A 61834-nucleotide genomic window follows, 5' to 3' on the forward strand; every position below is an offset into this window, starting at 1 on the left:
CTTTTTCTAGCCAGAGCAAACTAGTGATGGCTTAAACCAGGCTCTCTGTCATGTAGAGTGTGGTGTGTCTTTCAAACCGGCATGTCAGGAACATTAATTTGTGAAACCTTCCACTCCAGTGTTTCTTCAGTTGTTTTTTATGTGTGTAACTACTGTCTGTGTAACATACAAGCATCGTATCTTTCAGTACTGCTTTGAGCAACCCATAGCCTTGAGACTGAGACTCTGTAGATACAACTACATACAGACAGCAGTTGCCAGTTCAGGTCTGAGACCCAATACTAAAGGAGGAGGGAATACGATGACTGCTTTCAAATGTATGTACTCAAACAAACACCCAGAGTAGCCAAACATAAACGCTTCAGCTTTCATGCTTTGCAGGCTTAAAGACCTCAGATCAGGAAAACATCTATGGATGTGTTTAATTGGAAACACATGCTAAAAACACGGACATCAATTACACTAACTTCATTGCAACTTAATTGAAAATGTGCTTAAATATTTCCTGTTTGAGGCCTAAAAGAACAAGTACACAGTTCTTCAAAATATAGGACATTTCATTGTGTGGAATTTTAAAGGACTTTATGTGCTGCATATGCTGGCAGTATTTACCCTGAAAAGCGTCTGCTTCTGAGGTGGAACATTTTGTGTGCTATGAGAACAAACAGCGACACTGCAACAGCTATAGACGATGATCATATCACACCCAAATAAAGCCAGTGCAGCAAAACAGACATCCAGAGCATAATTTCTCAGTTTGAAATTTAGAGGAGAAGCTAAGTGTTACAAAAAGCTGTACTGAAGCTCCCACAATAAGCATGGAGGTCTGGAACCCTTAGGTTCATGCCAGGACACTGATTCATTCCTCACTTGCAAGGAAGAATGATCTCTTCCTTAATGAACTACCAGGAGAGTGTTATTCCTTGTACAGCATTTCATCTCCCTGCAGTGTGTCCCATGCCAAAAGCCATGCTTAGCTTGCAAGAGTGTCACAGGCTGGCTATCACAGACATAGGGAAAAGGCTGCCTAGCAGTTACAAAATGTCATACAAAGTTTTGCCACTGTTTTTTACTCCTGTTATTGCCTTCCACTTAGCACACTTAATCCTTTGCATTTATTTTTAAAAACCATTCTGTGCCATCACTTCTTCAACAGTGCTTAAAAATTGATAGCACAATACGTTTCACAGCTATGTGCTTAGCCTCACACATAGCATCTGTCTCATTTGCTTTCAGCAGCACACACAGCAGCTGTACAGAAACACAGCCCAATGCACGTGAGAGGTTTCTGGAAATGCAAGGGGCACCAACAGGACAAAGGGCATGCACTGCCTTCATGCACACACAAGCTGCAGTACTTAAGCTGTTGTAGTATGGTAAAACCTCCAGATATGGCTCCATTAGCCAGAGAAGTATTTTTGGCAGAAGAACTCTTTCCTACACGGCTAGGATATAATGATGTCAGTTGCCTTTATACTGCTTAAATATATACACAGTAGATCCTGTACAGGACCATTCATGTTATTTCTTTAAATTCATTTTGTTAACTAGCACCATATTGCAGTCAAAAAAGTTACTTGTCTGAGATCTTTGGCTCAAAACAACCTGCCTGCATGACCACAATGCAAATTTGTTCTGGAACATATATGCCAAACAGTGTCAGTCTAGAAATATGGGAAAAAATCTGTTAACACCATTTAATGTTACGAAGAACCCCATTTCTTCTCAGTTTTGTCTCAGTTGTTTTTCTTCTTCTATTGCTTAATGCCCTCTTTGATGAGCGATATAAAAGACTTTTAAAAAGGACATTGGCAGCAGATTAGTTTATGATGTCAATTAATCCCACTTTGTGTTCTTAAAACATTCGTCATGTCGAATTTACCAAGCAGCTATGCTGTAATCCTACAAAAGATATTACTACATGGCTGAAATTACAATTCTACAGCCTGCACACACCAACAGACATAAAGAAAACAAAAAACCATACTCCAATTACATTATTAGTAAGAGGACAGAAAAAGAGCTGGACCACCATGTTGTGTAGAAGGAATTACACCACTTGACCACACAAAAGCAAAATATTGAATCTTTGCATCAGCCTTCAATGCAAATATTGGGTGCAATCAGGCAACTAACGAAACCCATATCAGAACTCAGTTCTCAGGCTGAGGACAGCTTTACACAGGGTAAAGAACATTTAGAAAAGTTAGCTGTTTAGCTGTGTTGTTTTCCAAATGAACTTCCTAATTAATTTTATCCTCTGATATTTAAAGAATTAGCTGAAACTACCTTGAACATTCACAAGACTCAGATGGACAAACATAGAATGGACATTCATGCCACCCAGTGAGGATCATCTGAAAGTCACACATCATGAACAACCTACATTGCGCAGTCACTGGAGACAAGCGTCTTCTCCGGAATGTAATTTCCTCATCCTAAAATGGTTCCTGAAATGAGTCACTTGAGGCACCCATCTCTCCCATAACTACAGAGGAATCTTTGACAACTATTTTAAGCTGGACATTTTTAAATTGGACAGCATCTAGTGCTCCAACATCTCACATCATGTAACCTGAACTGCCTTTACACCTTCAGGAAATGGAGAAGTTATGGCATTGTAGGAAAATCATGTTATCTTCAATGCAGGAAAACCACTAGAATGAAGAATCAAGTAAACTATTTGTGAGTCACTGCTGGGAAATGAGGAAAGGCACACAGTCAATTTGGATTTCAAACCTTTGCAGAGAGTACTGTGGCTGCTGGGAACAGGCTGCTGTGGGACAGGTTTTCTCAGTCCATCCTGGTATTTCACGTTGCATCTCTAGTAAGTGGCTAAGAACTATTATTTCCCACATGCTCTAACCAAGGAGCCATTTGTGAAGGGGTAGGCGTGGCAGCTGGATGTGCAGGCAGCTGGATGTGCAGGCAGCCCTTTTGGTACCCCCTGGTGCCTGCTAGAGCAGTCTCCTCTGTCACTAGCGCCACACATCGGAGCTGTGGGGAAGAGGGAGCAGCAACCAGCTGGAAGGAGGACAGTGCTGATGCTGCTGCTGTAACACTTCCTCTCAAACAGCCACAGAGATTAGGCAGCCAGCTCTATTTCACCCCTCCCTGTGTTTTGGCTACAGAGACTTATCTTGCTGTTTGGCAGCATGAGAAACAGCTCAGGCACAGCAGTGGATGGGGCAAGGACCCTGAGAGCTGACACAAAGAGAGAAAAAGGAGTGATGTTTCTGCCAGGGAAGAGTATGAGTGGTGTCACTGGAAAAAGTTTTTTATACAGCAACCATACTGTCTCTTATTCAGACCTTCCCTGAGCAGCAGCTGTATTAAATGCCCATGATTGTTCTCTTTTTCTTAATGTTTTGCTGTAGTACCTATGTAAGCCACCTAGTACTGTCATGGCTGTGTTAAAATTGCTGTGATAGTAGATTAAATTAGTGTCTGGCTTTGTTTGACGCTCTTTTTTTCCAGCATTAACTTTGGAATTCAAATCACTTTTCTGTTCCTTTTGCCTGTGCTTTCCAGTTTCTTTTATTTTCATACTTTGGCCAGGCATGTTGCTGTGCAGTTTGCAAGGTGCCAGAAGAAAACACTCCAAGTACAGCAGAAGCAACCTGCTTCCAGCCTGTTGTGTGTTTTAATTTCGTTTTTTAGATTTTCTGTAAACCACATAATTTTCCCACAAGGTGAAACAGATGTAATAAATTTTCAGCACTTGCCTTTATGAAGGGATTTCACTCTCATAAATTTTGTTCAGTGCCAGGTCAAATATTCCCTAGAGAAAACAGGGCATAGATTACATTTAAAGCTATTAATGACACATGCTGACTTAGATATATACCTCCAGCATTCATTTTGAATGTACAACACCTTGAACTTCAAAGAATAGATCATTACAACAGATACAAGAATGTACAGGGTAGAGGGCAGTGAAATACAGCATTCACCTTTCCAGTTTTTAGGTACAGAGCCATCAGTGTTTCCCCACATGATTATAGAAACAAGGAAGTTTTTGTACACTTACAGGTGGTGGAGAACCATGGTTATGTCTCATTATACTGAGGAATGGGAAAGATAGCTTTATCTGTTAGCTGTGAGTTTTCTTCTACTAGAAACTGAGCTTTTCCTTTTCTTTCACAAAAAGTGGTCAAGTTAAAAAATAAATAGATGAGGAAATACAGATGTGGGAATAATTTTATATAAAAGATCAATATAATATATATATATAAATATATTTTATATATAGTTTATGTATGAAGTTCTACTTTAGTACCTTGCCATCATTGGAGAGGTACTCTGTACTTTTGTATTCCATCTAAACCATCCCAACATTCTCTCCTGTATTTTGAAGGAGAAAGCCAGAGCTTACAGAGATAATGCATGTTTGTATCTCACAAGCTGTGTTTCCTGCCCATTTGAACCTTCGGTGAAAGCTTCTCATCTAAAATTACTAGATCTTGTCAGTTCACTAGTTTCTCCCATTCTTGAACGTACTGCAGAACCTCTTGGGTTTAAAGAGAGAGTAATAATACTTTTAAAATATTTTTTCACAGTTCCAGTTGGGAGGTAGCAGTGTGATTGGATTGTTGGCACAGGACTTCAGAAATAAAATGCTGTAAAGATAGCCCAAAAGTGGCAAGTAAAACCGACATAATGTGATCGGCACCAGGGATACAGGGCATTGCACCAGTGAGACAAAAGATCCCTTAGAAGGGTACTTTAAGCCTCTAAGGTCGATTTAACAGAGACAAAGTTTACTGTGGCACAGAGAGCATTCTCACTCCACGGAGGCAGCAGAAAGCAGTTGTCGGGTCCCATCCAAGCTGCTGGTAGGAATGGAGAGGAAAAAACCCAGAATCAGTATATTTCCTGAAATTCTGTCTCTTTGCACTTCTGTCTTTAGTTAGTTTGTGAAGTTTCACCCCAAAAGAGGACAATGATTTAGAAGGGCTGCACTAATCCTGGTGTCGCCAGTCCCTGAGATAAGCCCTGGGAAGCTGCCCAGAGATCATGCCACACTGAACAGCCTGGGAGGGGAAAGAGCTGCCTGAGCATCCCCCAGCTGCACTGCTACCAGTCTGCAGCTGGCCACCCTCAGGCTCCCATGAGCCCTTTAGACATTAGCATCCATGGGGGTTTCTCCTGACAAATTGTAGGATTGGGTCAAGACTAATTCATAAATATTGGGAAATTCAATGTTCCTCCCCTAGGACTATTCCCCACATCAATTCTCACATTCCAATACACAAAGACTTAGAAACAAAGTCCTCAGAAGATGATGGGAAATACAGTCATGAACTCAGGCCAAAAAAACCAACAAACACCCTACTGAAACACAGAAAGTAAGGTTAAAAAAAGTACTGCTCTCATACCTTTTTTTACCTTTCTAATGCCCTTGGTAAAGATCTCCCTGACTCCCTTTTCCCTTGAGGTGAAGATTGTCCCACAGCTGTACCAGGTCCACCACCTCTCACAGACCACATCAAGGCAGAGCAGTAGCCCAGGTTTCTCCTGGCAAGTCTGTCTCTAGTCCTTGGAAGACCATCTTGCTTAAATTACTTTGTGAGCATTACTCCCTTACTCAGTGTCCCAGCTTCCCTGAGCAGCAGAAGAGGTGAGGAAGGTACCACAACCCTGTGTGCCACATCCCACTGCAATGTGGTTCTTACCATCACCCACCCATAGTTCAGTCCATAGCAAGAGAGATCCCAGAAATAGGGAGCTCTGCAGCAACCTTGAGCAGAAAGTTTTGGTGCATAGAAATTAAGTCTTTGCTACAAGAATATACTTCTGTTAAATTCCAAACACATATACAACCATGAGCAGTTACCTCTCAAATTTCTCTTCTGCAAATGAAGTTGTGCATGACAGCACTTTGCCCTTTTCAAAATAGAGGGAATAGACATCTTCTTCCTCCCTAAAACCTCTGGCCATGGGGTCATAGTTCGTTTACTGACAGTCACATTATAACAATCCCTAACAGCACAATATAAAGATAGATTCTGACATGTCAATCAAAGCCAAAATTGTCTTATGTTGTGTATCTTGGCAATACTTTCATTCCTGGCTTGACCGTAAGCTGTACCATTACAATGATCACAAGGATCACAAAGCCAGAGGTAACACTTGTGGAGGGAATCCAGTGTCCATAAAAGCTGTCATTTTTGCTCAGCCCTTCACAGCATAGCTCATGGAGCATGACATAATTTCTTCATTTTGACAGCAACGATATTTAAAAGCACTTGGTAGCTCTTTTGTCATCCTGTAGAAAGAAGTACTACTTTAGTTTCCATCAACTCTTTCTGTTTCCAGAGAAAAGGAAAACTTTGTTCTTGCCTTCATTGATTAGAACTATGCAGCATCCTGAATTCAGTCATACTAAGGTGGAGCTCTGCTAAAGAAGAATGTGATGAGCCACATGCCGCAGCTGTACAGACACATTCAAGCATCACTAGAAGACTCTTGGGTGTTTCTCATCATGAAAAATCTATGATTTACATAGAAATCTATGTCAAACCAATGAGTAGATCCTGAAGCCAGGCAGCCATGGATCACTGCCAGCCTGCAGACAATCAGGAACCACTGTCATCAACTTCTTAATTCAAAACCTCATACTGGTGAGACAGTTCCATAGGCCAGCTCCAGACAACAAGCAGTCACACTTGGTTTGTAAATCAGTGGAATAAGAAAAATGTTAGCCTTCTCAGTATTCTTAGCTTTTGCATTCTTTATTTTTTAATCCAGAGTTTTGAAGACAGAAACTCTGTGGGACTATCCTCATTAAACAAAACCACCAGCAGGTCTCCCCATGCAGCCAAAAGAGTGGAGTTCAGAAGAGATTCCATCCTTAATTACAGTTCTGCACATACTTATCTGTGAGACAAAGAAACAGATCTGCATTCCTCCAAAAAAATGGATATTTCAATGCCTTGCTGCTTACGTACAAATGCAGCTATAAACTTATGCTTTTATACTTCTTCTTATCTGTTGCATTTGTTTTAATTTCCTAAGCATTGAAAATAAAATCCTTTGGTCACAATTTGTTGTCTTTATTGCAGCCAAATACTGTTTGAAATATGAGAGATCTGAAACCCATCCAAACTTCTGACATTGTTTTTCCAAGCATGCCCAAACTTTGCCATGACTCAAGTAAAGTTTAAGACATACTAGTGCTGAACAAAAAATAAGGCATCACCCAAGATTTGCATAATGTGACTATACATGAGCTAGATATGAAATTAGATAGTGCAGGGATCGATAAAAAAGATACAACCATAACCAAAGTTTCAAGGAACTGACAAAGACCTTCAGAGTTTTGCAATGGAGAATAGTCATGTGGTTTTCGGTGGTGTCAGAGATGAAAGAAATTATGATGATTTTCAGCTGTCAGTAGTGGAAGCCATTTCACAAACTCATTTCAGCCCAGGAAAGGACACAAACATGTGCCAAATGATTCCAAGCTTCCTATGTAGTCTGTACATTTATACGTGTCTACCGGAAGCACAACGTCAGATCACCAGACAGATGGTAATTGCCTTTGCCACGGAATATCAGACTCCCTAAATGTTCTCTGTGTGTTTGGCCCCCCCAGCCGAAGATAAGACTTTATTCTGAAGATTTTTTTCCATCATAGACAGTAAACAAATCTGATGACCTCCAGCTTGGAGATGGGAATGGGAGGGGTAAGCTCAAAGCAAAAAATAAAGTTTAATACAAACTTCAAAGTGTTAAAAAAATTTCCCTAAATATGGGAGGGGAAAATGCTAAAGTTACATGTCAAATCAAGTCTTTGCATACAAATATGATTCTTATTAATACATGTTGTTAATGCTTTCTTAAACATGCCCTTATTTTCTTCCCTAAAGCTCAGTAGAACTATTACATACTGGTGTTTTCTTTGTCTTGATAGTCCCAAAATGACTCCATCTCTGCAGCAAGCCTCTCCAACTCTACATTACCCACTGTTAGTAGCAATCCAAACAACTCCTAGACTTCAAATATTTCTGAAAAATTGGAAGAGTATTCACAGCTCCATTCTGCAGTGGGAAGAACCGTGGCACAGAGAGATAAAATCATCGGTCCTTGGCAGGAAGCCACCTACAGAATACTTGCTTTTTGTTCATTTTTTTCTCCTGCCTTTATAATCCAGATACTTCTTAGACATTTTTGTTGTCTTTCTCTCACTAGTATTCCGTTTGATTTTCTTTTTTTTAATGCTCACCTTGTTTATTTACGTGCCTGTATTTTTAATTACTTCTTCTTACAGGCTATTTTGTAAGAGAAAACCTCCCCTTGGTTGCATAAAGTCTCTACTGAAACATCCAGCAGGACCAGGACTAAGCATACTTTTCTCTACTTTTGTCCCACTTTTCTCTGTCCCTTGGATCCATTTATCCCTAGTTCTTTCCATTTTGTACTGAACTTCTAACTCTCCCCCGCATTCCCCGCTGCCGCCTTCCTATTTTCTTTCTGTCTTTCTCTCCTCTTTTCCCACCAGCTGGACATAAAGGGACCAGGATTTGAAATACCAAACAATAGCTTTTCAGATCCTGGTATGTTTCCTAAGGACTTCACAGGACTGAAGTCTATGGGAGGGGGAGTAGCCTTTAAAAAAATGAGTAGATGTTCCTAATCATTGCCAGGAGATGCACTAAGGGGAGCCTAAAAGGACTCAGTCACAAAAAGGGAGTGGTATTTTCCTTGCCATGAGCCCAGTATTGCGCTAGCCAGCACTCTGAGTCACTGGGGGGAGCTTTGTTGGGAGAAGTCATGCAGGAAGTTCAATCCAAGAAATCAATCTTAGAACAGCCATTACCCTATTTCGGAGAATATCAAGTATCAACACAGAGTTTCAGGAAGGTTGTTCAAAGTAATGTTCTCATTATGGCAGGAAAGCGTCAGCTATGCCAAAGCAGAACAGTCTTCCTTTACAGTATCTCTGTGGTGTCCCTCTGATGGTCATTGTGACCCAGGGTCATCTGCTCACTACTGATTGGTGGCACATGTCCAAAATGTCCATACATTCCTATAAATAATTCAAAAAATATTTTCCTAATCTCTGTGTATTTTGGAGATACCAAGTTAAGACTGTTCCTTCCACACCTTTCCCAGCTCAGAACAGTTGCTTTTATTTGTATCATCAGCATAGTTTATCCATTTCCACTTAAATTACCTAACAACAATCAGTTGAACACTACCAGGTATCTTTTTACATCCTGCAGCCTGCAGTAGTGACATAGTTGGAAGCTTGGGGAAAAAAATCTTGTTCTCAGAATGCTCCCTTCCACAGAGGCAGAAAAGAAGAGGATTATAGAAAATGTTGGGAGGGCTTTTAGCAAACTGGCACAAAAACTAAGAAACAAACGAGGGATGTTTTCTAGTCTCAGATGTCTATAATGGATTTCAAATCAAGCATCAACCATGGTGTATTTGTGTTGGAATAGATGTCCCACAGACATCTGAGACAGGTCCTTTGTTGCAAGAAATGCGGAAAATAAGAGGCAGCTTCCAAAAGACCTCTTTGATTTATATTTGGATATCTTGTGTGGAAAATGGAATAATTTGGTACAGAGTCACCATTTGTCACTTCGTCATTTAAAGTGTGATGTGCAAAGAAATTCACAGAAGAGTGATGTAACATTGACCGTGGGCCAACTTGTCACCTATTGCTTTACATAGGTACTCTTCCTCACAAGCCCCACTGAAACATCATCTTAGCTCATCTATGTGATATAATGGGAAACAGGACAATAACCAGGGGCATTTTCCATATGCCTCTCTAATCATGGTAAGCCCTTCAGCTTCTGAAACCCACGTGTGGGTTTTCATCTTGTGGCATGCAATGTACAAAAATGAAGAGCGAGGAGATTGTATGCTTGGTCATACAAAGGGAAAAAATACGGAAAAAAATCTCAACTTCAAATGTGATGTTGATGAGTTCATTGCTTATCTGACTTTAATTCTAGATCTGGGGATAAGGTTTTCTTAAGTCTGTCAGCAGACTTGCCACAGCTTTGGGCAAAACAGGTGTTTTCTCCGTGTTTCTGATGCTCCTCCCTTAAAATGAACTGTACAAACCTAAGCTACCACAAGATGAACTGATATTACTCACAGGAGAGAGCCTACATAGCACCAGGCTATGCTATTTGACCAATTCCCCAGTACCAGCTCCATGCTTGAGGCAAGCTCAAAATCCTCACTCTGACTGTGGGGGCAGCCAAAACAAGACTGAGAAGTGTAGCCTCCCTTCCTCCCCCATGCCCTAAGTCCCAAGGGTAGGAAAGGCACATGTATTTGCAGAAGACTTCTCCAGCATTTTCCAACAGATCCCATGTTTAATGAACTAACACACCAGGACAGAAAGGGAAGGGAGATCACTCTTTACACAGGCTTCCCTCTCTTTGATGGTAATTTAAAACAAACCCCAAAACCAGCCCTACAATCACATGGAAAAAAAAAGCTTTGTAATTTCTTGAAATTTAGGTTCTTGGGGAGCTTGAATACTTTCCAAGCAATTCATACAGATGTGCCCAGGTGTGTCTTAAACTACAGGCATATAAGATTAATGCAGTTTTCTCAGAATGTTAATAGAAGGACCAGTGAACAACCAAGCTGATCTAACAAAATGTAGACGTACCAGATCATATGGCCGTGGACAGAAAACAGGAAGGCATTTGGAAACCTTCTGTTTAGGGAGCGTTGTGTCCTTTTGAAATATCTGAAAGACAGCCTTGTGCAGGCTTCACAATGAGTGAGGGAAAAAGAGGATTGTGGAAAAAAAAAAAAGAGAAATTAAGGAAATGGAAGGAGAACATGAAGAGCATTTTAAGAGGTTGAAGGCAAACCCCTCGCCACAGACAGTGGGCAAAAAGGGATCTAAAAATAGGCAGCATGAGACAGGGTTCTCCGAAAGAAAGCGGGAAGGACACTGTGTTCTGGAAACTAGTGTTACCAACCACAAACAAATGTGCCAAGACTCTTGTACATTTTGTTGGCATTTTGCTCAAGGCTGGCACGTAATCCATACCAGGAAAGGTATCACCAAGTAGTCAGTGCCCTTCTCTGGGGCATGCTTTGCCCGTACAAACTCCTGAGAGATCCGAGGCAAACGGCTCATCAGCCTGTGACAGAAAACGATAAAATGAAGACCTTCCTGAACTCTCCCTTAACACCAGAGGAATTGACAGAAGCAAATTTTTATACATTTATCTAACTCCATGAAAAAAAAGTTTGGCTTTTTTTTGCTACCAACTTACAGTAAGTTTATAGCCATTTGTTCTTATGCTTACATTGGTATTTAGTGTCTTTCTAAATTACCTTTACTTAGCTTATCTTCTCCTCCCCTCTGTTTACAGAGAGTAATCATATCCCCCCCACTAAGCTAATACACCAACCTCTGCTACTTTCTTATTGTATTCAAGATCTTCAATTTTGAAGTCACTCTCCTTTTACACTTCTGCATCTACTCTGGTCTAATCTAGTTTCTCTTGAAGTGAGGTAAACAGAATGAGAATGAAACTTCAAATACAAGCTCGCAAGCTCCTTGGAAAATAATACCTCTCTACCTCCACTGGAGTTGCCAGACCTGATAAAACCTCTGAGGGTAAGCCTTTTTCACTCCCAAATCACACTGATATTCCTATTACCTCTTACAGAGATCCAGCTTACGACAGAGGTTTCAATGACCTCCTAAATGCAAAGATTGTCTATTTGTACTATTAAATTCTATCCCATTTCTCCTCAAGTCATCTACAAAGTAGTCTTCAAAGTCATCTTTATGCAATGGTCTGATTTTCATCTGTATTGACATGCTTTTTTATTTACCACTGGCAGTTTCATCAACTTATTCCTGTTTTTTATTTCAAACCTATGAAGCAAACATATTGAATGACACCAGTGCCAAGACAGGGTCTCAAGACACCTTCTTGCAGCCTGACAGGTTTCTTTTCAGCACAGCATGTTGTCCCATCCCTTTTATGTGCAACTCAGGTTTCTCATATTAATCTCCATTGTCTCCAATCTGACAGTTTCTCAGCTGGTACAATATAAAATATTTCAGTACAGACCAGGTATATTCAAACCATCTACTCAGGAAAGTTTTGGGAGTCACCAGCCCTGGAGGTATTTAAAAGATGTGGCACATGGGAATGTGATTTAGTGGTGGACTTGGCAGCACAGGGTTAACAATGGACTTAGTGATTTGAGGGTCTTCTCCAACCAAAATGATTCTATGATTTCACTATATTTTCTTCAGTTAGAAAATCACTTATTTATCTCAAAGAGAAATTTTGCAATGCTTTATTCAACCAAGGTAATGTTTTACCATGTTTTCTATTTATCTCCATTTGCTTAATTATTCTGTATGTCAGCAGTAAGCTGTGCTAAAAATCCTTGCTGCTAGTACTAACACTTCTCCAGCTGGTCTCATGGGTGAAGATTTTCCAGTGCCTTAACTGCAGTACATGGAGAGGCTTTGGACACCACATGTTCCTCACTGTCTCTTCCAATCCAAGGAGCAGGAGACACACTCAAAACAAACACAAGAAAGTTGTACTTCAATCAAGCTGCAGGTAACCTCTGGAATTTCTTGTCCTGAGATGTTGTGAATGGTTAAAGATAAAAACAGATGAGGGGGTCCATGAACAAGTAAATGAAAGGGGAAACAACTGAAGGACAACACCTACAACCCTCCCCATGTTTACGCTGGGTACGTGAGTCCCTGGGCCCCAAACTGCTGGAGGCTTGGAAACTAATACTGCACTGGGAAGCATGGTGAGATGGATTTTCAAACAAACCCAGTCAGTTGACTCATATATTTATGTAATCTACTCTATCTTATTTGACTATCATATCTGAGTCTTTTTTCCACCACACGCATTCTAAGATAACTACTCCCATTCACTTTCCCACTTTTTACCTCATGGCCAATATCATCACTATTGAAAGCTGAGACAAAGTGTTTGTTTGGCTTTTACATGATATACAGATTATCTTTAAACCTGTAATATCCTTAGAGCACATTAGAGAAACATTCTCCTTTTTTTTGCTTTACATTTCTTGCTTTAGCAAGAATTTGTAATTTCTTCTGTTAAGAGCTTGACTTCTGGAAATTCTCACTTTGTCCCTATGTTTTCTAAGATCCAGGAAAAGGTCTATTTCATGGTAAGTCTTTTTTCCATTCCTTTTTGCCCTCAAGTTTCATTCATAATTTCTTTTTTGACACAACAAGTCATTAGGCCACAACTGGGCTCCTTTCTGCAAGTTCTCCCTTGCCAAAGATGAACTAGGTTTTACATCTTTGAGGTAGATTATACATGCTTTACACATAGAGATAAATATTACATCTTTGAATTGAGGAATTCCAGCCCTCTGCTGCCTCTCAGTTCTTCAAGTTCTCTGAGCAATGAAAGTAAGGACAACAGCTCAGGAGAGAATGGAATGTAGATTTTGTCATCTGAAGCCCCTTTCAAGCACCTAAGGTACTTACCTTCAACAATTGCAGCCATCTAGTGGACAAATACCAGAAACAGTCCCCAGTCAGTAAAAATGTGGTCTTCCCTTGTTTGCAATTGTTCGCTGAGTGGACTGGTAGTTGGTATTTCATGGCTAAAACAGGCAATATGAAATAAATGTCCCAAAATCACTTTAGCATGAGCTTGCCTTACAGCGCAGTTGTCCTGGCCACTCTGCTATGACCTTAAGAGTGAGCACTCCTTGCTACCACAGAACATGATACTCCACAGCATCACTTGGGCATGCATATTTATTCTTTTGCATTTCCAACACCTCAGAAAAGTTATGACTTTACTAATGGTGCCATACACTGACAGTGATTATGAATATATAACCAGAATGGTTTCTACAGTGGGACACACCACCGACTCTCTTGGACGCTTGACAAATGAGTGTGGAGGCAGAGTTATGTGTGCAAAGGCCTTACCCCACAGCAGTGATTCCCAGCCTGTGCTACACCTGCCTGACTGATGTATTGATCACTCTGCCAAGGGGAATCAGCAGCTGCTGATTATCCCCAGTGTAAATGTTTGCCATCACAGAAGGAAACGACATAGATAATTACCACATTTGCAAGCTCAATTAGCTCAGTCAGCTAGGTAATGGCAATCCAACAGCATTTGCCTTTTGAAGTGTGGGAGTTATGAAAGGTAAATAGGTCAGCTGGCATTTAATGGAGGAGAGGGTGGAAAGTTGCAGGAAAAGAAAGAAAGGAATGTAGAAATCTCTTGAACTGTCAAGAGCCAACTCTGAAGACAGAAATTGTTGCTACTGCTGCTGTAACTGTTATTTACCTCTTTTAGCATCAGTTGTGGTGGTATCTACTACGTGGTGGTACTCTGTGACCACCACAACTGCTTTGTTAAAGATTTTTTTATGCAGATGTATCAGTCAAAATTTGTACATCATATGAAATAAGGTGCTCCCTTAAGTGTGACCTTCATTATTTTTTCAAATGATCATGTTAACATAGAGTGCATAACACACAAAAATGCTTGTGTCACAAAAATGTGCACTTGGCAACATGATTATGATGTCCTTCTTTCCTTGCCATCAGACCCAGCCAGAATGGATTTAGGAGGGTGAGGTCCTGTCTGACCAAACTGATCTCCTTTCATGACCAGGTGACCAGCCTACTGGATACGGGGAATGTTGTGGATGTTGTGTACCTGGGCTTCACTTTGACAGTGTCTCCCATAGCACACTCCTGCAAATGCTGGCAGCCCATGGCTTGGAGAGGTGCACCCTTCACTGGGTTAAGAGCTGGCTGGAGAGCCGGGCCCAGAGAGAGGTGGGGAACAGTGCTGCATCCAGTTGGCAGCCAGTCACTAGTGGCATCCCCCGGGGATCGGGGCTGGGCCCAGTCCTGCTCATTATCTTTACTGATAATCTGGATGAGGGGATGGAGTCCACCATCAGCAAATTTGCAGATGATGGCAAGCAGGGTGGGAGTGTTGATCTGTTGGAGGGTAGGAGAGCTCTGCAGAGGAACTTGGCCAGGCTGGATCAACAGGCTGAGAGCAATGGCATGAGGTTCAACAAGACCAAGAGCCAGGTCCTGCACTTTGGCCATAACAACCTGCTGCAGTGCTACAGGCTGGGAGCGGAGGGACTGACCAGCAGTCAGGCAGAAAGGGGCCTGGGGGTGCTGATTGATAGCAGACTGAACAAGAGCCAGCAGTGTGCCCACATGGCCAAGAAGGCCAATGGCATCCTGGCCTATATCAGGAACAGTGTGGCCAGCAGGACCAGTGATTCTTCCCCTGTACTCAGCACTGTTTAGGCTGCACCTTCAGTCCTGTGTCCATTGCTGGGCCCCCCCAATTTAGGAAGGATGTTGAGATGCTGGCAACATCCAGAGAAGGACAACAAGGCTGGTGAAGGGTCGGAAATGCAACTCCTATGAGGAGTGGTTGAAGGGGTGTTTAGCCTGGAGAAAAGGAGGTTCAGGAGAGACCTTACTGCTCCCTACAACTGCCTGAAAGGAGGCTATAGCCAGGGGGGAGTCGGTCTCTTCTCCCAGGCAATGAGCGACAGGACAGGAGGATACAGTCTTAAGCTGCACCACGGGAGGTTTAGGTTGGACATTAGGAAGAATTTTTTTGCAGGAGGGGAGACTGGGCATTGAAATGGAGTGCCCAGGGAAGTGGTGGAGTCACCATCCCTGGAGGTGTTTAAGGAAAGTCTGGATGTGGCACTTGGTGCCATGGTCTGGTTGATAAGGTAGTATTGAGTCATAGGCTGGACTTGATGACCTCAAAGGTCTTTTCCAACCTAGCTGATTCTCTGATTCTGTGAAAAGTCATCTTTTAGAATGCTGATACTTTAGTGCAAGGCATGACTATTCCATTTTGTTCACTAGGAACTCATCAAAATCTTGATGATGTACCACTGATACATGTGTCTAAATACCCTAAAGGAATCACTTGTTGGAAGCCTAGTCATTTCAGATTTTTTTTAAAGTATTGCCACAAAACTTATTTGAACCCAGCCATTATTACCAAGATAAAAGACACACACCCATAAAGGAATCTGCCAAAAATGGAACTCTGAGGATCTAACCAATATATGAAGGAGGTACAATACAAAACCCTAGTTTTTCCACACTCTGCACACATGCTATGGGTGTTTCCAGGCGTCATCATTGCCATTGGATGTCCGCAGTATTCCTGGCTGTTAGGAATAAAAAACTGTAAACAGAGTTTTTCTAGTGACATTCAGTTAATGCTCTTCCTTGAGATCACTGTAATAAAGCAGCATACAAAGGGAATAGACAAGATAGGAGAGGATCAGACTAGAGGAAATGCCATACTCTACCCAGACTTCCACTGTTTTTAGCAGAGTTTTTGGAGATCCTGGAGCCAAACACCATTTGGACGCTACTGTAACTATCTGGCTGATTCAGCACCAGAGTTAAACAAATTGTTTGTAGCCAACATTAAAAATCCAGCCATTTTTCCTATTCATAAATTATGCTTAAGTTCTGCAATGTTTCAATTTTTTTTCACTTGCAAGAAATTTGCTGCAACACTTTATTGAGGAATGTGCTATTTGTTTTATACCTAAGTCACAGGATATTATTTCTACAACCAGAAACTGAAACCTTTCATCAACAGACAGTGGAACTGAAGGACTCATTACTAACTGCATCTCTGAGCAAAGACAGACTTACTTACACATACATACAAAGAATGGCAGCCAATTGTGTGCAAGGCCTGGGACAGCAGTTTTCAGTACTGACACCCAATGGTACATGAGAGGTAGGAAAACAGATGTGCCATGAAGTTCCCAGCATGAGCAGAGCATCCTCAGCTACACACTCTAGTGATCAATTCACCCCAAGGGGCTGACATCAAACTGGTGTTAGATTTATTTTACATTCCAGAACAGCAGCAATAATCCTAAATTACGTAGATCTACACTGGACTTCAGCGCCTGACAGTCATTTGTCAGCTGCAGTCTTGCTCTGCATGTACTCAGTCCCTGCAATATTTTAGCATGTTGCCTTTTGGAAGGATTAGGGTACTGGTTGTCCCCTGAGAAAGCCACAGGAAATACATATTGGTCTTGTGGTTAATTTAACAAAGTTCTTGATGTCATTATCATATAGTGGAAATGTAGTCAAACACTTACTAAGCAGCCAAAATTTAAATAAATTCCCATGTTCCTAAGTGGTCATTTGAGTGATATAAAATGTACATCTCTGTTTAAGACATGGCATACAGACATGAACTTGCACATCAGTGTGGGTTTTAACATGCTGAAACAATTTGCAACTCTGCTTTAAAGTTATTGGCTTCCAAAACCAATGATGATAAGTAAAATGAGATCTGGAACAAACTAATATATTTCCCAATAACCTGTGGGTTTCTTCAGGACTGCTCATAGTACTTAATCAGCAGCCAAGAGCTTCCCACAACAACAAAATGTAAAAGAAGAAAAAACACTATGAGTATTGATAAGGTGCAAAGTCAGACACTAAAAACTCTGATTCCCCACACAATGTTAATTTGAGATCCTCATATACATTTATTCTGATACAAACCTGATATTCAACTTTTTTCCACAGGATTTCCCTGTGACTGGGGCAGACTGGGAAACCAGGAAGCAGAAGCAAAGTGCTGCTTTCCAAGTAGGACAGCTGGCTGTCAGCAAACACCATGACAATGCCAGCTTCTCTGCCAGAGAAACGGAGGAGTCCAGAAAAAATTATAACCACCTGACCAGGGTGCTTGTGCTTGTGCAGAGGCACTGCGTGAGCAGGAAACAAGCTATATCCTCTACTTCTCACCTCTTCAGGAGGCAGTTAGGAGCATATATAACCCAGCTGGGTCGCCCAGGAGAAGCAGTTTCACCCTGCTGCCTCCTTCTCTTCCCTCTAACCCCACAGCTGGGTTTGTCACCCGAATTGGGGAATAGACAGACCCATGCCTGAAGCTAGCAGTCCCTCAAAAACAGAGGCTAATCACGAACAGATGGCCAGAACTGTTCCAGGAGTGCATACATTTCCTTGCCCATCATCTTCCTAGCCCAGGGATCCGTGGGGAAGTGCCAAGTTGACTGGGCTGGTTCTGCCCCCAGCTGCAGAAGTGCGATGGGAAAGGAGCTGTGCTCAGCTGGGCACTTCCCAGGAGCAGGGGTACAGCCACAGGAAACAGGTATCCCAAGGCATAGGACTGGTAACAGCCTGCAGAAATCCTCAAATCACTTATAAATGAGCTACTGCAGAGAGGGAGATTTGATCCTGCAGGGGAGGTTTAGACTGGATATTAGGAAAAACTTCTTCATGGAAAGGGTTGTCAGGCACTGGAACAGGCTGCCCAAGGAAGTGTTTGAGTCACCATCCCTGGAGGTATTTAAAAGACATGCCATATTTAAATATGGCGCTTGGGGACATGGTTTAGTGATGGATTTGGCAGTGCTGGGTAAATGGCTTGACTCAAAGATCTTAGAGGTCTTTTCCAACCTAAATGATTCTATGATCCTATGATTAATGCCATACTGCACCCAGCCTAATGAGCTCTGTTTCTTAACCTTACAATTCCTTCCCCCTCCGTGTTTTTCTCCATGTGGCTGTTATATATTGGCCTTTTTTATTACACTAATTTAAAATGGAAAGAAAAGGCTTTACAATTTGCACCCATTTTATTCTCATTTTTTTCTTCTTTACAGACAAAAAAAAACCAACCCAAAACCAACCAAACAAAAATACCAAACAAAAACAAACAAAAAACCCCAAACAACAACAATAAAACAAACCAAAAAAACCCAAACAACAACAAAAACAATAAAACAAACAAAAAACCTCAAAAACCAAAAAACCAAAGCCCAGCTCTGCCATTCAGCTTGTCCAGTTTTGTACTTGGCACTACAATGGTTCACATTAACAGCTGTAATATTTTTTATAGGAGGTAACTGGAAGTTCAGAGACGCTGAGTGACCTCTCCATGCAGGAATAAACAAACCTGTGTTTCCAGCTTCCTATTCTAACAGCAAAGCTGCTCTCTCACATTCCCTATAGTTTACCAAAAATTGTCCCTTCTCTTTGAAATGTTTACTCCAAAATATCACAGTGTGTCTTGGATTCCCACAAAGCTCAGAGCAGCAACACAACAGATCCCAAATCTGTCAACACAGCTTCACCTCAGCATTGTTGCTGCAGTCGAGATTTGGATTAAGGCACCTCAAGACTGAGGCACCACCTATATGGAGCACCCAGACTACTTGTGAAGGAGGCAACAGTGAGCTACAGGTGACAAACTGGCATATGGATTTGGGGACATAAAAGGACTAAACTTTAAAATGGCAGTGAAGAGTGAAGAGTAAAAAAAACTTTTAAATACCCCATACCTAAAATGTCAGAGTATTTCTTTCAAAGTAAGACACAGTCTCACGCAAACAATATAGTTGCTTATGACTCAAATTTTCCACAGTCTCCACATTCCTAAGTACTCATCTGACTTTAGTATTTTTTAATGTAAAGCCAGATCAAGGTTTCTCAGCAGTGTAGGCAAGAAGCAGTTTTGGAAATGATGATAGAACAGGTCCATGACAGGGAGGACAAAAAATGAGGGGCTTTGATATATCCTGAAGAACCAGAACAACTTTTATTGCCCTGTGAGAAGTGTGGTTCAAGTACTTTGAGTCTGCTCAGAGCCTGATTTCAGGAAAGCATTTTTTTAAATCTTCCAGTTGCTAAAGAGGAAAGAGGAGATTTCTGCCTCTTGGAAGGGTGTACTTAAAAAAGTGCCAAGAGTGGTTCTTCATCTTGAAAAGGGTATTTGCCTGGGTGGGACTGCAGAGCACAGGTTACAATCCCTCACTATGTTGAATTTCCTGGCCTTTTGCTAAAAGTGGCATCCAAGTAGCTGTGGCACACAGCATCCCAGTGCAGGGACAGTGCTGCCAGTGCTCAGGCTTCTCAGGGGTGACACAGAGGAGGCTCAGTCACTCCCGAGTAGGCAATGGGGGGCTCTGCCTCCTGAGGAAATGGCTCACCGGGGCCAAATCTGCAAAACCAGCAATGCCATAGAGTGCTCCTGATTACTGCATTTTGGTCAGAATTTTGGCTTTGGGCTGTGGAGGGATTTTTGTCATTTACAACCAAAGTTTTACAGCTCAAATGAAATTAGTTGATTCTCTTCATGAAAACTGCAAACTCAAGCAATATTTGCTTGTTGTGGATATGCCTTGCCGTAGTGCCCCATCACTCAATGTCCTGCAAAGCATCATGTGGGAAAGTAGGAAGGAACTTAGACTCAAAGGTTGACTTCTAGACCCTCTGCTGACACCCTAAGGGAGATTGTGGTGTCCCCCGGTTGGCAGAAAAAGCAAAGTTAGTTCATTTCCTTCCTTAAATGTCTCAGTAGTTCTTCTGCTGCCCCAGGAAACTCAGGCTTCCAGGATCACTAGAAAATGCTCAATGAATCATCACATATCCACCAATCCATAGCTGCTTCTGAATAAAGGTGCCCTTCATGCATCGTGGGCATGGGGTACTTCTCCTCAAGAGGCTTGTGCAAGACTCCAAGTCCTTTGCTCATGTCACAGAGTTTTCATGCGGTTAAAAATCAGGTTTTGCATAGCACTAATATGAGCAAATATTTATCATTCTGAGCTGAACTAATATGTTACTGTGCCTGCCCCAGTTCAACAAGGATTTTAACCTACTGCCCGCTTAAAGTGAGCGATGGGTTTAAGCAGCTTGCTGAATAAAAGCCAAAAGGAAGATAGATTTAAATATTAGGCAGTCATATATGATTGCATAAAATTTTCAAGCAAACTTTAAGGGTTTTTTTCCCCCTTTAATTCTGATGTTTTATTGGGATTGCTTTCCCAGTAGAATTTCAGTGCAGTTCTCATGTTTGAAATAGCAAAGAAAGAAAATTAAAGCGAAATTATATTTTCCCATTTAACTGAGGACCAGTTTTTAATGGGTGGAGTCAGGTCGAAACACAGAATTTCTCAGACATACTCTGAATTTTTTATTTAATTTTCCAAAACCCTTGAACTGTTCTGAAAATGTTTTATCTTGTAGTAATTAAATAAAAATCAATCACTTCAATATAATTTCAAATGATACATGGAGCATACGGGGGTATTGTAAACACAGCAAAACATTACAACATCTGTTATTGTTAATGCTCTTCACTTTCTGCCAAGTTTATCCATGGTCCTGTCGAGTGAGGAAATCCTTCCTTGCTGACACAGGAATCAGATGATCAGAGTTAGGCTCACCATGGAAGAGGAGACATGAAGATTTTTGATGCATTTCAGACAAGAAGAGTATTTTTACTGTGTTGAATACCTGAAAGTGACAGAAACCAAGCAGGTAATCATAGTAATGGTGTAAGATGAGACTGACAAGCCATTTGCATGTCAGTATACAGAAAGCAGGGCTTTAACATGCCATGAAAACATCTGCGGGTATGAATTGCAAGGTTTGAACCTCATGTTTCTGAAGGTTCAAATATGTTTTCCGTAACATTGATAAAGATTAGGAGGAAAAAAAATTGTCACTGAAATCTCTAGGAAAAAAATACATTCAATACACACACACACACACACACACACACAGAGAGACAAAATTCCCACAATCTAAATCAGTTCAAACCTATCCCAGAGGGAGCTCCTCATCCTTTCTGCCTATTTCCACCCCATTTGTTTTATGCCATCTCTTTCTAATACAACCAGGGAAACTGATCAAACACATTCTATACATACCACCCAGCCCACAGTCTCAGCATCCCAGCTGTATTCCTAACCTCACAAATCCACAGTGAAACCATCTCCAGGGTTTCAAAAGCATAGCAGCTTTCATGAAGGGAGGCAGTGGGAGCTCTCTTAATTAGCTCAGCTTCTTTGTGCATTTCTAGACATGTCTCTCTCTTTGTTCACCTTTAAGAGTTTAATGTCAGGGTAGAAATAGAAGATTTGTCCTCCATAAAGTAGCATCACATTCTTCAGGATCTTGTTTTTTTCCTAGTAAAAGTTCTGACACTCAGAAAAACAGTCAACATGGGGCCAAACAGCTAAATGGAAAGAGGTGAATTTTAACCAGACTGTGCATTTAATGGGGACTAACAGAGGAAAAGCTGGAAACCCAGACAGTTAGGTGAACATTTCATTAATAAAAAAGTCTTCCACATATTGTTCCTACAACTCTGTAAAGGAAAATTCAAACATGAAACCATCATTATTGTAATTCAATCCTTTCTGGAAGGACAAAAAAATTAAATTCAGTATTGATAGCTTAATTCTTTTAATATTTCCACTGAATACATAACTTACCAACCTTAATATCATTTCTAGAATGCAGGGAAGGCAGCAGAACTGTGAATTTTCTCACCATTACTTTAAAGTACAAGTTTATCCAGAGAAGAGAGTTGAGGACAAAGCCATGGAAAGATGGGTTCCAGCTTTACTATTTTCCTGATTTCATTATTCAAGGTTTGCAACAAGGAAATCACATGATCCCCTAGAACATTCAGCCTGGGCTGAGAGGCCCTTAGACAACAAATCACTCAAGAATGTGTCTAAACTACACACAGCGAGTTTTTCCAAGGAGATTCCACATAGATAAATTTAGATAGTAATTTAAATCATTATTACCATTCCTCTCTGGCTACTTGCAAAGAAGTTTGAAAACTGAGATTCTGCATTAAAATCTGCATGAATTGCAAAATCTGAATTAGTACACAGCTTGATAAGAGGTAGCAGTCAATTAAATTTGTGTCTTCTGAGAATATTTTTGTCTTACATACTGCAATATTTCTATTACTAGGGGACTGAAATAAAAAGGTTAAATTCTGGGTATCATGATGGCTTAAAAGAAAGATGAAAACATCAAAGAAATTGAGAATTTTTAAGGACCCAAAAAATGCATCTCCTCCTGAAGGTAAGGCAGTTACAAACATCAATTTGTCTCCGGAAGTTTACTCGTTGCTATGAAGAGGCTGTCATTCCTACTAAGTAGGCTATAATTAAAGTATTTTGTACAAAACCACTTCAATATAAAGAAAAATAAACCAATTCTGGTCTCAGAATAAATAAAAGAATAAAAAATAAATAAAGAAAAATAAACTAATTCTACCTCAGTTCTACCTCTCCTTCAAACCTCCCTGGACTAGTACTGGCAGAATATTCTGTTCCATCTAACCAATATCCTCACCAATTTCCCCTCTGAAGCTCTTGCAGGTGTCTCCTGATGCTTAAAACACTCATTTTCTGCAAGAGAGGAGACAATTATCTTATTAAGGACTACTTACCTTTTCAGTGCATGCACATGTGTACATTGTACATGTGCACACTGTACCTCTTACTGCATGTGTATCCTCTGCTTTTCAGTGTAGCCTATCTCCTTTCTCAGAGATAGCAAAGTTTAAGGGGGGAGGGGGGTGCTACCAAAAATTACATTAGAAATTACATCTGCATTACTTTAAAACCAATATTAATAAACTACTTCAATGTCTGGAACAACTGTACAATGCTCACTGCAAAGCCTTTGGTATTTTATTTTTCCCATGTAAAATAAGGTCTTAGCTTTATACAAAAACTTTGAACAAGAGTTACACTTAAGTGTAACTTAATTTGCATACTGTACACAGTCCTACTGGTTTATAATTCTGCCATTTCAAAAGAGACACTTTGGCTATTTGGAGCTTTAATGTCAGCAAACCACCTTAACAACTACAAATACATATAGTTAATGCACAAAGTGAAGCATGTATAACATATTCACACTCCTTGAGCCCAAGGGCTCTGCTCATCCTCAATATCAATTTTTACAAATCAGCACCTTCATCCACATTTTAAATTAATTGTAGTAAATATTTAGCTATTAGAATGTTGCTGCATGGAAGAGGACGAGAAAAGCTTCACAGGAATGCATCCACAGTCAAGTTTAGGCAACTAATCACATCTGCTGAGCCTGGATACTGCCATTCATGGTAACTTAACACAGTCCCAAACTTCATCTCTCAGTCATTCTGTTGAGCAAAGGTCACAGACCTTGCATTCACCATGGAAAAAAATAGGCTTAACTGACTATGCTGGACAGCTACTCATCCTTGGTTTTTTTCCATGTAACATCTAACATGTTGATATATTTAACAAAAATTGAATTCATTAACACATTAGTCAATATACCAATATTGTTTGTTGATAAAGTTCTTGGGATTTTTTTCCAGGCATAAAGTGATCAAACTAAGCCTCAGATTTTTTTCCATTGCTTTACTTTCTCAGCTGTCTTTTTAGCTATAATTTTCTGTAGGCAATAGGGTAAAAGGAAAGGCTTCTGTCATTGCTATTTTTTTGGATGGTCTCTTTTATGTATTCTTACTAGAGCATTTCTGCTGTTTGAAGAGACTGTAACCATCCCTTCTTTTGAAGGGCTATACTCAAAGAAAACAATGAAAGACACAATTCTACAACCACCATGTACGGACTTCTCTTTATTTGTCTCAATAGGGCTTGGTCTGCAGGATCCTGGAGGGTAATTTTATGACTTTTTGGACATAGCCTCACTGTCCTGCCTAGGCACAGCAGACTGTGGGGCACAGCTCAGTTACATCTGTGCTAGCAGACAATGGCTCTGCTCCTGCTTCTAATGTAGTCACTGAGAATTTTGCCATGAACTCATATTACTGTAATTCAGATGTGCTACTGAAATAAATGTGATGTATATTTTCCATGATATGATTACTGGATTCAGTTCTGGTCAATTAAAGCAGCCTGCCCAGGGCTATCAACAGGGTAATGATTAATGTCAATAAGCAACCCTTGCTCACATCTGGTGGGTGCCTATAAAAAAATACCCAAAACAAACAAACCAACATTAAAAATGGGCAGTGACATTAATTTTCTGCCTTCAGCCACACTTAGACTAAGAATACCCAGCTGCATGGAGCTGAAGTATTGTGTCCATAAAGAAACTGGCAGAGGGAACAAGTATTGCTAGGAATGTGTCAGACCTGAATGACACTCTGAATGAGGCCCTGGTTCAAGGCAGAGAGTTTAGCTGCAGCACTGCCCACATCACCTGTGAAAGGCCATGCAGCAGCACTCTGCCACTTCACAAGACAGACAAACTAGATCAAAGCCTCACAGCAAAGCAAGAACAGCCACAAAATGTAACAGAGAAAAAAGTTTCTGTGTGTGTGAGTACTTGAATGAGCACAATTACAGCAAAACACCCCCAGCACCACCCAGGACTTTGGGGTGTGTGCAGCGGGCCTTTAGTACCAGCCCTGCAGAGGACAGCATAAGAGCAGCTGGGCTTAGTCCCTGCTATGGAGGGAGAAATTCAGAATAGGGAAGCTGCTGGTGAACTTCTTGTGGGTCCCTGGCTCCCTCTGCTCTCCTTCCAGCCAGCTCCTGATACACCCACACTGACCTTCAATGCCCCAGCAAGCATGAGGTCTTCTCTGTTCCCATCCTAGCTGGGCTTTCATCCAGTGGGTTGCATCTCTGAAACAAAGACACATCCTCACACTCCAGCTCCTCTCCTAGTTTGTTCTCCCATGGTTTTTATGCCACCCTAGGGACTGGGCTAAGCAGTTTGGGGAGCAAAGATGGGCATCTCTCATACTCCATTGTTTTGAAGCAGGAAATGGCTGCAGAAAAGCCTCTTCTCAGTGCACACAGGCTGATGACATGGGACTGGTGGGATCCCTTCTGGTCAGAATGTAACCCTCACTGGAACAATCAGCAATTTGGACATCCGAAAATTATTTCATTAAACAACAGTTGTTAATCAGTAGGAGGTCTTTTTCCACAGCCATTCTTTAAAGACGAAACATTTCCATGTTTCCTGTAATACTTGTGCTTAGTCACACATTGACAAATACAAGGAAAAAACCTCAGATCTGTATGACAGATTTTTGGAGCTGCCAAAATAATCTCTTTGAATTCTGCAGCCACATGACAGCAGGAGTCCAGGAGGAGAGTGTTGAAAGCAAAAACTTGTATTTATTCACTGAAGTTTTATTGCATTTTTCTCACTGAACAGGATACCTATCATATTCTGCTAAAAATACATTATCAAATGAACAGTCCACAGATCCTGTTAAAGTTTAAAAGTTTCCAGGTCCACTTTTTGCTACCCAGCTTGTAACCCTGACAGAGAGAAAAGGGATTGTCCTTTACATTTCAGTGAGAATTTAACACACTCAGCCAAAGGCTCTGCCAGAGCCTTTTCTGGGATGCAGAACATCCCACCATCTCGTAACTTGCACATTCACATGTGCAAAAAGTCTCTGGCTGAGTCTGGTCTCCCCTGCTGTAATACATCACAAGAAAAGAGATCCCTAGGTCAAAAATCCCTAAAATGTAAACACTTGAGGAGTATTAAGTACTCTAATAAAGAGTTATGAATATTACTTTCTAAATACTTAGAGCAGAAGGATTGTGCTGGTTGGGCCCAAGGTTACGTGTCACTAAGGCATGAAACTTTCCTCCTCCATGCCAGGCTGGCAGCAGGTCTTGTCCAGAGTGCTGTCCATGCAAAGAGCAGGTCTGCTTATTTGTTTTTTATGGTCATCCCAAAAGGCCATGACTTCACTGGAAGTGAAAGTGAATATCCTCTCCCACATCCATAAATTTTGGAGCATGAAAGGAACAAGCACTTCATCTCTAAGTAGATTTGTAGAGAAAGAGATAAGCCTGGCTGTTTTCCAAAGGACAGGCTGTAGCACAGGGCTGGGACTGGTTGTAAGCAGCTGAGGAGGGCCATGGCCTGCAGAGGATGGCAGCCCTGTGATCTGCTCTGCTGGTGGCATGGGCCTGAGAAGCTGGGTTTGCTTCTTTGCCTTGCATGACCAGCACCTTCTGCTGGGGTCCTTGCTCCTTACACCAGGCATCCACCTCTGAGCACGAGGAGCAGGCTGGGCTCTCCCCCAGCTCTCTGCCTCTTATTTGCACTTTCCTTCTCTCTCATCTCTTTCCAGGGAAAGCCCAGTCTCTCCTCAGACCAGGCTGGCTGTGTTGTTGAAAGCTTCGAGCATGGGATGCTTTGGGGTCGACCTTGAGGAGAGAGCTTCAGTATGTGTCCCACAGCAGCCCAGCATCAGCACCAGAGATCCAGGAAAGGCCTGGAGCTTGGATATACCCGTGGTGTGTCCTACTAGCCTTCTAAGAAACATGCACACATCATTTACATCCACTACACATGACACTACACATCCCAGAGTGTGACTGCTGTTCAGAGGAACTGTGCTCTGCCCATAACACACCTGCAGGTCCTTGGGAGCCCAACTCAAAGACATGGGCTTTCCAGCCAATGCTGAGAGTCAAAACTTCAGTGTCCTATTGTGAATCTATTGCTTAGGCCAACCCGTGCCCAGCTGTGTCATACAAATAACATTTTTTCACCAGAGAAAACATTTCTGCAGCTTGTAGGCATACTGTAAATAAAAAACACATAAAAATCCTTAATGTGCTTAACTCTTTGTGTCTTTGGGGTCATTTTGTTATGAGGGTTATAGGTGCTATACAGAAATGGGGTTCCCTGCTGATCACCTTCACACTGTACTCTGAGGTGGCCTTCATAAATGAAATTAAAAGCAAGACTTTCCAACAAATACAGACTGAGAATTGAGACTTCATAAAATCACAAAGGTTCCCTAACAATAAAGACAGTGTTGATGGTAAAAACTGTGTTTTAAATAAATTTTAACCAGGTGAACATAGTGCTGGCTGGGAAGGAGTAAAGCCATGGAAAGAAGTCTCCTGGAGAAGTAAATAACTAAATGTGCATGATGGGTGCAGCTGGGCACCACCAAGCTTTCATGGTGACCTCAGCAGGATGAGTAAGTTCATCCAGCATTTTCCATGCAGCAGAGAACAATATTTTTCACTTTGTAGCTTTCTTCTGAGGCTCCCAAGAGGGCAGTTCCTTTTTCCAGACTGCTTGCAACTGCCATAGAGCTTCCTCCTAAAACCCTGTAATTCCTGCTTTATCAATACAAAAAAAGGAAGGAAACATAATGTGTACAGAGGGACACGTTCAACTGTTTTTCTTCTTAACTAAAAATGTGGGAAATCTGTGGTGGTGGTAGTAGAAAGGGGTGAAAACACATCAATGTGGCAAGGTGACGTGTCTTTGCAAGCCTCCTGCATTTCACTTCCCTTCCAGGGTCACAACCAGCCATTAACACGGATGCAACAGCAGCAGCTGTTGCAGATTCCCCAGCTTGCCCCATTATGTCTCCTGGTGGTTCCTCTTGATGCAGACCCCTTTGATCAGCCATACAGGGAAGATTAGATCTGAGCTGATAAACAGCTCATTGTGGGACAAGGCACATGTGGCTGCTGCCAGTCAGTGTTGTGATGTGCCATGGCCATGGGGCTACTGCACATACATAGGAGTGGCCACGCTAAGCTCCCATGATGCACAAAACTCATGTGCTGAATTCTCCCTCTTTGCCTCCAGCCATCCCTGTTCTGCTTCTTGCTAAGTCAATTAATATCTACCACACTAGCAGTAAAGGGCCCTTGGGAAAAAGGAAACCAGGGAGTAGGCTGGTTGTTCCTGATCTAGGCTTGCTCTCTGCCAATACAGCATATTTTCTAGAGTGTTTTTTACAATTCAGTTTCAATGATTCAGCTAAGGGGTTTTGTATAACTTCTGGCCACAGCCTAACAGTTCTCACAGGAGGTAATATTTCCTAGTGTTTGGCATGAGCTTTCCTCCTTTTCATCTGAGCACTTGTGCTCCTTCAGCAATCCTCACCCACTTCTTTCCTTTCTGCATGCTTACAGGCTACAACTTTGTAAGTGGTTACTGGATCCCTCAGCTTCCACTAAGCCCTTCAACATGGAGGGCTGTATATCACATTCATGATTGTTATGACAGTATCTAGACATTAGTATCTAGGCTTTATCTAGCTGTCCTAATCTTTCCCATAAACCAGTCCTTAAAGTCCAGCAGTGGATTGAGTTATTTTATGTGAATTCCCTCCAGTTTGTCAACATCAATCTGCAATGTTCTGATCTTTGAATTACTGGATTGTTGCAGTGCTGACAAGGTGTGACCATTTTGTAAGTAAGCAACTAGTCATTTGTTGCATGTTACTAATTGCGCTTAATTTTACCTCTGATTTTTACCCAGTTCCATTATACGCTCCATATTATCAATCCATGTTGTGGTAAGCAGCACCAGACACAACTGGATTCCTTAGTCTGTCAGCAGCAAAGATAATTGACATAAATATTTAAAACACAGCAAACTGTGATATATGAAACAATTAAAACCCTTTCAGAAACATCCTCTCTCTGACCAAGTCTGGTAAACTGAATTTAAGTGGCTGCAAAGCAACCAAACCAAAACATTGCCTTTCATTTCTGTCAATACGAAATATTCCCCCTCTCTGCTCTACATTCTTGCTCCTCACAGAGTGAGTAGATATTTGATTAGGTGCAGATTTAAACACAAAAAGATTTTCCAAGCCTTGGATCCAGTTCCAAGCAATTACACATTGGCTGGGTGTAACTCAATGCAGGATCACCCGACTGGAGAGCAGAACAGAGAAGGCCCTTTACAAAGAAAAAAAAGTTATTCCAAGTGTTCCACCTCACACAGAATTTTTGAAAAATGTGCTTCTCCCCAGAGACCTGGGGTTGTTTGTCTCATTCGAGGGCTGAGTATTTAACTGTCGCTAGGAGACTGGCAAAGAGATAGAGGGTTTAAGCTGCAGTGTGAATGAAAAGCTGTCCTGAGCTGACACCAGATTTTCATGGGAGCTCCTGAAGGCTGCACCTGTGCCACCTAATAGTGCTGTCTACTGGACACTGGACCCTCGTGTTTCATCTCAGCAGTATGTACTCACCTGTCTGCTCTCCAGCAGCACTGGCAGCAAAATATCTTTGCAATCAGGGCAAAAAGTCTCAGTCGTGTGCCTTGGTCTGCCCCCAAAGCAGTCTATCTAAGAGGGAATACGGTTGCTAAGACTGGTAGTCTTCTGTTGACACTGCAATGCTGTCTCTGAGGAGCGCACCTGGAGAGAATAAGAACTGGTATCAGTCCTCTGGTCTCAGATAATCAAGATTAAGTGTGACTTTTTTAACACTAAAACCAAGTCTAGGACAAGAAACTAACTAGCTCTGACTAGATGACACCAAGTGGTCACAGCAAAATTTACGTTTATTATTACTGGAACATTTTGCAAAATTTTCACCCTTTGAACTGGAGTTTTGCAGCATTGCCATTTGAACAATTTTAATTTTTATGTAGGAGTCACTAAGTCTGGATATTTTGAGTCTAGGAAGAGTACCCAATCTGTTAAAAAGTACAAGGGAAATAGTTCAACATGAATTGCTACCCTACTGAGAAGCTGACTTACTGTATATTAACAAGATGCAGATTTTAAAGCACTAGTTATTCAGTTAATTAATGGCTGACGAAGTGGTTAATAACTAGGCTATGTGATGGGGCTAATACAGAAATCAATGAAAATGTTCCTATTACCAAAATACCAGAGGTCTTTTTATAAGGCATTGTGTGGTCTACTCAAACCTACTGAAGTATAAAATACCAGCAGATCAGTTACACCATTATTTCAGAACAAGGTTTATCATGCCCTGTGCTCTAAGGCTCACAGTATCTCTCACAAGAGGTATTTGAACATGTCTTTACTGAAAACACACTTATTGATGTAGGAAAAGAGATGGTGGTAGTGTATTTTCTCACCCATTACAATTTCGTGTGTGATGTACCGGCTATATGAGCAAGTATCAAAACATATTTTTAAAAGTTAGTCATCTGCTGGAATGTGTTCTGTTAGGATGTTTTCTTTTCTTCCTTAGATGACTGTGAAATACTTGCCTAGTCACTTTGCCAGCAACCATGAAACCCCAGCAAAACATCGCAAGTCCAGCCAACCCAAGACTGAAAAACTGGCTACACTGAAAATTAACTCAACAGGTTCTCCCATTGTGTTTGAAGGGCTTTGATTTTTCCCAGCTAAAGAGTCTTAACCCGTGCAGGCACATATGGAAAAGGAGAGGGTGTGATAAGAAAGCAGATGCTATCTATGCCCATAGGGAAGGGGAAGGTGAGAAACAGCTGTGTGGACAAAGGTGTGTTGTGGATATGTGTACTTTGTACTACCCCGACCCTTGCAATGAAATTCTGTTGTCCTTCTACATAAAGTTATCATCCCTCTAAATATTTCCTTTATTGACTCTGATCCCTGCACAAGGCATGTCCTGAATTGAAAAAGTGTGACTTGAACAAGAAGGCAAGGACAGCATGAAACACAAAAGGGAGGGCAACCTGTGCCATCCCCTTTCTTCCTGAGCCTTCTGAGTGAGCTAAATGGCCTGTCTCTGTCTCTGACATGACAGCATCTGGCTGCACCATGGGAATTTATTCCCCTATGCAGACCTGCTCCATAAGTGCACAGCCATTTCACCAGCTGAGCTACAGTGCTTACTTTATAGACTTGCTATGCTAAAAATATTCTGTGCCCTCCTGTTCACTGGGATGCACCCCTGTTTCTCACAATTCACCTTGCTTAGGCTGTGTTTCCTGGGTTCCTCAGGTTGCTTTCTCTCATGCTCATGCCCTTCCTGCTGTTGTCAAATATTCTAAATTTTAAATAAATTTACATGCTCTATTTAGCATCAGTCTAGTCTCCTTACTTCCCCTTTAAGATCAATACAGAGGAAATCAATGGACTAAACAACAATTCCCTCAGACACTTCTCTCTAGACCATAATCCATTGCTGGCACCTTCTCTTTGTAGCTGGTCTGTTAGCTGTCTTTCTCTCCTTATTGCAATGTTTTTACCTGAGATTATTTTAATTAGAAGAAAGTTAAAATTCCTGGAGAAACTCTGCATGAAAGAGTGGTCCTGGAAATCTAAATATGTATTACTTGTGCTATGTTATGTTTCATGGTATGAAACAAATGAGAGGCCGTTTTGTTAATAACACACATGATGGACTTCAGATGATTCCACGGACTTGTAGAGCACAAGGACTCTGGCCTTTCTGTAACCACAGCAAAAATTCACTCTGTATGAAACTGTGCTCTGAGCCCCTGAACTCTGCAGGGTACCTGGTTTCAAAAACAGAGCATACGAGTGGCACAAGTGACACACACCCATTGTGTGGGTACTAACCAAATTCAAACAGGCAGGTGCTTGGTAGCTGCCTCCAGCAGGGCAGTTGCTCTACATGACAATTCCCTCTCCTTACTCAATACAAGCAAGAATACTTTGCCTTGTTCTCCTTACTGTCAGACTCCCTCTCACAGCAGGAAGGTTTGTCCCCTCTGGCATCTGAGGAAGGGCAACAGCAGGGAGGTTTCTGTAGCTCATCCCTCTCACCTCTCTCTTCCCTGACAGAGCCAGTGGGCTGCTGTGCCAGCTTGGAATTCCCCTATCAGGGAAGAAAGATCCCCCCTGATTGCAGGAACCCAAACCTCCCACAGAGATGGATGGGTGATGGAATTTAAGTGCCACTGCTCTGACATGTCACCTCACAAAAAAAACCTTCATGTATGCTGAAGTACCTCAGTGTGGGGCTTCCAGACAGCAGGAGCTCCAAGGCTGAGGGGAACATTTTGACATCTTAGGGACATGGACATACTTAGTAATCCTGGGGGCACTTTGGGTTTACAGCACCTATGCTTAGGTCCAGAAACAAATTAAAGGTAATACAGGAGATAAACTAGCAGTGCTATTGTAATATAACTTGGAAAATACTGGAGCTAGTCTGCACTGGTAAGCACCTGGTGGAGCCTGGAAAATCAGTATGGTGAATCTGAGCAGATGTCGCAGACAAGCACCACAGCCCTCATGTTGTGAGCCCTGCACAGCCACTGCTAATCCTAAGTGTGTCTGGAAGATCCACCAAAGAGCTTCAGAGACCCTGGACACATGAAATGGGGAAGGCAGGTAAGTCTGGGTAGAGGACACTCCCAGAAGAAGGGAAGAGAGAATATGGTAAGAGAAAAGGCAGGGATGAGGGAGGGCTAGGGAAGGGCAAAGATGGTGATGATGGGGTATTTCAGGCAGAGAAGGAAAGAGTGGTCCAGAGGGAGTGATAGGAGCAGTGTGACCAGAGCTATTACCCAGGAGGATGAACTGAACAGCTTTTCTAAAAGCCCAGAAACACAGAAAGGAGATGTGCTTGGGAAGCCAGGCAGGAGCCTGAACAAAGTTTAGTCTGCCTAGCAGAAAAGTCAGATTATCCTCTGCTTTTGTGGGAAGATCTGATAGCTGCACTTGGAGAAAACTTTCACATCTAAGCAAACAAGAGGGCAAAGAAGGCGCCAGCATTATAAGCCTTTTACTCCAAGACTGACAGAACTGACATCCTCAGCCTTGTTCAAGGAAGCAGAGAAGGCAAGAGCTTCAAGAAGAAAGATCAGTGTTGGCTGTGCAAAGGACAAAGATGGGAGAAGGACATATGAAGAGGGAGAGTCTGTCAAAAGAGACATGTAAAAGCCATTCTGTGACTGGGAAGCCATTGCTAGAAAGTTCTGTGAGCTGCAGTCCATAAGACATCATCAGGTTGTTCCCAGAGAAGGAGCTGGCAAAAAAGGAAGGGAGAATGTCTCATGAAGATCAGTAGAAAATAAAGTAACAGTCAGAAAGAAAGCTAAGGAGAAAGACTTGCAGAAGGCCAGGGCAGCTTTCCAAGTAGGAGCAACAGCCCCAAAGTCGAGAAAAAGTTTCAGAGAAAGTCTCAGAGAAGAGAAAGTTTCAGAGACCTGAGATTTGGCTCAGAAAATGAAGCTAAAATATTCAGTCAAAAATGTGTTTCATGGTCAAAAACAATACAAGAGTGGCTAAGTTGGGGGCTGGAGGGAGGAAACATGAAATAGCAGCGTCTGGTTTATCCTTTACACCAGGATAAAAACACTTGGGCGCCTACCTCATGGTGTTTTGGCAGGGGGAGTGTCCATGTGCTGTAATTCCAGAAGGGTTACAAAACCACAGAAAGAATAAGGTCAGAAGGGACCACTGCATGTCATCTATTCCAACCCCCTGGCACGGGCAGGGTCCCCTGGGGCACATTACTTAGGATTGTGTCCAGACAGCTTTTGAATATATCCAGGGAAGGAGACTCCCAGGCTGAAGGCCTGAGGAAGTGCTGCCAGCCCTGCAATGGAGCTTGAAAAAGGAATAGCATGAGTCTGAAAATGGCACCTCTGCTCCTTGCAAAGGTGAGCACCAGCACCCACACAGGACCGGCAAGCACCAAAAGCAAACTGCTCTTGCAGCAATTCTAAGTGTGCTTTGGTTAACATCTGCCATAAAAAATGAAACACAAGAAAATAACCTACCAAGCAAAGGAAAACAATTAGCATTTTGGAAAGCCTTCAGTCTGCACAGAATTTTTCACCTCTTTTACCAGAAAGAACAGTGAACACTTTTAAGTCACTGACAATCAGTCTGACACATCCTCAGAGCTGCAGAGCTTTCCTCTCAAAGTCTGATCTATCTTTGCTGTAATATGATGTATTTATTTTCAACCACATGTAACAAAAAATATACACAGAATAAAATTAATTAGAAAGATGTTAAAATAGAATACTACCAAAATAATATAATTTTGAAGGAGAGAAAAAAGTTTATCACTATAAATCAAAAATACCTTCACAAAATTGTTTTTCTTTTAGAAGTAAGAAGAAAATTGGAATTAGGCCCAGTTCCTGCAGAGACAGCTTTTCAATTTCCTTCTTGAAGCAAAAGTCATATCCAGTCATCACAGGTTTTCCTGATTAGGTTCAGTGGGATCAAACACAATATTAACTAAAGAATCACAGAATTACTCGTTTAAGAGCAAGCAGTCGTAAGACACAAGCCTGATCAGAATGGAACAGAGACAACTTCTTTCCCTTGGATAGCAGTTGACAAAAGGGAACTTCCTGTAGTTTAGATGAACTGTTCTCTGCATTGACATACATTCATGGCAGTATGTAAAACTTCCAGTTCAAGGGAAAAACAGTTTCTCTTTGGCAGAAAATCCTGATCCAACCTCTTCTGTGGTGTAAGACCCTGGCTCTTGATTGAATTTATGCATGTTTAATTTGCATACAAATTTTACCAGTTGAGTATTCATGTTGACCTTACATGTTTTACTTCAGAGACTTGGAAGATGCTTTCATTAACAATTTTCTATTCCCAGAGATAATAACTTCTTCTACTGACAAGCAGATGTTTAGTGTGTCCTTTTATTTACCTAGCTTTGCAGGATCTGTAGTTTCAAAGTCCCTTCCAGGTGCCAATAAGGACTACTGTTACTGGGGAAGTTTGCTAAAATACCATGGATCTATCCAGGATATCTGGGGTTGTTTATTTCTGTCACATGCACAGTCTATATAAAGGAGTATTTTTAGAGCATTAGGTGAAGTGCTTTGTTGTAACGACTAGGTTTGAAGCCTGGAAATGATACACTACTTTCTTTCATAAATAAATCTTGGCTAAAACCTTAGCACTCCCTTAAAACTGGTTCCTTCCTAACTCCCTGGAAAGCAAGGGGGTTTTTTATCTTAAAGGAGGAACCAACAATAAAACTCAAATAATGACAATTATCCAGTTTTTGGCATCCAAAAAGCACAAAAAAATGTCCATTTAGTGTGAAAAACATAAAAGAAATAAAGGAAAATGCTGTAAAAAGCTGACAATTAAGAAGGAACTGGAAAAAAAAAAAAAAGAAAAGAAAAGATAGAATTCCACCAAGGTTTTATTACAAAAATTCAAGAAGGTCCCCATTTCTGACCCAGAATGTGTTTATCTAGACTTGCCACAGTTACTAGTGAATTAAACCATGCTTTACCACTGTGAAAATTTATTTCAAGAGAAATGAGTTTCAGTGAGGAAGCTGTGATTATGTGCTCATTTTTACAAGTACTCCATTTCCATTATAATAGGATAGTTTTATTCTTGATACAGATCTATGGATTTTAATAGCACTACCTCTAAAATAGATTAAAGTTCATAATTCATGCTGTGCAAAAAACTATGAGATTAGGTTCTGTATATTTTTGAGAGGTAATTAGGTGGCCTGATTTCCACTAGTAAAGGAAGTGCCCTAGTTCCCTTTAACACCATTGAGGCTGTTCATTAAGACGACTGAAGTTAGAGAGTTCTTAAATCTTGGCCCATAATCTTTGAAGAAAACAGAGAGCCAAATCCAAGGATGTGTTGGGTGGAAGTCTAAAATCCACAATGATGCCCTAATTCTCCACTGCTGCATGTCTCCCCTGGTCATGTACAGCTGGGTACAGTCGTTGTAAAACATTACCAGGCAAGAACTTTGCACATGTATAGAAAATCAAGACCTGACTTTTGCAGGACATATATGCTGAGTATCAGGCAAAATGCTGTCATTACCAAGATCCTTCACACAATGACTTTAAAGTTTAGCAGGCAATTACTATCTCAATTTTACTGATAGGAGCCCAAAATAGAGGCACGAAGCAAACTAGCCTAGATGAAACTGTCCAGGAAAATCAACAGAATTAATATTTAGAGTGGATTAGTTAAACCACAAACAATTCTATGTAGACATCCATTCAAAATTAAAGCTGCTTTTATTCTATTCAATGTTATTTTATTCTGAAAGTGAATTAATTTAAATCAAATTGCAGCCAGTTCTGTTGTGAATAAGAGCATGCAAACTGAGTTTCAATACAGTTCACAGACACTTTTAATTAACACCTTTTGTTAATTTGATTAATTGTCCTGAGTGCCTGAGCTCACATAGGAAGTGTGCCAAGGTGCAAAGAGTTAAGGATGAGGTTCTCAACTGCAGGGTTTGTCTTCTCCAGCTGCCCTTCCTTGGGGTGCTGTTCAATCACCCTCCTTATCACCAGACAGTGGGAGCCAGAGGAGGTGCTACTGTCTTTCCGTGTCACCTACGATGTAGTGACAGCTCTCAGGGAGAGCATTTCTTGCTTTGAATGGGAGGACTGGGAAAACATGCAGCACCTATTGACTAGGGGCCAGAGGAAGCACTCGACCCGGGAGGGTGCATTCATTGACCCCTGTAGGCACCACAAGCAGAGTAGTGTGACACATTACAGGAGATGCAGACTTAGTTTTCTGTGGTCAGCCTAAAAACCCAATAGTCAACTTCACTACTTAACCAAGATCAGATCTGTGGAGGTGTAGCTCAGTAATAAACATTAAAAGTTGTTACTTAGAAAGGTCTATAAATACCCACTGCATCTTCCTTCCTACTCTTTTTCCCCCATCACTTTCAGCTTGAAATTTAAGTTTATTGTAGCAAGTCTTTGTGCATTTTTTAATCCTTCCCAAAACTGAAGTGATCTACTGGAGGGATTGCTTCCATCTCAGGACATTGCAATTTTATCAGTGTCTGTGGGGTTAATGTACTACCGCAGGAATCACCTGTGGATCAGGCCCTACTGTGATCCGTTGGCAAAAATCCTATAACCCAGCTAATAGTCAAATACTCCTCCACAATTCAAACTTGCATGGAATGTCATGCATCTACTTCCACCCGTGTGTAGCCACTGTCTAGGCAAAGCCACACGTTTTAAAGTTTCTCCTTTTTATTTTGACTTCAGCTCAGTCACACATCGTTTCCTCAGTTCTCTGCTCTTTCTTCAGTCTGTCCATCCCACCTTGATATGAATGTGGCCAGAAGTCATTTTAACCATCTATTTACAATCACATCAGAGGAAAAAAAAAATCAAGAAGGCTTTTTCTCTTGTTTTCCTGGCATTTAGTGACGAGTTCATCAAGAAAAAGAAAAAAAAAAAAAATACAGCGTCATCATCTTCCACAGACCATGAACGGGAATTGTGTTTCTCTCCTGTCCTTAAGAGTTTCCTAATAGGAGAAAGTAACTTAAAAGTAATAGAACAGCTATCTCTAAGAGGCTGCTTACTGAGTGAAGGATATGGGATGCAAATGGTTTTTTTTAAGAAGGAGGGAGTAAAGTGTAAAAAAAAAAAAAAAAAATTCTCTGAGACTTAGAGTCTGAGTGCCTCCCTTGTTCCGAAAAGAAACTCGGGACGATCTTGAATCCCCTTGAACAGAGCTGCTGAGCAGAACTTCATCTCCAGAAGGCCACGCACATTTTTAAAACAGTCTTTAAACCCCCTAACTATGTAATCCTAAACGGTTCACAGCGACGTGTAAAAGTGGCGATCCTGAAATCTCGGAGGATAAGAAATTTCATTTGCGGGGATGGAGCAGACGAGAGTCGCTTCTGTACGGGAGCCGGCTCTCTATATGTAGCAAGAATTGTCCTTCTTTGTTTATTTGGCAAGCCGGCTCTCTATATGTAGCAAGAATTGTCCTTCTTTGCTTATTTGGCAAGCCGGTTCTGCAAGCGTGGCAAGCGTCCCCACAGCTCGGCCACTGTCGCGGGGCAGCGGCGGCACCGCGCCCCGGGGCGCCGGGCTGGCCCCGTGTGACCCACCAGGCCCCGCAGCCACAGCGAGCACCACGTTTGCCGAGAGCAAAAATAAACAAACAACAAACCCCAAACAACAAACTCACATGAAACCAGAAAGGCGGGAGGGAGAGGGAGCTGCCTGACCTCCCACCGACGCCCTCCGGCCGGGATAGGAAGCCTGCGGGCCGGGGAGCCTCCGCGGAGCTGCCACCCGCCCGCCGGCCGGGGCTGCCTCTCCCGGGAAAAGCTGCTCGGGGGACTCCGGGGAGCGAGGGTCGCCACGCAGCTCTCCCTGCCGGCGGTGGGTGAGGGCGGGGGCTGTCCCGACGCCTCCAGACTGGCGGGAAGCGGCGAGACCGCCCGGCTTTTTCCCTTTAGAGAGAAAAGCAACGGGGAACGGAGAAAGATGCATTTCTCTGGGCTTCGACTTCGTTGCTCTCAGCGCTGCGTGCTGCCCAGCTGAGCGGGCAATCCCGCCGCAGCAAGTGCTCCGGGGATCCACGCTTTATGGGGCCACTGGAGAAAGAGACACGGGAGCCATACAGACAGGGCCAAAGCACAAGAAGAGGCTTGGCCCGTGGGTCGCGGTGCTGGTGCTGCCCCACGGAGCCCCTGCCTGTCGCAGCGCACCTGTCGCAGAGGCGAGCCCGAGACCTGGCAGAGGTGCAAGGGCTTGTCTTTCTCGGTGCGTCCCGGGAAAGCCCGTAATTTCTCACCCAAGGAGAAGGTAGATCTCTCAAAAAATAATTTAAAACAACAACAAAAAAAACCCTAATCTGACCGAAATGAAAACAGAAGTTTCCCGGAGGAGGGACTTCAGCGAGGCTGCCAGGAGGATTTAGTAGCCGGATCCACGACAAACGACGCTGACATAAGCTCTATTCGGGGAGGTAACCATAGGATAGCTCAGGTTTCCGTAGGAAAACAGCATGCGGGACTTGTGCCCCAAGGGAAAAAAATACCATAAAGCACAAAGAGCTATTTCCAGAGTGAGCAGAAATTACAAATCCTGCGGCACCGACGCGTGACATGAAAGATTTCTGTGCAAAACCCCGTGACAGCTCGGAAACGCACCAACATCCGCGGGTGATTCGCGTGCTTTAGCAGGGATTCGGACACCCACGCTCGAGTCTGTGCCCCCCCGTGTTTGCAGGCGCCTCTCGAGCAGCTGCAGCCCAGGCCGGGTAACACGGACTTCAATTCAGACCTACCAAACCTCGCCCCGTTCTGAAAGGCGATGTCTGAGTCAGGGCAGCGTTTCCCGGCCGCTCCCGAGGCCCCTAGCACGAGGGTCCCGGGCGGGAGCAGGCCCGGCTATCTCAGGTCTCCCCGTGTCGTTACAGCACAGACAATGAAAGAGAATTTGGGGTGGGTTTTTTTTGTTTATTGGGGTTTTTAAAATATTCTAGAAACCCCCACGTAGAGCACTAAAACTGCTGAGTCTAATCCCATATTTCTAAAGCGTTTGTGCTTCAAATTGCAGTCGGGCGCCACAGGCTGCTCCTGCTAGTCCACTTCTCCCGAGAGATCCCAATACTTTTTTGGGTTGTTTGCTCGTGGGGATTTTTTGGTGGGTTTCTGGTTTGGGTTTTGCATGGTGGTTTTTTTTTTAATTTTTTGTGTGGTTTCTTTGTATTTTGCTTTGGTTTGTTTTTCTGTTCAGATCCCATCAAAGGGGCCATTGTGGGGAGTGCGTCCCAAGTTCCCTGGAGCTGTCTTCGCCACTCCCGCGACTGCTCACTTCTGTTGTGTCTGAGCAGCCGCGGAGCTTTTAGTAACTCTGCAAACACGGGTATGAAAAGGATGTCCCTGTAGGGCAATGAGGCATGAAATCCCGCTGTTCCTTTACATAGTAGCAACATCCACATGAAAGGGCGAGCACCCGACGTGTCCCCAAATATAATTGCAGAGATGGTGGATGTCGGCGTACAAAAGAGCTGGCGCCGGTTTCTCTTTCGCCACGGTCCTCTGCCGCACGCACATCCGCGAACGAACCAAACCACCTGTACCTTCCACGGGATTTAACCGAGTGGAAAACTGAGTCATTGGTACCGCCGGCTGCTAAATATAAAGCAGCCGGGGCAAACTCCGCCCGCAGGCAGAAGCGGCACCGGCGCTGCCAAGCGGGGCCGCGCCGGGAAGGTGCCCGCTCCCTCCGGCCCGTCGAGCTCGCAGCCTGCCCCGAAAGGAAAGCCGGAGTCATCGGCCCCTCCGGCCCTTCTTGCCTCCCTCCCCGACCCGCCGGGCCTTCCTCCCTCTGTCCGGAGCAGCATCGTGCTGTCGCCGCCTGGAAACCCGGAGAGGCGAGAGCAGGGCGGCCCTGGTGCCACGATGAGGGCCACGGGGCCACGCCGCGCTGAAGGGGAGACTTATCGCCGCTCTGTCGTTTTGCGGCGATGCCGGCAACCGCTCCCCGCGTCTCTCTCCGGCAGGTGCTGCTCCCCGGAGCCTGGGCCGGGCAGCCGCAGCCCCGGGCGGCCAGGGGGGCCGGCGAGGGGGCTGCCCCTGTCCCGACAAGGCACCGAGTCGTGGCAAGGGCAGCCCCCTCGCCGCTAGCCTGCAAGTGCTCCGGAATGCCGAGCGACCGCGGCTCCGTGTGTCGCCGAGAGTCAGGATAATGCGGCGGTATCCAAGCTGGTGCCGAACCCTCCCCGCCCCGCCCCGGCCCCTCTCGGCCAGCGTCCGGCAGCAGGGGCGGGAGAAAAATGTTCCTAGGAAGGTGGCAAAGACGATGGAGGGGGGAACAGGCAGACAGGGACAGTCACCAAAGATGAAAGATTAAATTTCTGCGGAGAACACACCACTCCGAATGTATTTTGTCGGGAATCCGGAATTTGAAAACACAAACAAACGGGGTGGGGGAATCCCAAACAAAAGCAAAATAAAACCCGCCTGCTACAGATCCTCCGGTAAGCAAGACGCTAAACTTCCTCCCAAGTCGTTCCCAGCAGGGATTATCGCCGTGCTTGGCTCCCGGCCCTGCAAGCGCCCGCTAGCCCTCGGCGCGCCCGTGGAGCCCAGCGGGACGGGGCGGCCGGGGACGCGCACCCGGCCGGGAGGGATTTATACATTTCCCGGGATTTACACAACTCTCCAACGCGCGCTCGTGTGCCCGATAACACAACTCGTGGCACCGCAAGAGAGGATACCGGGGCTGCTGCCACCGCCCGGGGCTCTGGACCACTGGGCAGGGGGCTGATCCGGCTCATGTCTTATGTGCGAGGGGGAGCAAGATCTTCCCAAATGCCCGGTGAGCCACGGACAGTGGGGCCACCCGGGCCACTCCGCTTCCTCCGGCGGCATCGGAGGGCTGGGAGCCCGGTGCCGCTTCTTCTCCCCGGAGGCCGAGCTTTGAGGATGCTCGGAACCCCGCGCCCTTCCCTTCCCGGCCCGTGCCGGCTCCGCTCCCCGCCTGCCGTGAGCCGAGGGCGGCCAGGCCCCCGTCGAGCGGCCGCCCGCTCCACCGCACGGCTCCGCGCCCCGCCGGTGGGCGGCCCCCGCCCGTCACCCTCGGCAGGGCGGGCCTTGCCGGGGGCGGGCCGTCGGGCTTGAGGCTGTGCCGCGGCGTGGGAAAGCGCCTCAGAGAGGGTTTGCTCTGCTGGCGGTGCGGAGCCGCGCCGTGCCGAGCCGAGCCGAGCCCCCCCGGATTTATTTATCTCTGCTCCCGCGCTGTGCACACGATGAAGCGACCTTGCGAGGAAACTACCTCAGACAGCGATATGGACGAAACTATAGACGTGGGGAGCGAGAACAACTACTCGGGGTAAGTGGGGCAGCCCCGGGGCCGCCGTCTTTGTCGGTGGCGCGGGCAGGGGTACGCCGCGAGCTAGGGCAGGGCGAGGGGGACACCCGGACACCCCCTCGGGATGGGGGGGCGGCAGCCCCCCGAGGGCAGAGCTGTTACCTCCCCCTCCAGGTCAGCTGGCAGCTCGCTCATAGCCCACCAAAAATTAGCCCCGTGCTTGGGCTGCCCGAGCCTCGAAATTACGCGGAGCACTCCAGTAGCTTTGCGAGTCACCGGGCTGCGGTTCATTAGCTCCGCTTAATTTGCCATTTGCAATCAGACCTTTTGCAAAATCGCTCCTGATCAGGCCGAACAACCTAAGGGAACCGGCGCCAGTGGGAAATGAGCCGTGGAAAGTAAGCAGGGATCCGCAGCAGTTGAACTTCAGCAAACCCCGCGTGCGAGCCGGGGGCGAGCAGTGCTGTTTGCCCAGGGAGGGCCGGGCTGGGCGCGCTGCGGGGACACCGAGGGCTGCTCCTGCCAATTTAGAGGCCCGTGCACCAGAGCCCCATCTCGTCCTCAACAGTGGCTAAATTAATATTAAAAGCTACTTGAAATTTTTTTTGCTCACTCATGATGAAATAAAAGCCACTTTGTACTCCCGGGCAGTATAGTATTAAAAGCAGATTTTGAATTCTGCTCCTGCCACTGGACAATGCGACAGACCCAGCCTGGGCACCTGGCATTGTACTTGAGCATCTACCGACTCTGTAGCAATGGGCAGCAACGTCAAAACCCAGCAGGCTTGGCTGAGGTTGTGTCATCAGGTATGTGCACTTACCACTGCTGTTGCCATATAGAGATAGTTCATGCAGATTTGGGCCTGGTTCTTCAGCCTGTACTTGGTAGGCAGGGCTACATATGCAAAGAAAATTATATCTGCTGTGCTGGACAGTGAACTGTCTCCAGAAAAGGACTTTATTTCCAACAGAGTGTTCTGTCAGTTCAAAATGCATGCTGGGGCAGTCAGAACTGAAATGTATCTCAGTCTTCAAAAACAATGTGCAAGGCAAAGCACATCTTAAAAGCATTGAAAATGGCATGAGAGGGACTATGCATACGTAATATGGTGACCTAAGGTATCTTCAAAGAGCGGTGTCAAGTTGGGCAACACCTGATGTACTTTTATTGTTTCGCAGGCAAAGTAATAGTTCTGTCATTCGATCAAATTCCCCAACAACAACATCTCAGATAATGGCCAGAAAGAAAAGAAGAGGGGTATGTTTCATTTAATTATTTTTGCATTTGACAGTTTGCATATGTGCTGTGATTTTGCCCTTCATTTTTTATAAACTTAATGTGTTTTGTTTTTTTGGGAATAGATTATAGAGAAAAGGCGCCGTGATCGTATAAATAACAGTTTATCAGAGCTGAGGCGGCTTGTGCCAACTGCTTTTGAAAAACAAGTAAGCTTTTTTTTTTTTTTTTTAAATAAATTCTGTATCTCATCTGGCAATGCTAGTTCTCTTGTAAATCTCATTAAAATAATACTGTATGTGTCCTGATCTGGCACAAAGCAGGCACTTCAATAAAATGCTTTGTTGTGGCAAAACTATTAGAAACATAATTCATTATAAGGCTGAAAAACATTTCCATTCTTTGGTTTGTTTTTCCCTTAAGGGTAACTGTGTTCATGTTGCCTCTGTTCTTTCGATGAATTCCAGTAGTGGTTTTGTTAAAAATGTGCTTTACTCTGCATTAAATTAAAAAAAAAAAATACACAAACCCAGCACAACTCCCCCAAACCTGTATGTAAATTAGCCTTCTGTGTAAAGCTTTAAATACAATCTACTTTGCTGCTACTTTAAGAGACCTTTATTTTCAAATCTATACTTTCCATTGCAAACTAATCAATCCAGTTTCCTGAAAAGGGAGCAGACAGTCTGGGTTATTCATGTTTTAAGATGACTCTTTAGAACCAGTGCACTAGGAGGTAGAATAGGCCCATGCTGTGTGAGCTAGTGAAGTCAGTGATATATTCAGACTTTCAGTGAGAAAGTATTTAGTAGGAGGTCTGGAAGGATCCAGTTAATGTTGGTTCAGCTCCTTGGTCATGAAATTACAGACCTAAAGCTTAGGATACAATGTTTTGTGAAAAAAAAAAAAGGATTTTGGTTTTTCCATTCAAATTATTTTTTTTCCATATCTTGAATTTTATTTTTTGGGCTTTGATTCAATATTTAAACTTGTTCCTGTTTCGCTGGAAGTGTCTGAAGATCTATGGGCATGTGCAACTGACACTATGTTTCAATAAAAATGAAACATCTGAAAGCAAATAACATTACTTCCTTGTAATAGTAAATAAAGAACCCCAGAAAGTAAAGTCTGAGAGCAGGATTGAGAGATGCTGAATGTAAGTGGTAACTACGTGGCAAACACCGCACTGTATTCGGCCTGTTTCATCCCTGGCCTGAGCAAAAGCCGGCTAGAAAAAAAAGTTGAGGTATTGGTTGAGACCATCACTTGTGTCACCTGCAATATGGTTTTAGTAACTGGTAGCTGTCACTGTGCCCTTGCGTTGGTTCTGGCAAAACAGTGTCAGGGATATTTGCAGCTAGATAAACAGGGGCAAGAGACAACAGTTGTTTGTCCCATTTTATTGTTTATTTCGTGAAAACCACAAACATTATAAAACAAGTCCTGCAGAGCCCTTGGAAATTACCCAGCGCCATGCAGTTTTTAGCTATTAGTCACTCTCACTGAGACGGCTTGTACTATGTCTATGGAAAAGATGAAGTCTGAGAAAACTACAGGATGTAGTTGCATGTAAAACAGGGAATTCTGACCAAAAATTCACACGCGCACCAACCTCTGTACGAGGAAAGCATTGAAAGCAATAAGCAGATTGAAAAAAATGCGCTGCCTTAAAAATGAGCATGTGCTGTATTGGAATCAGAAAGTCCCACCATTTTCCTGCAATATGCCAAGGACAAAGTCATCAGTCCTCTCCCAGCTCCTTGACATTCAGCTCACTGGAGTTTCCAAGCTGGAGTTTTAGTTTCGCTTCCGCCTCCCTCCCTGCCCAAGCCACCGTGCTGCTCCTGAGTGTGGCAGAGATGCGTGCTCTGAAGCAGGGCTGCAGAGCACGGTGTAAGCTTTGCCCAACTCACACATGTGCAACCTGGGTGAAGCCTGCCGAGACAGAGAGGTGGCCCAGATGATAACTAAGAGAAAAAAAATTGGCTTGCAGGATGCGATCCACTGCTGGCTGCAGCTTGCACAGCCCTGATTTTAACTGATGCCAAGGGATGATCTCTTGCACTGGAATAACATTTGTGTTGTCTGGGTGTGCTCCAGATATTGAAGGGAATGCTACCAAGCAAAATAGTTTTATTTATATACTGATATACTGTCTATTGAGTTGTATTTTGTACTTTTCCAATATCTATTGTAGCTCTGTGAGCTACTCTCAGTATCAGAAAAGATTTTTACTGACAGAAGAGCTACACTCTTTCATAGTATTTAGTCCTTGCAAAGTAGGCCTCTCACTAACTTAAAATACTGTGGATTGTGTGGCAGCTTTTTCAGTCAAAAATTGAGAATGGAATATTCAGCAGCCATATGACGTGTTGAAAATGAACAGGCCATTAAGAGAGGGGCAGTGCCGGGTGTGTGTCCGCAGGGACACCTACCGGTAATAGCACAAAAAATAATGTTGCAGCAGGGTTAATCGATGGCCACACAGACCCCTCCTGCCAGCTCTCCACTTGTGTTTGCTGTTAAAAAGGAAGTCCAGAAAGTTACATATTTCTCTCATTTCATGAAGATGTCATCTCTGCACTGCATTCAAGGCCAGAGCTGTGCTGAGCTATAGCTCTAATAAAGGGAAATTGTGCTGCTGCTTCTTGTTTCAGTAGATAGGAGACGGTATTAGTCCTTAGACAAAGTCTGGGAAGCAGATGCTCACGAAAGAATTAAGCTGAGAATGTCCTAATGATAGGGGAAATTGAAACCATAAGGCTGAGCTCAGTGGAAAGTATATCAAATTAAAGTTTCTAGTACTCGTAAGCCTTTATTATTTATATATGTCTCTTATCTCAAAGGGATCTGCCAAATTAGAAAAAGCGGAAATACTGCAAATGACAGTGGATCATCTGAAGATGCTGCAGGCAACAGGAGGTAAAGGTAAGGAGCCAACGATTTTTTTTTTCTAATATTTGGGGAAATCTTGGCCAAAAAAGTGCTTTGAGGAGCTGTGATAGGCGTTTCCAGATTAAAGGAGTGGAAATCAATGCTAATGGCAGGATTGAACTCGTGGGAAAGAACTACTGGGACAAAAGAAGCACTTGACCCTGGGCTTGTGTTTGCTTTCATAACACTGTGGGAGTAAAGGCTTCATTCACAGGCAGCCCAGTCAGAGATTTGTTTGGGGTTTCCAAAGAGCACTGAAATCTGCACAGGGAGACAAAACAAATACACAAACACCAAACATAAACAGGAGGTTTGTGGCAACAATTGTGTAGCAAAAAACCTGATGCTAAACCTCATTATTGAGCAGCTATACCAAAGGAAGTGAACGGAGAAGAACTTTAATTTACGTTTAAATGTTTTCTTTGTTCTGGAAAGACTTTTCAATTGCAGGTTAGACCATCTCATTCACCAGAACAAAACCCAGTCTTGCTCTGTGCAGCTCCAGGTGTCTGATAAAGCAGATGGGCAGGCAATGCTCTCTGCACTCATACTTCTATGCTATATTTGTGTGTCGGAGGCCCATGTAGCTGCCTGTTAATGGGTGCTGGCATGACACGGTGCCTGCACTGGCTGACCCACTAGATCAGCCAAGCACCGGGAGTCGGGTGTACCTCGCTTGTGCAAGCTGACAGTCCCAAGGCTGGAGGCCAAATGGTTTCAGCCACCCACGAGGTGTTCTGTGTAGTCATAATTTTGGAACTTATTTGGAGCAAAAAACTTGCTGGCATTCCGTAAGCATGGTCCCACATCCCATGCCATCAACTATGATCATGCTTTGAATTGTTGTAATGGAGACCAGCTGATTCTTCTCTCACCCACTATGCCATATAGGTAAAGGCTAGAAAAGAAACTGCTGCTCTCTCTCTCTCTTACTTTTTTTTGATCAAAGTTTTCAGCACGACTGAATTATGCTCCTGTCCGTACCTTGCCGCAATTGGAAAACTCAGCTTAGAATCAATGCATGCCTAACAACAGATGGCTATAGGAAAGCATGTTGAAGGCTGGTGTTCTGTTATTTGTGAAAATTAACACCAAGCTGACATACCTTTTTTCTAGGTGTTAAGGAGTTTTTCCTAGGAGTCCATTTAAACTTAAAATTTATGGGTAACTTGTTTGATAAGAGATGAAAGGAACTTTATTGCCCATCAGGTAACAGACGTGCCTCTTGTTTCCTTAGAAAATGTGCAAAATTTAAAAAGAAAGTTATTGTATATCTGTAAAAAATCCTTGAGAAAGCACTCTAGTTGCTAAAGCTACACTCTTGGAAGTTATGAAACGCCAGAATTGATCGTGGTCATGCAGTCTGGATTCAGGTGATTCGGATCCTCTGTGTGTCTGAGTGATGGTGCTGTCTCTAATTGTGTGGTTGCGTGCTGGTGTTCCACAAGCTCTGTCTCCCTCGGTGCATGGAGCACACGGCACTCGGCTGCTGAGGGAAGTGGTGGCAGTTTCTCTTCATCCTCCCCACGCGACGTGTGGCTCAGCTATCCCGGCCAGACCCCCACTTCCCGCTTCACATTGTTCCTCTGAGGAGCTGCAGCAGCTCCCACCCCTCCGATGTCTGCCCCGACAGCAGGATGGCCAGGAGGTGAACCCAAATGGAGACCTAATTTATCAGGAAGCTTCCTTCCCCTGCTTCTCCGCCCAAAAAAAGTATGCAGGGGATTTCTTTATAAATGGGTCAGGTCAGGTGGCCTAGTGGAGCAAGGGACAAAGTGCCTGGGATGGGAGCTGTGGGGCAGAGAGAGGTCTTGGTGGAGCCCAGCCTCTGGCTGCAGCTGGACAAGCTGGATGTTGTTAGCAGTCCCAGGTCTCGTAGGCTGCGCTCTTCCTTGATTGGTCTCTGCTGCCATGTCTCTCCTGCCCCAGTTGACACTGGCATGGCTGTGGCAGTGCGGGGAAGGATGAAGTTTTGTGGCGGGGGGAGAAGTGATGCAGGCTTATTTCCACAGCTGCCTTTCACACCATGACCCACAGTGGGTGGCCCATCAAAATAATAACCGATCGCTTCACAAATACTACAACTTTATCTGCTCCTTCTGTCCTAGAGATGAGTAATCTCACTGCACAGATTAAGAAACTAAGAAAAAGAGGTTTGAGAATTTGTACCGGGCAAAGTTGAAGCCTGCATTTCCTGCTCACTTAATGTTTTACTTTGCAATCTAACTAACAGTTTTAAATATAATTTTTTAGAGTATTTTTAAAGTAGATGTTTGTTTCATTTGCAAGTGTAGTTATTCTCACTTTGTAATTCATCTTGTGAGCCAGAAGGGGTTTTTTTTGTATCAGCAAAAAAATTAGTTTCATCATTTTTCCCAGGAGCAAAAACTTACTACTGCAGGAAGGAGAAATGGGTCCTGATTACCCATATGCTCCCTTGCATTGAGGGCTGTCCTCCTCCTCACACAGAAAGGAGGACATCCATGATGGGGAATGCACGGGGCTCGGCAGGTTGGGATGGGGCTGGGCATTGCTCAGCACACTGATCCCGAGGTGGGCACAGCAGAAAACCCAAGATGGCTTCTGCCCCTTCTCTGCTTTTCAGAGCTGCCTGGGCAGGCAGGCAGATGCCTCTGAGGTACTGTGCAGACTCCGTGTTTCCACCACCCTGACGCAGGTGTGGACAGTGGTCTCCTGTTCACGTTGAGTTATTATTTTGGCCTAAGGCCAGGGCTTTTTGCTGATGGTGCAAGCAAGCACAGGGGAGGAGTGATTTGTCAACGGTGAGTTGCTTGCTGAGAACTCAGTGTGGTTTTATTGCAGCTTCGCTGCAAATTTATCTTGAGTGGGTGACACCTGGGTCAGTGCATGGGTTCATGTGGCTCAAGTGACCGGTGGCCTGTGTGCAGCGCAGGTGGGTTACCAGGACAGATGAAGTAAAACCAAGACTTCCCATTCACTACAAAATGCTGGTGTGTGCACATGGTGGAGGATTTTCTTGGGTTGGGAAGGAAATGAGAAACAGCATTTTTAAGTCTCTCTCAGAAGGGGGAAGCCAGTGAAGGGGAAACCGGGAAAAGATAACCATCAAAATATAATGGAGCCTGGGAGTCCCAGCTCTCATCTACCCTCTGTTTTCATGTCTCGGCCACCATAGGAGACTGAAAGGGAGCCAGGATCACCAGGGCTTTGGGATAGCTTGTCACAGAGCCAGCAGCCCAGACTCAGGGGAAGCTGGTGACCACATCCCCCACATCTCCTGCAGTCTGGAGGGAGGGAGGTTGGGAAGCCGTGGCTTGAGCCTAGTGCTCTCAGGACTCCCAGGCTGGCTGACTTGTGGCCAGAGCTGGGAAGAGGTTTTGGCTGTGCATCAGCCCCTCTGAAGCTGCTGGAGGTCCTGGAGCCTCCTGTGCAGAAGCAGTCCCCATGCCAGGCTGACTGGCACCCGAGGAGGTACCCTGCTATCTCATCACTGCTGGCACGCCTGGCCTTTGTTTCTCAGGAGCTCACTCAAACCATTGGTCGCTGTGGACCTGGCAGGAAGAAAGCTGTGAGGAGTCAGCGCTTGCTGTCAGGAGTCCTCAACCCCTCATGTTCGCTCATCTGCTGCTGAGCCACAGTTTCTCTCAGGTTCAGATGAGCAAGTAGGCCTGCAGCAAAAGTGCCGTCGTGATTTGGCAAGATGGAGTGTATAGTGGGCAGGGGATTTGGGGCAACATCGATACATGTGTCCAGGTTAATTCTATAATGCAGGCATGCAGCGACAGAAGCACTTGTCTCTAGCTTGAAAATTGATTCAAGTGAAAAAAACCATCTAAAGTGCTAGCATTTTTCAGAAAGGCAGAGATATAGTCATGACAGAGTACAAGGCATTGCTGCCACATTTCACCATAATAGGGGCACTTGATCTGTATATGCTGACACACATCACAGTCATGCATACCTAAAAATTTTCATTGCAAGCGAGAGGAAAACACCATGCCAACTTGGGAGCAGATAGGATATTATTCCCCCAAGGAGACAACATTTAAACTAAAATAGGAAAATTCCAAAAACTGGAATAGGTTTTTGTGGTTCAAGAGCTGCAACTTAAACACAAGATTTTATGCTCGACCCTTTTAGAAAGGGAGTATCTTTTCATGTGCATTTAATAAGACTCTTTTTTCAAATGCTTTTTTGTCCCAAGCCTGTGGAGCTCCAGTTGCTGTTTGTTGAAATACCTCATGGGCCATATGACTGTCAGTCTTCCATCTCCAAATTAGCAATGGCATTACATAAAACGTTTTCTCAGTAAAGCTTTTTATTGTGTGTGTGCAGAGTCATCACAAGATGTTTTTCGTTTGTAGTTAAGCAACACCGTATGTCATATTGTCTTAATGACTCTGTGAAGTAGATGGGACCCTGGCAGCAGCTACAACTATCTCTCAACGTCAAGAAATAGTTTGAAAGCGTTAGGATGAATGCCAGTGTAGGGAAGAAAAGGCAGGGTAGTACATGCAAGCTCTCTGATCTCCAGCCTGTTTCTTTGTGTGGATAAGCATCTCATTCACACATACAGGATCAACACTGCACTGCAGCAGCTTGCTGAGGAATTTCAGGAGAGGCATCGTGTATCTTTTTAAGTGTCTTATGGACTTAATTCTTTTAATTTGTATATTGTCTGCATAAACAACTGCAGCCTATTGCATTACAGGGGTGGTCACAGAGATCATTTACAGCTCAGAGAACAAAATTCTCCTGTTGCACATCTTAACCCCTAAATGGCAAACGGGAAATGCGGTGGCTGAGCCAGTACTGGGTTGGCCAGCTCCACACTCAACACATCTTTTGCCCTCCCCTTGCAGGTTATTTTGATGCTCATTCCCTGGCCATGGATTTCATGAGCATCGGCTTCCGGGAGTGCTTGACAGAAGTTGCGAGGTACCTGACTTCGGTGGAAGGTCTCGACACGTCCGACCCCCTGCGTGTTAGACTCGTGTCTCACCTGAGCACCTGTGCCTCTCAGAGGGAAGCTGCTGCCATGACGTCCTCCATGGCCCACCACCACCACCCCTTGCACCCTCACCACTGGGCAGCCGCCTTCCACCACCTCCCGGCCGCTCTGCTGCAGCCGAACGGACTCCACGCCTCCGATGCTGCCCCGTGCAGACTCTCCTCGGACGTGCCCCCGCACGGCTCCGCCCTGCTCACGGCCACCTTCGCCCACGCCGATGCCGCCCTCAGAGTTCCCTCCGCTGGCAGCATCGCTCCCTGTGTCCCTCCTCTCTCTACCTCCCTCTTGTCCCTGTCGGCCACTGTTCACGCCGCGGCAGCAGCAGCCACAGCTGCTGCCCAGAGCTTCCCCCTCTCCTTCACCGGCACCTTCCCGATGCTTCCCCCCAGCGCGGCCGCCGCCGTCGCAGCGGCGACCGCCATCACCCCTCCGCTGGCCGTGTCAGCCACTGCCAGCCCTCAGCAGGCTGGCACCGGGGGCGGCACGAAACCCTACCGACCCTGGGGGACTGAAGTTGGAGCCTTTTAAGTTCCCCACCCCACTTCTTCCCACTCGAGCTCCCTCCTCTCCCTCTCGGCACACGTGCATGTGCTCACGCCCACGAGCCCACGCATCCCCACACCCACACCCAGCCTCCGGGACTCGGTGTGTCCTCCCTGCGCAGCCTTCACCCAAAGGGCCTGAGAGGTGCTGGCGAGCCCACCGAGGAATGGCACAATTATCCTCCTCACTGCAGGTGTTGGAGAGGACACGGGGTGACACCTTCTTCTCCTTCTCAGTTTGTCTACTGGAGGCACCTTAAGGGAGCAGCAATGGCTTTCATAACAGTGTGACAATACCGGCATGTAGAGGTTTCCTGCAAAATATGTAGAAATACGTAGACATTAGAACTAATAGTTCTCCAGCTATGCATCCTTGTTTGGCAGAAAGGTGAGGGATTGCATCTACCAGGTCTCCCCAGGCTAGAAAAGGAGTTCCAGTTTCATAAGTGCCTGACATTGAAAAAATAATAAACAAATATATATATATGTGTGTGTGTTCTGCTAAAACAAATAACGTTGCACAGGTATGGAAATGGTATGGGAGAGAGATGAAATTCTGCATTCAGCTTCAGAACTAGGATACTTTTCCAGGGCAGAGCATGCTCTTGAAGGGGGGAGGTTTTTTTAGCCAAAAGATTGCCGAGGAAGAATGTTTAGTTTGACAGGCCTAGTTCTCACTTCCTTAGTTCACTTTCTTTGTACAGACTTGCCAAATTGGGACGTCTAGCATAGCATTGGCAAAAGCAATTATCTTATCAGTGCTGGGATTAATGAACGTTTCAGCGCTGCCTGTGAGCCCTGAGGCACCCATTTTTATGGCTTAAACACGGTGCTAGCTCCTATCTGCACAAACAGTGAATTTTTCATGCACCCAGAAGTAACCCCCTATTTAAAGTGTGCACACTTGGATACAGTTGATTCATGCCAATACAAGAGACTCAGTGTTGTAAGAGTTCAACTTAACTTATTTAGCTGTATTTGGACATTTACTTTTAGCCAATTCAGTGCAAGATCCCTCTTCTTTTTACTATCAGTTTCTGGGAGAATGATCACTCTGGGTATGAATGAAGTTATGGTAGGGACAATTTTTAAATTGGCTATTAACATGCCAACAGTGTAATGTGGGTTTGATTCCAAACCAAAATGAATGTATTAATGGGATGTGAGTAAATTATTTTGTCAATACCCAGATAACTAGTGCTGCATAAAATGGTTTGCTTTCATTTTTTATTACAGTGACTTAAAATAACCTAAGTATTTTAATACAACCAGTCAAGAGCTAGAGATTTTATGTAAAAAAAAAAAAGGAAAATAAAAATAAAACACAGCATGTATTATTATGCACTTGATTTCTCTGCTGTGTGGAGAAAGCAATAAGCATTGAGAATGTTAAACATTATGCAAAATATACTTTAAAATATTTGTTTTAAAAATACTGTACCTAGTCGGTCTTTTATGCATTACTTTGTTAACCTTTTTTCTATGCAAAAGTCTTTACATATCACTAATTAAATGAAGTCCTTTTTGACTGCGTTTTATGGATCATTTGTTGCAGCTTTTGTTTGCTTTTGAGAATACTTGAAGACTCACAGTTGCTTTCTGCCACTGGTAACAAGTGTGTTGGCTGCTCTGTACTCTTCTTCTCCCCTTGCTCAGCCAGGAAGCCTATCTTGTCCAGCGTGCTTTGGAATAGGCAGGGAAAACCAGCAAATCAACACTGGTTTTCAGGCTTGTAAACTGGCTCTGCATTGACGGTATGCTTAAAGATACAGACCTATCTGTCCACCCTGAAGAGCCCCAGACATCATTGAGGTTTCTAGGTTCAGCTTTCCAAAGGGTTTTGAAGGTGAAAATTTTAACCCAATGACATTATTAAATATATGGAATGAGAGGAGGTAGTTTTTACTTCAAGTTCTGGTCTTCTAATTTGGCAGTTCTCACTGCGGCAAGGGTTTGTTATAGTTTCATCTGAGACCTGCAGAGCAGGAAAGTGGAAAGTGTGGAAAGCTCTGTTTATAGGGACGAGGACAAAGTCTTACATGTCTGAATGCCGAAATAACATCTGCCAAGACTGAGGCACAGAAAAAGGGGGATCACACTACAGCCAGACAGACACTTCACCTGTCATCAAAAGCCTCAGCAGCCTCAGCTTGGTGGCTCACTCCCTATCATCCTTTCCTCCAAATATTAAACCTGGAACCCATCCCTGCCTCAATCAGCTGGTCTCCAGCATTAAAGTGAGGAGGGCTTGTGTTTCATCTTAAAAAAATGGAGAAAAGAGGAGGAAGAAGTCTTGCAACCACTACACTGTTAATCAACCTTGATATTCTTTGAAGTAGTGTTGTTTGGGGGGAACATGACATTTTTTTATTAAGGGCAGAAATGCTGTACTGCTGTACTGACATATTTAGCAGCATACACGTGAGGCATCATTCACTTTCTGAATGTGTATTTTCAGGAAAAAAGAGGGCATTAATGGCCGGTAGATAAAAAGTGGGGTTTATTTGCATGAAAAAGCAGGTTGCAGCCCTACTTCACTTTAAGCTGTTAACTATTAACCTGCCCTCTAAGAGCCTGGTAGGAGGTCTCCCAGGCATGTATCACGTTAAAAATAGGCACCCACTGACTTGGTTCCGCCTAAGATCTTCAATCTAATTGATGTGCCCCAAAACATCATTTGTTTCCCCAAATGCAATATTCTGCCTCATTCTAAAAAAAAAGGCAGTTTGAGAAGACACTGATTAGATACACACCACGGATAGATTTGTGCAGCCTGTTTGTGCTTATCCCATTTTCACTTTCAAAAAACAGGCCAGATCCATGAGTTGCTGATGTGTCCTCTATTCCTTGTTGTGTTGCCTTTTGGTTTGGTTTGGTTTGAATCGAATCACCTAGAGGACAAAAAGAGCTCATCCTTCATGTCTGCTTATTCCTAGGCTGTTGGGAATATTACCTCTCTGGGAGCAGATGAAGATTTTCCAAGTGGGAAATTAACGGAGAAGACATGTATTTCACATGCGCTGTTGGAAAGACATCAGAGGGTAATAACTTCTGGTGGCTTTGGTTGTAGCTGTGCTAACAGGTCAGAGCTGAAGGTGTCTCTGCAGTTTTTAAAACAAAGCAAGGGAAAGCTGTTTCCTTGGCATAACTAAGATGCAAAAGTTAGGACTCGTGGCTGTGCATGTGCAACCTTACTTCAGCCTTTTTCTATCTTCATTGTGCATTCAATGATGAATGGACCTGGATGAAGAATAAAGTTAGTAATTTGTATAATTTAGGAGTAGATCATGGCACATACCACAAAAATACAAGTCAGGCTGCTTGTTCAACAGTAAGCAGTTGGCTTTGACTAACTTTTCGATGGGTGGGTTTGCAACTTTAAATTCCAGTTATCAAGAGGATCAAAGCAGGTTATGCAATTTCCTAGAATGTTTTTCTTAAAAGGAAAAAACTAAAAACCAATTCTGTCACTCAGCATTAGCAGGCTCGAAACCTTAGCCCTCAGCAATGCAAATAAAAAGCACTTAGGCTGCTGAGAGAAGATTATTACCCTAGAGAGGAGACAGGCAATTGAGAGGCGGTGCTGCCTGTCCTCCCTTTGCTGTGATTGCAAGTGGAGGAAATCCGGCACTAGGTATTGCCCAGAAGAAAAACCGGCTACTGTGGCTGAGGGCTGAATGCATATATTCAAAGTAGAATAATCATCTCCTGGCTGTGACTACCTCTGCCTGAACAACTGCCAGGAGGTGCCAGCTCACGCTTCTGCCTCCTTAGTGTGAACCTTCAAAATGTTTGCGGCTATTTTGAAAGATGATATTTCAATCAGGATGTCATGAAATAAGCCTGGGACACGGACTTTGGCAAATTCTCAGGGCTATTGTAAATGAGGAATTTCTTCTTTGCAACAGGAAAAGGTCACAAGCATCTTTTAGTCAGAAGATACAACATCAGAAAATACTGACATGTGAAGTGGACTTTTATCAGCTCTGTAGTCACCAGCCTCGTTAGTCATCTGCTTCTACAGGCATGGGTAGCCTGAGATCACACAACTGAGGACCTGAGTGATTGAACTGGTAGTTTTGTTCAACTTCGAGAAAAGATGAAGGAATTGGTACAGCGTTATTTGCAAGCTTCATGTATCCAAGCTCCATTTGTGTGAGGCCACTGCATGAACCTGAGTTAATTTTACTCAACACAGAACATTTTACTCGTGCTCTGTTTCTTTGCTTCATCATTTCACGCAGCAAATACTTGGAAACGAATGCGTAAAAGTCTCAAAGGAATGAGTGTAGCAACACATCTGATCATAACCAGAAATAATAAGCAGAGGAGCACCAGGCAGGTGCTAGAAATGCTGAGATTTCCACTCGAGGGTAAAAAAAACCTTTCCTGATTTATAAATGAAATAACATTTTGACAGATAACTTCCATAAAATACACAGGATTTTATATTTGGGAGAAGGTGTGGGGATGTGGTTGGTTTTGGTTCTGATTTGTTATTTTATCCTGGTAATTGCTAAGTTGTAAAGTGCTATGAATGTGCAAACACAATCACTTAGTCATCATTCAGTTGTCTAAATATTTGCCATGTCCTAAGTTGGGCTCCAGCTATCACTTTGGAGGTGGTAGGTCTCCCTTGTGTCCTGTGTCACCTCTGCCAGTCCTGTGCAGATGCCTGGGAAATCCAAGTTGCTTAAGAGGCACAAAATATGTGTGGCCAGACAACTGAATTTCTCACTATCTTGCATCATCTTCGGAGATACAGGATTTAAAGCTTAATAATATTTCACATGTGATCTAATTTTTTCAAAGAATCAGACTCCTCACCAGAAGAAACAATAGAACAGTATGAAAATCATTTCGTGATAATGCATTACCATCTATCACTCCCATAAAACTAAGACCAGTCAACACCTCAATCAACACTAATTTCAGAAGTTCTCTTAATGCTCTGACTTCAGCAGTGGTGGTGATTATAAGATGATGTCAATAGAACTTATTTTTAAAAGGATATTCTGCATTCATGGTGGCAATATAAAGCTGGGACACATGAATTAGTGTTGTACCCTAGATACTCAAATATCAGAAGCAAAAGGAAGTGATTATGGGAAATAAAATGAAGTATGTCTGGTTGAATTACTTCCAAGGTCTGAAGAGGCAGACTCCTTGTTTACAGATATATAACTGCCAATATTGAATTCAAGCAAAGCTAAATGTTTTAGACAATGTTTATCTGAACAGTGCTATTACTTATTCTACAGGAAGGTCCTTCTGAGTAATTGACTTAATTTTGCTTTCCACTCAGTTAATTTTTGGGATTTTTCTTTTCTACAAAAGAAAGTCTTCAGGATGAAAAAATACCTTGATGCAACACTGAAATTGTGGTTGCTGGGAAATTTCAAACTCTTCCTATGTGAACTGCAAGACCTCTGCACACACTCCAGGAAACAGTATCTCAATAGAAGATGTAAAGAAAATTGTTTTATCTGTAAAGAATACCCATAGATATTACTGTGTGGTAAGTGAAAATCGAACAAATGACTACAAGCCAATACATAAACCTAAGGAGAGAGAATTATAGTTATGTAAAGGCCTACACTTTTTAACTCAGAATGCAGTAATTTTTTTTGTATCTCAGAGAGACAAGTAACTTTAATTTTCTTTAAAAAAAGGACTCTCTCCCTGGACAAGTTTAAAACAAAAGGTAGATATTTCAGGTACACTTTCACAACTCGATCAACAAGACAAGGTCTGTTTTGTGTGGATTGTTCACAAAGCTCTTAATGTCACTTGCCAGCACAACCCTTGGCTTTAATATACAAGCCCTAAAATAAAGTAACATTGTTTTTCTCCCTACCCCCTCTCCCTCTGTTGCTTTCTAAATGTATTTTGGTAGCAGAGAAGGAAGTTTATTTTTCTTGGCTTTTCTGAGGTTTGTTTTTCTGACGAGGCACTGGGGTGGCAAGGGGGAGTGGCGGTGGGGACGCTGGCTCCTTGGGCACCAAGAGTTTCTCCTTCCCTCTGGGTAGGCAAAGCTGCTTCCTCTCCTATTCCCTCCCCTGCCCTCTCTTTGGGCAGCTGTCCCACTGGTTGTCCCCCTCCCTCCTTTCCCAACAGAAAGGGGGTGCAACCTCAGCAAAAGGTCCTTGCCAGGCAGCCACGCTAGCAGGGGCTGGTGGTGAGGACCAGCTGCCAGCCTGCAGTTTCATGAGGCTGTTTTAGTTCCTCTTACCACACGTTTTCATTTCATCAATCATAAAAGCCAAAGTGAATGTTTTCTGATAATTATCTCAGACCTTCAGCCGCAATCTACTCTGACCAATGTCTGTTTCCTTCCCTCTTCATGTTATCAAGAATCCAATACCTGCCCAGCTACAATGACTTTGACCCTTCAATTTATTATTGCAGTTAGTGAATAAAAATGCTCCAAACAGGAATCTCAAACCAAAACAAATAAAACCATTTCTTGATACTGCTGAAAATTGACCTTCATGTGCCACCCTGTCCTCCTTCAAGGCCTGCTAAACCGACAAGAAAGATTCCCATTAGTAAATCACTACTGGATCATTAAACCTTTCTAAGGCAGTATGTGCCTTACCAAGAGAATGAGGATTACGACACAGCAGTGGCTGCTGCCCACCAACAATCATGGGAACCGACCTCAGTAATAAATCCATTAATTATCTGGCTCACTTTGACCGGTTCTCACGCCAGAGCCTCTCCTTTGATGTGACCGTCAAAACCCAAGGATGCCCAATAGCAGTAGCCACCAACAAAACAAAGGAGAAGTAATAATTCAATATAAATATGTAAAACCTGCCCATATGCCCAGCTTTTGCAGTGGGGTGTTTCTGTGCCTGTGGTTCAAACTGGAGGCAAAAAAAAAAAAAGAAATAAAGCTCTTTTTTTCTCCTGTATATAACCTTTAAAGTGAAGAAGAGCTAGGCATGTTAGAGACATTTTTTAGCTATTGTTGACATGCGTGACTTTTTCATCTATGGAGAGGGGGTTCCCTGTTGCTTTTCAAAATCAGTGTTACAGTTCATCACCAATATGACTTAGGACTTGTCCTATGAAGGAACTAAGGATGTACTTCTGAGGGAAACAGAGGAACTATTCCTCTTCAGTGTGATTATTTGTATAAACAAAATTGTTTGTGCTTTTAAGCCCCCTGCAGGACCAAAACTTTAGAGGATGCATTTTTCTCTGATTTTTAAAAGTTTTAGGCATCAAACTACTTTTGAGTGTTTAAATACATCGGAAATACAACTTGTTTTTTTAGTTCACTTCTTGGCTACTCACCTGTAAAGTGGGAATAGTGTTAATTAATTCTTGTCCTTGATCTTGTCTAATTAGATCTCAGACCCCAGGGGAAAGATTAGCTCCTAACTCATCATCATCCTGGGAGCACTTTTAACTCAAGTTTCTAGCCCTTACCATAAGCTTCTGGTTAATAGAAGATAGTAGCTCTCCTGGAGCCCAGATGCTACTGAGGGAGGCAAATTTCTGATGGCATAATGGATGACATGGAAGAAAAATCCCATTTGAATATATGAGCAGAAGAGAAGCAGAATTTATTAAACTGCATTTAATAATTTTGCTTTTTACTCTTAAATGAGGAACAGCAAACTGTAATAAACAGTAGGTAGAAGAGATTTTAAGATACCTGGTTTTCAGGTGTCTTTTAGATACCTGGATTTTGCCCTGATCCACAGCAGAACCACCAGCACATGGCACTCCTTTCTCACCAAAGACACACTTGGTTGGATCATGATGGCAAACCCAAGAGTGAGCACTTCAGAACTGGGTTTGGCATGTACACAGAGACTCCCTGTGAGCCTTGCAGCAGGCAGGGGAGTCATGGTGGTAGGAGTTTAGGAGCTCTTATTCATCTTCTCACTTGCCTCACACTCCACTTCAGCCTGGTTGCTTAAGGGGAGATGAGTGCAGTGTGGGGTAGGAGGGATGAAAGCCCTTGCAGGCTACAGCAAGAAACTCCATTTTGATTGACCCAAGGCCACGGTCCAAACAAATCTGAAACTGAGACTTCCTACCTGGCTTGGGGTAGAGAATGAACAAACTGCAAAACTTCATCCTGATAGAATTAGGCAGGTAGTCTCTATCTGAGCAGACAGGAAGATCATTCCTGTTTTTTCATTTATTTTCCTGGATGTCTTATGTAGAACTGCAGCTTACACACCACCAATTATGCCAGTTATGGAATACAGAGTTGCCATTTCTGTAAAAAATTTCCTTGCAAAGGATGTAAGGACAGTTTGGGTGCACAGACATGAAGGCACCCTGCTGTGGCCACACTCCATCAGCCCAGCTGCCTTGTCCTTGTCTGGGTCGCTGCTATTCCCTGCTACATGCAGCAGACAGCACCACCAGCCAGAGCACATGTTGTAATCACAATTTATAGTCTGTTATTACTTCCCTGCTTTTGGGGAAAACTGGCACCTCCCAGCTCTGTTTTCCTGCTAGCAAGACAAAAATTAGGTACAGCATAATAACATTGTCAATAGTTTACTAAAATGTGATTAATCAAAAGAGCACGTGGGAAACAAAGCATGGAAAAGCAGAAGGTAATGATTGACTGTAGCCACAAGGCAGTGTAAAAAGGATCTAGAAGGCAGATTTGCAGCATGCAAGAGAAAAAGTTCAGACTTTTAAAAGGATCAGAGCTTTCATAATTTCATGATCAGAGTACTTCTTAATAGGACATGGCAACTGCCCCTGGACTTGCTGGAAAACGGTCCTTGGATAGCATTATCTAGATCTGTGAGTGGTAATTAAATCTGCATTGGACTTTCATTAACATTACCTTAAATAAAGAGCCTTGTTTTGCATAAAATAATTTCTCTTAAAACACAATTCAGAGTAAATTTTCCAGCTGTAGTTCTCAAGGGGCAGTCCTAGGAGGATGTGAAGTGAGGTTGTCATGTTTTTTTATCTTACTGTCCAGAAGATGTTTCATAGTGAATCTGTAGCTAGGGAAGAGATTTATAATTATGCTTTAAGACAGCAACATTTTATAGAAAGAATATTGGGATAGATTATAGGACAGGGAAAAAAGCGTGGAAAAAGGATTGTGTGCCTGAAAGCATCTTTTGGGTTTGTTTTTCCTTTCATCCCATCAGTTTAATAAACACTTTGCCTTGTTTGTGTCCTTTGACTGCCATGGTGACAGCACTAATGTCATAGCACAGACTCACCAGGCTCACTCACAAGGCTCACCAGCCTCGTGAATCCATGCAGAAGGGAATGAAACCAGACCTTATCTTGTGTCCTTGGGTAGCTGATGCCCGGGGATCCTGACCTGGGATGCAGAAATTGTGGTTCCCTTCCTCATCTTGGCACAAACTTTCTGCCTGACCTTCAGTTCAAAACCTACAGGTGAAAAGCAGAGGTGCTGCTGACCCTTAACAGAGTGGCTGTGGGGGTGAACATGTTCAGGGACGTGTGGTTCTTCGTCACTCTGGTAATGGTGTGTGTCATCATTGTATTAATACCACAGATAGGATGAGGCGATAGAGTCCGAGTCACACTCCTGATAATACTTCGTGACTTTTTTTTTACTTTTAAATTTTTTTAATGTTATATTAAGACTGTTTAAAGACGGCTTGTAAAGTTTCCATGTACAGCATTGAACTCAGAAACTAGGCAGTGATTTGCCTTAATAAAAGCTTCATTTGTACATGGAGTTTGCTTTATCAGCAAATACAAATCCTTCATTGCTCTGTAGCTCGTTGGAATGAAACGGGCACAACGTTAACCTATGGAATTGAATCCGAAACCTCCAGAGGAGGGGCCTCTCTGGGAGCCGCGGGCGGGTGGTGGCAGACACAGGGCCGGGATGCCACCTCGTGGTGTGTTCCAACAATACTTATATCAATAGGCAAAGGCTCGTTGCATTGTAGAGGATACCACGGAGTTGCACTTGTTTATGTTCACAATAAAACAAACAAAAAAAAGCTATAAGCGGCC

General features: G+C 43.5%; 1 protein-coding gene across 1 annotated transcript; it reads left to right on the plus strand.

The window, feature by feature from the left end:
- The first annotated feature begins 41979 nt into the window (after positions 1-41979).
- Positions 41980-53389, plus strand: HEY2 (hes related family bHLH transcription factor with YRPW motif 2). The gene is made up of 5 exons (XM_032101608.1): positions 41980-42160; positions 43321-43399; positions 43504-43587; positions 46225-46306; positions 51157-53389. The coding sequence occupies exons 1-5, from the start codon at positions 42078-42080 to the stop codon at positions 51831-51833; spliced, it is 1005 nt and encodes a 334-aa protein (XP_031957499.1). The 5' UTR covers positions 41980-42077; the 3' UTR covers positions 51834-53389.
- Positions 53390-61834: the final 8445 nt, after the last annotated feature.

Source organism: Corvus moneduloides, chromosome 3 (assembly GCF_009650955.1).
Source record: "Corvus moneduloides isolate bCorMon1 chromosome 3, bCorMon1.pri, whole genome shotgun sequence".
In the NCBI taxonomy this organism is placed as follows: Eukaryota; Metazoa; Chordata; class Aves; order Passeriformes; family Corvidae; genus Corvus; species Corvus moneduloides.

Bases quoted from the DNA above. Each gene is read 5' to 3' on its own strand.
- HEY2 (XM_032101608.1), top strand. From the start codon at position 42,078: ATGAAGCGACCTTGCGAGGAAACTACCTCAGACAGCGATATGGACGAA. The intron at 43,588-46,224 runs GTAAGCTTTTTT...CTTATCTCAAAG, and splicing joins CAACTGCTTTTGAAAAACAA to GGATCTGCCAAATTAGAAAA. The intron at 46,307-51,156 runs GTAAGGAGCCAA...CTCCCCTTGCAG, and splicing joins GCAGGCAACAGGAGGTAAAG to GTTATTTTGATGCTCATTCC.